At 39.2% G+C, this 72,089-nt stretch overlaps 1 protein-coding gene across 1 annotated transcript; it reads left to right on the top strand.

Annotated features, from left to right (window-relative positions):
• Positions 1–22,331: 22,331 nt before the first annotated feature.
• Positions 22,332–70,005, top strand: LOC139080882 (uncharacterized). Its single transcript, XM_070603374.1, has 6 exons — positions 22,332–22,437; positions 22,751–23,137; positions 41,991–42,080; positions 57,521–57,635; positions 59,644–59,825; positions 69,467–70,005. The coding sequence occupies exons 1-4, from the start codon at positions 22,332–22,334 to the stop codon at positions 57,619–57,621; spliced, it is 684 nt and encodes a 227-aa protein (XP_070459475.1). The 3' UTR covers positions 57,622–57,635; positions 59,644–59,825; positions 69,467–70,005.
• The last annotated feature ends 2,084 nt before the right edge of the window (positions 70,006–72,089 follow it).

Below are 72,089 nucleotides of genomic sequence, written 5' to 3'. Positions count from 1 at the left end.
TGGGGAGTTGCTGTTCAATGGGTATAGAGTTTCAGTCATGCAAGAGGAAAAAATTCTAGAGGTCTGCTGTATAACAATGTGCACATAACTAACAAGACTATACTGTACCATTCAAAACTTAAGAGGTTAGATTTTATGTGTTTTTTACCACAATAAAAAAGAAAAATAAATTTCCTCCTGCTTTTTATATATGTTGATGTCAGTTACCACAAGTAGCATAGAGTCCTGAGTCATCCATCCTTCACCTCCTGGATTCTAAGAGCCACTCTGCATCCTCTTTTCTCTCCATTTCTCCCATCTCTCCTCAACTCCTGAAACTCACTTGCTGAGCCCTCTGTAAATTATCACCATCAACATAAACCCCTCCTTTTGCAAAAGATCTCATCTTTTCACAGCATAGTTCCCATTATCTCATCCCTTGTTGCAGACATTTACAGACCATTGTCTCTCTGTCACTTTCACCAATGCTACTCCTGTCTTGATTCCAGGAAATTTCAATATAAACACAGATGGTCCTACCAGTCCTCTGCCTTCTTAGTTCCTTTTCCTCTCTTCCAGTGAGCTTGTTTTCCACTCTTAGCCAGTCATTCCTATGGACATATCCTAGACTCTATCATTTCCAATAACCACAACTCTTCCATAATCCCATTCCTTGGCTATAACCTCCTAACTTTCCAACTCACTCCCTTTATCACCCATTTAAAACACTCATTCACCCCTCTAAGATGTCTAACATGTTGAACCTACAATCTTTTGTTTTCTGTCATCCCACTTATATCCTCAGATCCTTTCTTATCCAGATTACATTATATAGTCAATGAACAGAATCATTAATCGCACGCATGCCTCTTTCAAGCTGCACTGCTGTACTCATTTGGGTAAATCACAACTATGGTAGGTTAATATTTCAAAGTTTGGCCTAGAGCTCAGTAGTACATGGAGGAAAGCATTGTGGATGTATTAGAGGGGGTGCATTTGAGTTATGGGAGCGGAATTGACAAAACACATTGGCAGTGGGTGATTAGAGAGGGTAAGGAACTAAAGATGACTTCTATATATCTATCTTTGGAGATGGAGTATAGATAGTGGAGACATTAAGTGGGTTATGTTAATACTAAGAGGAACATGTATATGGGAGAAGATAATGTGCTTCCAGTCTCACTGAGTTTTAGTTGCCTCTGTATCACCCATATGGAGATATCCAGCCAGTAGTTGAAAAATACAGCCTCAGAGCCCAGAAGAAAATTCAGAATAGGAGTTATTATAGTAGAAGCTAAATCCATATGAGTGATTGAAATCATTCAAGGGAAGCCATATAAAACAAAACATAAAAAGAAGAGACTGCATCAAGAGCAAAATAAAATGTGCTTTGGGAATGTTTGGTTTATTTTTGTTTTTACTATTTATTGACGTCCATTACAGTGTGTAATTGGGATACTATTATCTAACTCTCCCCCAAAATAAGGAAATTACAGAAAAATAGAGATACATTTATCTCTATAATAACAAGCTATATAATTCTTCCAAAATACACACTTTTTGCATAACTCCAAAGGAATGGATTATTAGAGAAATTGTTTTCTGATTAGAACATGACCTATCATGGCAAAAAATGCATTGCTTTATTTTATTTCATATATTTTGCCCCTTAGGGTTTTTTCCTTATGATTTTAAGATCCATTTTAAACATTCATCTATTGATGTTAGGATCTCTGTAAACAAAGCCCCTCCCCAAATATTGGGTCTAAGTGCCTGAACTATTCCAATTCTCATACAAACTCCAGCATGTGAAGATGGCATGTCTGTTCTAAGTACTGGAAGATAGGGAGATTTATCAGAAATCAGAGAATGCCCATGAAATCCTAAAAGAGTGAACAGGCAGGATGGGGCTCAGTAGCTGTGCTTGGTCATTTTCCCATTTGCTTTCAGAAACATTCTTCACTCAAATATAGCATCATCATTCCTGTAACAAGAACAATGCCATTTCCTGATGTTACTCAAAAAGTCAAAGACAAAATTGGGTTATAAACTTGGCCCAGCTTTTCATTAGCCATGTGATGTTCACAAATCACTCGACCTCTCTAGGACTCAGTTTCCTTATATAAAATATTTTTTAAAATCTCTAGTATAATTATCAAGAGGATTAAATAAATGACTGTTGTGTCACATATAAAGTACTAACTCTCTGCAATGTAGTTGAACGAAAACAGGAGTCTTTCCTCTATTGTACATGTTGATGTATTTCAAGGGCCCAGGAGAATACCTGGCGCAGTGTAGGTATTCAATAACAATTTCTTGAATGAATGAATTAACTTGACCTTATTTTGTCTGACTTTAAATCCTTTTGCACACAAAGTAAAAAGCAAAAAATAAGACATATGCAAAAACATTTTATCAATAAAAATGGGCAAAAATACTTCATCAAGGCCGTGGGATCACAATAAAGCTAGTTGTTTTGAATGGGAAACATCAAATCAGACCAAGTAGAAAATCTTGAAATATTAATGAAGCAAAAGTCTCCATGTCATAAATTCTATTCATCACAATTTTAAAGTGAGCTTATAGTAAGAAGCAAAAATGAAAACAAGATAAATTTTAACAGGAGGTAGGATTTTTTAACAATTATTTTTAATGAATCCTTACATATATTTTCCAAGTTTTCTACTTCTTCAATTACTTTCATAAGCTAACATGGTTTTGCCATTACCAAGTATTTCTTACCCCTCAAGTATGCCACCTGTATCTATTGCACTGCAGATTTTTTTAATGTAGGAGGATTAGATACTGGGGAATTTTTTCCTGAATTAATGTTGCAAATAGGCCTATTTTTTATTTATCTGTATATGAGACTGGAGATAATTAGCATCATTTTACAAAGCTCTTTTACTTCTCATAAATTGATTTGTTTTCCCCTTGCTTTTGGTTAAATGTTAACTGCATGTACTTTTTGAAAGGTTTATGTGTTTTAGTAGTTCAGATATTTTTCCCTGAGTTCATTTCCATTTTTCCTCATCCATTAAAGTGTGATACACTTTCTCAATGACTTTTTTTTCCTAGTCAATATATAGTTTGGTCTTTTTTATCCACTGAGGCGATATCTGTCTTTTAATTGGTGTATTTAGACCATTCACATTTAGTGACTATGGTTATAGTTGGTTAATACCTACATGTTTGTAACTATTTTCTACTAGTTGCACCTGTCTTTTGTTTCTTTTTGTCCCTTTCCCCTCTTGTTCTGCCTTGTCTGCTTTTAACTGAGCATTTTATATGATTCCATTTTCTCTGCTATCTTAGCATATCAATTATACTTATTTTAAAAACTGTTCTAGTGGTTGCCCAAGAGTTTGTAATATACATTTACAACCAAAGTCAACTTTCAAATAATACTATACCACTTCACTGATAATGAAGCTTAACATAAAAGAGAGTTCCCAATTCCTCTTTCCTGTCCCTTATAACATGGCTGTCATTCAGTTAGCTTATACATATGCCATAATCACCTAATACATTAGTATTACTTTGAACAGTTATAAAATAGGTCAATTAAGAGTAAGTAAAGTGAAAGATTTTATTTTACCCTCATGTATCCTTTCTCTGACGCTCTTCTTTCTTCAAGTAGACCTGAATTTATGACCTATAGCATCTTTCTTCTCCCTGAAGAACTTTTAATATTGCTAGCAGGGCAGGGCTGCTAGAGATAAATTCCTTCTTTTTTTCTGAATCAGTCTGTATTTCTCCTTCACTTTTGAAGAATAATTTTACTGGATACAGAATTCTAGGTTGGTGTTTATTTTCTTTCAACACTTTATTTTTCACTTTATTCTCTTCCTGCTTGTGTGGTTTTTTATGAGAAGTCCACTGTAAAATTCTTGTTTTTCTGTAGGTAAGGCATTTTTTTCCTTTTAACTTCTTTCAAGTGTTCACTTTTTGGTCCTCTGGAGTCTGAATATGACATGCTTAAGTATGTATTATTTTGATATTTATCCTGCTTCATGTTCTCTAAGATTACTGGATTGTGGTTTGGTATCAGTCATTATTTTTGGAAAGTTCTTAGCCATTATTTCTTCAAATGCTTTTTCTGCTCCATTCTCTTTACTTTCCTTTTGATATACTACTTATGTGTATGTTATACCTTTTGAAATTATCCCACAGTTCTTGGATGTTCTGTTCATTTCATTTTTTTTTCTCTTTTTGCATTTCTGTTTAGAAAGTGTCTACTGACATATCTTCAAGCTTACTGATTCTTTCCTTGGCTCTGTCCAGTCAATTGATGAGCCCATAAAAGGTATTTTTCATTTCTGTTACAGTATTTTTGATTTCTAGCATTTCCTTTCAACACCTTTTTAGAGTTTCCCTCTTTCTTTCTTTTTTTTTTTTTTGAGGAAGATTAGCTCTGAGCTAACTGCTGCCAATCCTCCTCCTTTTGCTGAGGAAGACTGGCCCTGAACTAACATTCATGCCCATCTTCCTCTACTTTATATGTGGGACACCTGCCACAGCATGGCATGGGAAGCAGTACCATGTCCGCACCTGGGATCCAAACCCGCGAAGCCTGGGCCGCCAAAGCAGAACGTGCGAAATTAACTGCTGCACCACTGGGCCGGCCCCAAGAGTTTCCATCTTTCTCATGACATTACTCATCTGTTCTTGCACGTTGTCTGCTTTTTCCATCAGAGCCCTTAACCTATTAATTAAAATTATTTTAAATTCCTTGTCTGAAAATTCCAAAATCTGCATCATATCTGAGTCTTATTCTGATGTTTGATTTGGCTCTTTGGGCTATGCTTTTGTCTTGCCTTTAGGATGCCTTGTAATTTTTTGTTGAAATCCAGATGATGTATCAGGTAATATGGACTATATTAGTCAGGGTTCTCCAGAGAAACAGAATAAATATACCATGTATATATAAAAAAATTAACTAAAAATGGATCATAGACCTAAACATAAAATGCAAAACTATAAAACTCCTAGAAGGTAACATGGGAGAAAACCTAGATGACCTTGGGTATGGTGATGATTTTTTAGATACAACACAAAAGGCATGATCCATGAAAGAAGTAAATGATAAGGTGGATTCAATTAAAATTAAAAACTTCTGCTCTATGAAATACAATGTCAAGAGAATGAAAAGACAAGCCACAGACTTGGATAAAATATTTTCAAAAGGCACATCTGATAAAGGACTGTTATCTAAAATATACAGAGGACTCATGAAACTCAACAATAAGAAAACAAACAACCCAGTTAAAAAATGGGCCAAAGACCTTAACATACAATTCACTGAAGAAGATATACAGATGGCAAATAAGCATATGAGAAAATGCTCCACATCATATGTTACCAGGGAAATGAAAATTAAAAGTATATTGAGATACAATTGCACACCTATCAGAATCGCCAAAATCTGAACACTGACAGCATCAAATGCTGGTGAGGATGTGGAGCAACAGGAACTCTCATTTGCTCCTTGTGAGAATGCAAAATGGTATAGCCACTTTGGAAGACAACTTGGAAGTTTCTTACAAAACTAAACATATTCTTTCCATACGATCCAGTAATCATGCTCCAGTAATCAGCTCCCAGAGGAGTTGAAAACTCATGTCCACACAAAAACCTGCACACAGATGTTTATAGCAGCCATCCATAATTGTCAAAACTTGGAAGCAACCAAGATGTCCTTCAGTAGGTGAATGGATAAACCATGGTACATTCAGACAATGGTATATTATTCATCACTGAAAAGATCTATCAAGTCATGAAAAGACATGGAGGAACTTTAAATGCATATTATTAAGTGAAAGAAACCAATCTAAAAATCAACTACATGCTGTAGTTGATTCCAACTACATGGCATGCTGGAAAAGGTAAAATTCTGAAGACAGTAAAAAGATCAGTGGTTGCCAGTAGTTATGGGAGAGGCAGGGATAAACAGGCAGAGCACAGAGGATTTTTAGGTCAGTTCAAATATTCCGTACAATACTATAAGGGTGGATACATGACATTATCAGTTTGTCCAAACCCATAGAAGGTACAACACTGAGAGTGAACCCTAATGTAAACTATGGACTTGGAGTGATAATGATATCAATGTAGGTTCATCAGTTGTAACAAGTGTACCACTCTGGTCGGGGATGTTGGTAACGGGGGAAGCTATGCATGTTGGGGGGGCAGGAATAGATTGGAAGTCTCTTTACCTTCTCAATTTTGCTGTGAACCTAAAACTGCTCTAAAAAAATAATGTCTTTAAATAAAAGAAACAAAAACCAATATATATTCATGGTGCAGTTACTTTGCTGAAAGCTTTTAAGGTACCCAAAGTTGGATAAGTCATGTCCTTGACCCAGCTGACAACTCTCAGATCCTCCCACTCCTTTACTTAAAATTCTCCCATGGTGTTGAGGTGCAGGGGGTGGGGCAAGTATAAAAGGGAAACACAAGGGAATTCCCTTGTGGTGATGAAACAGTTCTGCATCCTGACTGCAGTTGGAATTAATGAATCTACACATTTGACTGTATATCTAGGCACTATGGCCCAGCCAAGTTGACACGTAAAGTTAACCATCACAGGGACTGAGGTACATAGGCCTTTATCATGAGGCTTGTCAAATAAAAAACAAATCTGCACTTAAGTAACTGGAAACTGGAGCTGGAAATGTGTTTCCTTGTGATCAGCCCATTTTCAGGAGGCTTTATTGAGGGTGGTTCCACATTCTAATACTTATTTAACCTTAGGGGTGAGTCAAAGTTCAGGATCCTGTGAGAAGGAGAGAAACTTAACCAAAATTTGGTCATGTTGTTCTCACTGATCAGTCAGTGGGGTCAAACATTTCAACCAATTAATCACTTATAAGACAAAGAATGGGAATTTGGAGGGGCTGTGCCTGGCCTTGTTCTAGGTAATCAGGGGGTTTACCTGCAAGTCTCAACTAGATCACGTAGGGAAGAGTGATACTTTGCCAAAGGCTGTTTCCCAACACAAAAGGTGGTGGGATTTCTCAAATAGTAACCATTTTTCAGGATCACAGGACTCTGGTAAAGTTCAACATTGCCAGGTTTTATGTTAATGCAGCTAGGAGCTGGGCTTGTGCAACGTTTGCTGTAGCTGTGGGTGCCAGAGGCTTCAAATTCCACTAGTCCTAGTCCTTATTTTTGTCTCTCCTCTTGTCTTTGAGTTGAGTTTCCCTAAAAAAGCCTTCTTAAATAATAGAAGCACTGGGCTTCTGTTTCAGCTGTGATCCACTGTTAGTACACTGGAGCATGGTTGATTTGATGGTAAGGTATGAGGAGGAGCAGTGTTCTATAATCTCATTAAATCTCAGTCTAGTGTGTCCCTGGGCTGCCTTCACAAGTGTTTCTCAGCTTGCCTCCCCACTGGATGAGATAGGAAAGCTACAGGGGACTGGAATTGAATAATTGCCCTTTCCCTATGTCTGAGAAGACTCTGGCATAATCTCTTCCCTGGGAGATTAGCTCTTTGTCATAAAGAATGCTCTATTTAAAAATGGACACTTTTCTCCTCATCTTGCCAGAGCCATAAAGGAATTTTTCTTGGCTCTTCACCATGAGAACCTGATGGAATTCTTGGAACCAATGAAAGCATGGGGTCTTCCTAAATACTACAGCCCTGAGGAGTGTCTCACACTCACCCTGGTCCACACTCAGCCTATAGTAGTTCATGGAAGTTTCTGTTTAAGTGTACTTACCAGTTTGTGGCTCCAGTGTCTTCTACTCCAGCTAAACTGATCTCAGCCGTGATTCTCTGTATTTGCCTATTACCCAGATTTTGGAGTAGGTTTTGCCCAGTGACAATTCTCTGGTGAGTCCAAGAAAATTATTTCTTTTCAGTTTGTTCAGCTTTTTCTTGCTTTAAGGATGGGAGTTTAGACTTTCAAGCTCTTTACGTGTCATAGCTGAAACCAGAAGTCCTCAATGTCATTTTTTTATTATTGTCACTTTGGATAGTTTAAATTCTAGAAAATCAAATGCAGTAATGAAAATTTTCTTCAATTTTTATCTTTATTCATATCTATCCTTGTGCATGATTTGTTGTTTCCACTGATATGAATATTCTGAAAATTTTCATTCACACAATTAAAAGTTGAAAGAAATTCTAATTTTCTCCATTTGGAGACGAAATGAACACTTATCTCACACATAATTTTGTTGGCAGATTACTTTACTTCTTGTGTACACCTGTTTTTATTTTTTTAAAGCCTACCCATGCACAGAAAGTTATTTATTTAAAAACAAAATTCAACAGTTCATCATTTCATACTGATGTTTAAGATATGCTGTTGAATCATAGAAGATGATGTTCTTAAAATAGCAACAACAATTGTATACAGAATTGGAATAGGGAAAACAAAATACTATTTAGAAATAGTATTCTGTCTGCAACAGCCCAGGGATGTCTCAAAAGAAGACCACAGCCAGATTATCTAATGGGTTCAATAAAACAAAAGTCACAGAATTGGAAAAGTAAGGATTTGTGGAAATCATGTGACCTCTTTTGGCTAAGGAGAAACATATGAATGCTGAGAACTAAAATATTACACATGTTTGGGTATGTGCAGAGTAGTAGTATGGAAATGACAACTCTGTGAAATTTTGCTTGGGTCTTGAGACTTATCACTGACTTTTGATGCCAACTGGGGCAAATGTCTTAGTTTAAAAAAATATATCAAGAATAATAGATGTGAATAAATAAATGACAAAACATTATGAAAACTCACATTATAAAAAGTATCATGAAGATAAGTGATAAATGAAAAACTGGACAAATTATGAAACTTATATGAAATACCATATCCACATGGTTTTATTTGCAAGTGACAGAAAACACAACTTAAGCTGCCTTGGAATACTTTTAGAAAACTCTATGTTCTCAGTTTGAGTAGACTTCTGGCATGGTCAAATCAGACCTCTGGGTCTAATTGTGTTTCTCTTCATTCCGTAGTCTTTCTAGTGTGGGCTTCATCCTCAGTTTGGCTTTCTTCATATTCATAAGATGTCTGTGACTGGCAACTGGGGCTATATTATTCTTTTTTCATTCCAAAGGGAGAAAATGTTCTACTTCCTATAACCATCGAAAAAATGTATTAAGCTTATTTCTGATTAGATCACTCTTAAACCCAATCACTTTGTTCAGGGAGTATTTCCATCACCTGATTCACTCAAGCTTGGGCTAGTGCCTATCCCTTTGGAAAGTAGGGTGTCATTACCCCAAATGTCTTAGTTTAGTGCTCCTCCAAAGCCACCTTTGAACTAATCACTGATTGGCATAGTCTTGAATTAGGTGCCAGTGCCTGAACTAATCACCAAGGAAAGAAGACGGAATTAGCCTCTGTAGTGTAGACCAATCAGACTCTACTCCTGGAACTGGGAGTGGGGTTAATCCATTCCAAACCAGGTGAATGCTATACAACTGGGAAAGGGCAAAATTAATGTTGTAGAAGCAACTGAAATATTTACTGCCCAGACAAAATGCCAATAATTTTTCATAAATAAAAAGTTCTCATAAATAAGGAAAAGAGAAACACAAAATGAGAAGCAGCAAAATACATGATCAAGAAATTCACAAAAGAAGAAATACAACTGCTCAATAGAATAAAAATATATTCTATCTCACTAATAATCATATACATATGTTAAAGTGAGATTACTTTTTCACATATCATATTTGAAAAATGAATAATACTGTTCCTATATTGGGTTTGCAAGTGTGTGAGGAAAATGGCGTTCTCATCTATTTTCAGTCAGACTATGAATTGGCAATAAAATCTTTTCTGAAAGGTAGTTTGGCAATTCATATAAAAAGTCTTAAATAGAACATAACATTTTTACTTAGCGTTTTAACGCTGAGGCACTTGAACTAAAAATACTACCAAGTTTGCAAGCACTTATATACATGGTTTTCCACAGCAGCATTGTTTATAACAGCAAACATTGAAAAACGACCTGAAAATCCACAATTATTAAATTAAGTACATTATTAAGGTTTTTTTTTTATGTTCCAGACACTCTGCTAGATACTAGGGACATGACAATGAACATGACAGATATGGTCCCTGTCTTCATGGAACTTGCATCCACTATGGAATATGCAATAATCTGAACACTATAATAATCATTAGAAAAGATGACAAGGGGCCAGCCCCATGGCTGAGTGGTTAAAGTTCCACGTGTTCTGCTTCAGGAGCCTGGGTTCACGGGTTCAGATCCCAGGCACAGATCTACTCGACTCAGCAACCATGCTGTGGAGATGTCTTATGTACAAAAGAAACCAGAGGAAGACTGGCACAGATGTTAGCTCAGGGCTAATCTTCCTCAAGCAAAAAAAAGAGGAAGATTGGCAATAGATGTTAGCTCGGAGTGAATCTTCCTCACCAAAAAAAAAGGCAGGTCGGACGTCAGCAACATGGAAGAGTTAGCTGTTCCCTTTGTCTCTCCCCTTTTTGAACTACAACTAAATGGACATTCACTGATGAGTGAAGGAAGCCGGCACAGGACAACAGGATGCCTGAGAGACACATGAAGCTATACACCTGAGGGTGGATGGACTGGCCCCCTGGGAAGTGGCAGAGATAGGTGAGCACACCCTGCTCTCCCCTAGTAGCCCTGTGCATGCACACGAACACTTTCCAACCTGGCACAAACTCCCTGAAAGTGGGAACATGCATCAGGGTGACCGAAGGAGGAGGCGGTGGTAACCCTTGCCTGGGCTCATGATCGCTCTCGCTCTCCCAGTGAAGAGGGGGAGCCCACCATGCCTCTGTGCTCCCAGGGAGCAGCCCTAGCCCAGGTCCAGTGGGGAAGCCCCACCCACCAAGCACAGCAGCCCTGGAGACTTCAAGCAGAGATCACAGCAGATCTCTACATGCTGGGGCAAACACAGCCCCGGCCCTGTGTGCCCAAGTGCTCATAGTGCTGCTGAGCACCCAAAGAGGGAACATGTCCTGGGTGGCTGTGGGAATAGGCGTGGCAGCTTTGAGCCCACTGGTGATCACTTTCCTGGCAGGAAGGAGGAGTTCATAGTGCCCCTGAGGCACCAAAGAGTGGTCCTAGCTCTGTCCTGCAAGGAAGGCCTGCCGACCAAGCACAGTCCATACAAGTGTGTGAATGCACCCCAGGCTGGGGCAAGCACCCATCATACCCCCTCAGCATCCAGCAGACAGGGTAGGGTCAGAAACTCTGCTCCTGCTTCCCCCTAGCAGTTACAGGTGGAATCTGCAGCCTAAGAATACCACAAACGCTCTTACAAAAGATTAGTTCATCAAGCACCATGAGAAACTGCAGCAACAATTCAGACCAGAAGGAAAATGACAATTCTCCAGAAATCAACCATGAAGACACAGAAATTTACAACCTAAATGACAGAGAATTCAAAATGGCCATCATAAGGAAAGTCAACCACTTACAAGAAAACACAGAAAGACAATTCAGGGAGCTCAGCAATAAAATGAATCTCTTCACCAAAGAGATCGAAACTATAAAAAAAAGAACCAGACAGAAATTCTGGATATGAAAAACAATTAATGAAATAAATAATAAGCTAGACTCATTAACAAATATAATTGATCTTAGGGAGGAAAGAACTAGTCTTCTTGAGGATAAAAGTGTAGAAATTCTACAGGTGTAGGAGGAGACAGAACTAAGATTTAACAAAAAGAAAGAATTCTTCGAGAAATATCCAATTCAATTAGAAAAAGCAACATGAGGATTATAGGTATTCAAGAGGGAGAAGTGTGGGAGAAAGGAGCAGAGAGCTTGTTCAAAGAAATAATAGCTGAGAACTTCCCAAACATGGGGATGGTTTCATATTTACAGATAAAAAAAGCTAATTGAACACCCAACTTTATCAATGCTAAAAGACCCTCTCTAAGGCATATAATAGTAAAAATGGTAAAAGTTTGGGATCAAGAAAAAATATTATGAGTAGCAAGGCAGAAGAAAATAACCTATAAAGGAAACCCAAACAGGCTTTCAGCAGGTTTCTCGGCAGAAACCCTACAGACTAGGAGAGAGTGGAATGATATATTCAATATACTGAAAGAAAAAACTTTCAGCCAAGAATCCTCTATCCAGCAAATCTTTACTTCAGATATGATGGAGAAATAAAATCTTTCCCAGATAAAAAAAAAAAGCTGAGGGAGTATATCACCACTAGACCTCCCCTATAAGAAATGATTAAAGATGCCATCACACTGGCAACAAAAAGGCAAAGGTCTACAAAGCTCTGAGCAAGGAGATAAATAGACAGACATGATCAGAAACTTGTAGCTCTCTACCAGTATAGGGAGGCAAAACTCAATTACAACTTAGAAAGGGAAAGAAAGCATCAAAAGTAATGATAAACACTTCAACTCAGCCACAAACTCACAAAAATTAAAAACAGAACAATGTGTAATCATAATTAGTCAGAAGGGGTTAGGAAAGTGAAGGAGCCTGCTTAGGTTAATGGAGATAAGAGGCCATGAGAAAATGGACTATCTCATTCCAATATCTTTCATACAATCCTCACAGTAACCACTAAACAAAAAATCAGAGCAGGGCCACAATTCACAGAAAGAGGAAAAACTGAGAAATTCCCCTCAGAAAACCACCAAAATGAAATTGCAGTAAGAAATACAAAGGAAGAGAAACAATGGAAACATAGAATAACCAGAAAACAAGAGATAAAATGGCAGTATTAAGCCTTCATATATCAATAATCACTCTAAAAGTAAATGGGCTAAATTCTCCAATCAAAAGACACAGAATAGCTGGATGGCTTAAAAAACAAGACCCAAAAATATGCTGCCTCCAGGAAATGCGTCTCATCTCCAAAGACAAACATAGGCTTACGGTGAAGGGATGGAAGACAATACTCCAAGCTAAGCCTCAACAAAAGAAAGGAGGTGTTGCTATACTTTTATCAGACAAAGCAGACTTCAAGTTAAAAAAGACCATGAGAGACAAAAAGGAGCACTATATAATGATAAAAGGGACATTCCAGCAAGAGGACATAACACTTATTAATATATATGCACATAACAAAGGGGCACCGAAGTACATAAAGTAATTATTAACAAACCTAAAGGGAGAAATTAACAGCAACACAATAACAGCAGTGGACCTCAACACCCTACTCACATCAATGGATAGATCATCCAGACAAAAAGTCAACAAGGAACTAGTAGATTTAAATGAAAAACTTGGTCAAATGGACTTAATAGGCATATATAGAGAACATTCCATCTGCAAACAGCAGAATACACATTCTTCTCAATTGTACATGGATCATTCTTAAAGATAGACCATATGGTGGGAAACAAGGCAAGCCTCAATAAATTCAAGAAGATTGAAATCATCCCAACCATCTTTTCTGACTACAATGCTATGAAGCTAGAAATCAACCACAAGAATAAAACTGGGAAAGTCAGAAATACATGGAGACTAAACAACATGCTATTGAACAACCACTGGATCACTGAAGAAATCAAAGGGGAAATTAAAAAATACCTGGAGACAAATGAAAATGAAAATACAACATGCAAACTCTTATGGGATGCAGCAAAAGTGGTCATAAGAGGGAAATTCTTAGCAATACAGGCCCACATTAACAAGCAATAAAAATCTCAAATAAGTAATCTTAAAATGCACCTAACAGAGTAAGAAAAAGAACAAAGCCCAAAGTCACCAGAAGGAGGCAGATAATAAAAATCAGAGCAGAAATAAATGAAATAGAGACTGAAAAATAGTAAAAAGTATTAATGAAACTAAGAGCTGATTCTTTGAGAAGATAGACAAAATTGACAAGCCCCAAGCCAGAACCACCAAGAAAAAAAGAGTGAAGGCTCAAATATATAAAATTAGCAAGGAAAGAGGAGAAATTACAACAGATACTGCAGAAATACAAAGGATTATAAGAGAATACTATGAAAAACTATACGCCCACAAATTCGAGAACCTAGAAGAAATGGATGAAATCCTAGACTCATATAACCTCCCAAAACTGAATCAAGAAGAAATAGAGAATCTTAGCAGAACAATCACAAGTGTAGAGATTGAAACTGTAATCAAAACCTCCCAAAAAATAAAAGTCCAGGACCAGATGGTTTCTCTGGAGAATTCTACCAAACATTCAAAGAAGATTTAGTACCTATCCTTCTCAATCTATTCTGAAAAACTGAAGAAGATGGAACAATTCCCAACACATTCTATGCAGCCAACATCACCCTGATACCAAAACCAGACAAGGACAACACAAAGAAGGAAAACTACAGGCCAATAACAATGATGAACTTAGAAGCAAAAATCCTCAACAAAATATTGCAAACCAATTACAGTAATATATTAAAAAGATAATACACTATGATCAAGCAGGTTTTATCCAGGGATGGAGGGATGGTTCAACATCTGCAAATCAATCAATGTGATACACCACACTAACAAAATGAGGAATAAGAATCACACGATCATCTCAATAGATGCAGTGAAAGCATTTGACAGGATCCAACATCCATTTATGACAAAAAAATTCTCAATAAAATAGGTATAGAAGGAAAGTACCCCAAGATAAGAAAGGCCATATATGACAAACTCACAGAAAACATCATACTTAATGGGGAAAAACTGAAAGCCATCCCTCTTAGAACAGGAATGAGACAAGTGTGCCCAATCTTGCCAATCCTATTCAACATAGTACTGGAGGTGTTGGCCAGAGCAATTAGGCAAGAAAAAGAAATAAAAGGAATCCAAATTGGAAAGGAACAAGTGAAACTTTTGCTGTTTCCAGATGACATGATTCTATACATAGAAAACTCTAAAGAATTCACCACAAAACTACTAGAAATAACCAACAACTTCAGCAACGTTTCAGGATACAAAATCAACTTTAAAAAATCAGTTGCATTCCTATACACTAACAACGAACTAGCAGAAAGAGAAATCAAGAATACAATCCCGTTTACAATCACAACAAAAAGAATAAAACACCTAGGAATAAGATGTTATTGAAAGAAATTTGAGCAAGACATAAAGAAATAGAAAGATAGTCCATGTTCATGCATCGGAAGAATAAACATACTTAAAATGTACACACTACCCAAAGCAATCTACAGATTCAATGCAATCCCAATAAGAATCCCAATGACACTCTTCACAGAAATAGAGCAAAGAACCCAAAAATTTAAATGGAACAACAAAAGACCCCGAATAGCCAAAGCAATCCTGAGAAAAAAGAACAAAGCTGGAGGCATCACAATCCCTGACAAAAACAGACAAACAGATCAATGGAGCAGAATTGAAAGCCCAGAAATAAAACCACACATCTATGGACAGCTAATCTTTCACAAAGGAGCCAAGAGCATACAATGGAGACAGAAAGTCTCTTCAATAAATAGTGTTGGGAAAACTGGACAGCCACATGCAAAAGAATGAAAGTAAATCACTATCTTGCACCATTCACAAAAATTAGCTCAAAATTTATTAAAGATTTGAATGTAAGAACTGAAACCATGAAACTCTTAGAAGAAAATATAGGCAGTACCCTCTTTGACATTGGTCTTAGCTACATCTTTTCAAATACCATGTCTATTCAGGCAAGGGAAACAAAAGAAAAAGTTAACAAATTGGGACTACACCAGACTAAAAAGCTTCTGCAAAGCAAAGGAAACCATGAACAAAACAGAAAGACAACCCAACAACTGGAAGAAAATATTTGAAAATAATTTATCAGACAAGGGGTTGATATCCTAAATATAACAAGAACTCATATAACTTCAACAACAACAAAAAAACAAACAACCCAATCAAAAAATGGACAGAGGATATGAACAGACATTTTTCCAAGGAAGATATACAGATGGCCAACAACATGAAACGATGCTCAACATCACTAGTTATTAGGGAAATGCAAATCAAAACGACAATGAGATATCACCTCACACTGGTCAGAATGGCTATAATTACCAAGACAAAAAACAACAAATGTTGGAGAGGATGTGGAGAAAAGGGAACACTCATACACTGTTGGTGGGAATGCAAACTGGTGCAGCCACTATGGAAAACAGTACGCAGATCCCTCAGAAAATTAAAAATAGAAATAACATACAATCGACCTATCCCACCACTGGGTATTTACCCAAAGAACTTGAAATTAATGATCCAAAGAGATTTACGCACCCCTATGTTCATTGTGTCATTATTCACAATAGCCAAGATGCAGAAGCAACCCAAGTGCCCTTCTACAGACGAATGGATAAAGAAGATGTGGTATATATATAATGGAATACTACTCAGCCATAAAAAGACAAAATTGTCCCATTTGCAACAACATGAATGGACCTTGAGGATATGATGTTAAGTGAAATAATCAGACAGAAAAAGACAAATACTGCATGATTTCACTCATACGTAGAACATAACAAATACATGGACAAAGAGAACAAATCAGTGGTTACCAGAGGGGAAGGAGGTTGGTGGGTTGGTGAAAGGGACAAGGGGGCACATATGCATGGTGACAGATAAAAATTAGATTACTGGAGGTGAGCATGATGAAGTGTACTCAGGAATTAATAAACAATAATGTATGCCCGGAATTACACACTGTTATAAACCATTATAAACCCAATAAAATTACAAAAAAAAAAGATGACAAGATACGTGTTTGTTGACATGGAAAGATTTTCCCAGTATGTTGTGTTGAAAAGAAAGTCTACAATGTAGCATGTACAGTTTGACACAACTTGTATAAATTAAAAATGTATATTAATGTATGCATATACACACATTCAAATAAATGCCTATTATATGGATTCCAGCATTGTATAACATACATATATAATATATAAGGCAATGTATATATTATATACATATTATAAACATTTAGGGTAGAACAATAAGCATCAAAATATTAACAGTACATAGTTCTATGAGATGGTCTTATTGTACTCTCTAATTTCATTTTTATACTGTTTTTTGCATCTCCAAATGGTTTTGCATTGAGTATATATTTACAATTAGAAAACATCAATAAAACTCTTTCAAAGCAGAGTAATACAGCCATTAAACTAACATACGCCTGGGTGTCCCTTCAAGTTCTTACCTCTTTATATCTCCAGGGCCACGTTTTTTCCCAGTTCCTTCATCATATACCATAGATTTCAGTCTTATTGAACACATGTACTCCCGAGGAACCAGTGACTTCTTGGGTCTCAGTGCCTTTGCAGATTCTCCCCCACCTCTGTCTGGAACGCTTTCCCCTTCTTTCACTTGGTTGTCTACTTCTGGCGGTTCAGGATTCACCTTAGCTGTCTTTACTTAAAAGCACCCCTCCTCCACCTTCTTGCCTTCAGTCTATGGAAAATGCCTCTAGCGCTGCTCCTCTTTACTACCACACACACTATGGTTTGTGTACTGTGAACACATTCATCACATAAATGGAAAAATATATTTAGTATTCCTTCTCTCCTTTTCCTGCCTCGTTCTCTCTCACCAGCATCTCATCTCTTTCTACTCTCTCTTCACTCACCTGGTTCCACTTGCATCAGCCTTTTTGCATTTTCAGAAGGGCACAGACATGACCAATTTAGGGCTTTTGCCCTTGCTGTTTCCTCTGCCTAGAATTAATTCCCCAAGATATCCACAAAGTCAGTCCCTCGCTTCTTTAAGTCTTTGCTTAAATGACCCTGGATTAATAAGGCCTTTCCTTTCTAACCTCTGAGGGGTAGGGAACTCCCTATTCCTCATCACCCATAACTTTCTCTCTATAATGTAGAATTTTCTCTTTTGTTGTTAACCTTTACCTTCCATCTTCCTTGACTAGCACGTGAGCCTCATGAGGGCAGAGGTCTCTGTCTCTTCGGTTACTGAAGTGCCCCTTGCACCCAGAACAGCCTGAAACACAGTAGAATTTTAATTAATATCTGCTAAGTGGGGAATATACCTTACACCACAGAATTCCTGTTCATTTCTACTGTCAAATAAAAACAAATCCAGACTTATGTAAGAAGAAACTTTATTCGAAAAGACAATTACAATAGGGAGAACGCTCTGACTACAAGTTCTGCAAATGTCTCAAAATCGAACAGAAAAAGGTATTCTTTTATAGGGAAGGGTAATCAGGGATAGCAGGAAATTTGTATGAGGGGGCAAGTGGTGGGACTGAGCAGAGAGCATGATGGGAACAGGTAATGTTTCTCTCTGTAGTTAGCCTGTTCTCAGAATGAGCTGTTAAGGGGGGGTGGGGTGGAGTGTGTGTATCTTAGAGCTTGCTTAAGCCTGGGGATGAGCCAAAGTTCAGGAACCTATCAGGAGGAGAGAAGCCTGACTAAAATTTGTCAAGCTAAATTAGTGGGCATGTTACGGGTAATTATGAGCACTTGGTCAGTCTCTGCTTTGTTTAAGATAGGGAAAATCTGTCCTTAAACACTATTATGGACAGAGTAAGAGTCATTGTGCGGTTAAGGTTGGTCAAAGTAGTTTTCAAGGTTGCACCGGCCTTCACATTCTTGTTGGCTTTGAAGGATTAGCTATATTACATGTTGAGCATGTTGTCGGCTGACAGCTGTTGGAGAATCTTAGAGATAAGGCATCGGTGAGAGGCATGCCTGAGAATATAATAAAAAGAGTAAACATTAAAGGTTGAATAAGGGAGTAAAGCCAGGATTTGAGGTTGGAAGGGGAGTCAGTCAAGAGGATTTCAGGACATTGGACCCAAAGCGTCCTTAGATGGCAGAGGGAGAATCACAGTGGTGATATGATGGATTTTCCAATTTGTGTTTTGAATAATTTGGTGATGGCATAGACATCAGAGATGTTTTGGGGAACACATGCACAGCAGCGACTTCCGACCACTCACCACTGTGTAAGTGCCCCTTTGGGAAACCAGAACCACGTCCAATACCAGATTACTCTAGAGGCCACTTACTGGAGTTGATGTAGTTCTATTGCGATCATGTTGGTGGTTTCACTAAGACTGTCCACAGTCCTGCTTACTTCCCAGAGCACAGCAAGGAAAATGTGGTAGTTTGTAAAGAACTTTAGATCTTTCAAAAGTAAGAAGACTTTGGTTTCTTATATCATCAAAGACATGATAAAATCAACATAAAAGCCCAGGGAATTACTCTGATAAGACACAGTATTTTTGCCTTTTAGGTAAACTACCTAGAAGTCAAAGAAGAACTTTTATAATTTCTTATTAAGAGTAGACCAACAATCCAGGAAAATTTTGTCATTTAACAAAGAAAAAAACAAATTGCAGTTCTGCATTAGTATATTGGTTTCTTTTAAAAAATTATAAACAAACCCATTAACGTTTCACCAGCTTTGACCAATACAAATAAAATTCCCCTTTCCAACTTTTTATATCCATTCAAATTTTATCCTACATTTTTTTTTATTTTGGAATAACCAGTCATTTTGCCTTAGGAGAAAACTTTTTTGTTCCTTAATAAAAACATACCTTGCATACTCTGCATACAAAGTTGTTCCTATATGCTACTATTACTCCTAGTAGAGTTTTATTCGCATATATTGATTATAACATTCATTCATACTAACTTTTATTTTAGAGAATACTGGAAGCTGGATAAATGTGAAGTGTCATACTGTCATACACCAGTATTTTAGAGTAGACCGCCAGAGCTTATGAATACACATCTCACAATTTTTTATAGCCATAACTATCCCTTACAGTACAACTTTTCAATGAGGCAAAAATACTATGTTCATTAATAGATGCAAACATATATAGTTTTAAAAGTATGCTTAGTAATTAATATTTCAGTATTTTACCTTATTTAGAAATGATCTAGTTATTTAATAAATATTCATTAATTAAATTAGCACACGTGTCAGGCTTTAACTTACCAAAAGACCTTGAAGACTGTTTTCAAGCTGACATATTACAAAACATAATTAGTGTTAAAATAAAGTTTATTGGGATAATGATTTAATTTGGTTAAACATAAATTTACAGTTTTTATAATCTTAAATATTTAATAGATGTAATGCTAGTCTATTCAATCAGTAAACCTGTATAAGTTTAGGAAGAATATCCCAAATAGAATATAAATGTATGCTTATATTTTATCTAAACTTGATAACTCAGAAGACATAGCTAATTTTATTAAACCAGTAATATTAAACTAGTCTTGTTTGCCAAGATTTACTTAAATTATGTGAATTTGGGTATTTTAAACATTTGGGCTAATTTCTATCAGAATACTTCTGAAAGTCTTATATGTTAAATTTCCTTACTTTTTGAGAATTTTAGGAATATTTGATTTATAGTAGTGCTTATTTATCTCTAAGCCAATCAGAATAGAGTTCCTTTAGGGCATTTTATAGTCTAACATGGTAATACTATCTGGAGGTAGGCAAATCACAGACGTAATAAACATACACACATAAACATACAGCAAGATACAAATAGAGAATAGCTTTACTTGTAAAATTTTAACTCATTGTTTTATATACAAGAGCTGGCCCTTGTCCTTGATCACCTTTACATTTTGTAAAAACTCAGGACTGCATTTCTGGTAGATGGGGCAAGTTAAGGTTACCAACTCAAGATGAGAGCTGAAGTGTCCCCAACAATATTAGAGGAGGAGACCTCTAAGATTTTCTTTGCCCTGATGTGTAATCTTACACAGGCTGTGGATTGAATTTGTGGCAAAACACTGAGGATACACCAAGTGACCATCTGGGCATCTCTAAAGCTCATCTGAGTTGCCATAACATCCAGCCTGTTTCCAATTATCTTCTTCCACCTTAGGTGTTTGCTCTTGGGGTCCTTGAGCACTTCAAGAGCCTCCAGTAGGTAGAGGGGAGCCTAGAGAACTTAAGTGACTATAGGACATTGAAGGGCTGAAATGGGATGGAAAAGGTTTGGCAGAGGTGGATAGAGGGATGGAGGAGGTAGGCGTGTTGAAGGCAGACAGATCAAAGGATTGAAGAGAGCTGAAGGGAAAGTTTAAAGGTCATGAAAAGGAGGAAGGTGGATGGGGGCTGGCTGTTTGGAAGGGATAGGTATATGATGAGTCAATATGAGGAGATCCCATGTTTCCCAAAGAGGCCATTGAAGTTCTAAATTGTCTTTAAAATCTTGACATTTTTGAAGATACTGAACTGAATTAATGCCATAATGGTAGAGCATATAGTTAATTATATCAGGGATAAGACCTCAAAGGAGCCAGGAGAGAGTCCTGCTCTATTACTCCCTTGTACAGGCCCTGTCTGAAGGGCCAAGAAAATTCCCTCCGCCAATCCTCACTTGGGGAGCCAAAGCAAAACAGAAGGGAAGGCTCCTGCTCAAGAGTCAGGGAGTGATTCCCCACTCAAAATGCCAAAGAAAATTCTTTTTGCTCCAAAGAATCAAAGTAACTCCTTACCATGCTGTAACAGAGATGAGGCCCAGAGCACTGCTTTAAGAATTGAATTCACCAAAGCATTCCCAAATTCACGAACAAGAGAGTCATTCAAAGGATTTGCAAGGTGCCATTAGTTCCCTGTGCAGTGACAACAGGGTTCTGGAAGTGAAGTCCAATCTTGGGTCGAGTCATGGCTATAAAACTGTCAAATAAAACAAATCCAGTCTTAGGTAAAGAGAGACTTTATTCAGAAAGACTGTTGCAATAGCGAGAATGCTTTGACCACAAGATCCATAGGCATCTCAAAATCGAACAGAAAAAGGCTTTTTTAAGTAAGGAGGGATAAGTAGCGCTAGCAGGAACTTTGCTGGTGGGGTGGGAAGCTGTGGGGGTGAGTAGACAGCATGATTGGGGCAGTTTAACAGGAAATGTTTCTCTTGTGAATAGCCTGGGATGAGCTACATCTTAGTGCTTCCTCAAGCCTGAGAGTGAGCCAAAACTTGGGGGTCTGTGGAGCAGAGAGAAGCTAACTAACGTTTGGTCAAACCAGTGGGTTACTTATGAGTAAGTGTGTGAGCACTTGGTCATTACCATTCTGAAAACTCTTTCTGAATTCCCACTTTGCCTCTCTTTTCAAGTTGGTATTGCTCAGGGTTCTCAAGAACATTTAAAAAAATTAGTACTTCAAGAGAGTCAACGCCTCAGAGTAGCCAAGTTTCCAGTGAAACCATGTCCTCAGCTTCTCTGACTTCATTGTTTCCTGGTCAAACTTCAAGGAGATCCAAACCTTTTTCATATGTCACAGACATGTTTACCCAGGGCTATTTCTGCCACTATCTTAGAATAACTACATAGTCATTATTAGTAGCTTTAACTAAGTACAACCATTTTTCTGAGATAACCTCAACTCCCTATGCAGATGCTATCAGTGAAATTTCAGGTGAAATTATAATCATTTCTCAGCAAGGAGATGAGATCATGGTGTCCCAAACTTTTGCTCAGGGTTCAGCCGACTCCTTTCCACATATGGTGACTGTGGCCACTGCAGCCACTATCCCCACAGGAAATGGCACTTTTTTTCCAGGTAGGTCTCATATTGCTAAAAGGAATTGAATATGTCTCAGGATGCGGAGTAAGAAACATCTGGATAAAAGAGTGTTGCTCGCTGATTTGGAACATAATCTCTAATTATACATAGGAGAGGGTTTTTTCTGAGGGAACCAGAGGCAGGAGCCACCTTGTCTACCTGATTCAGGACTATTGGGCATGTCTCTGCCATCTTCACCACCATGGTCCTGTCTGAAGTCTTTTCTCTTGTCCCTGACTGAAAACGCTGACATTCACAAAACTGACTAAACCCTTAGGCTACCCGTATGGAATGAGATAAAGTTTGTTAGCTCCCAGACCCTTGGCCTCTGCCTGGCGCTGGAGGAACTACATTACCCAGAAGGGTCTCCACCGTAAGCATAAGTGTCACTGGGCCAATGAAGAACTGGAGAGGGACGGTCCGTGCATTACGCGCCACTCAAGGGCGGGACTTCTGGCGTTGTGTTCCTGGCGGTTATCTTATCTGTTCTTGGGTTGGTGCACCGGATCAGAGGCTCTGGAGCGCTGTCTCATACCCGACGTGACGGGAGAGAAAGCCTTGTCCTCATCGCACAGAGGCAACTTCGAGGCTCTGCAGCGTCGCCACTCGGTGTCTCCCCGCCCCCTCCCTTATCCCCCGCCGCTCGCTCCGCCCACGGGCTCAGAGGGCGGCGGCTGCGCTGTTGGACCCGGCGCAGGTGGGTGCTGCCATCCCCCGTCGTCACGCGACCCGACCCCCACCTCCGAATCCTAAAGCCCCGAATGAGGGCGCCTGCTCAGGTCACTGAAGCCCAGGCGGCTGTGTCCAGGACAGTGGGGTACTCGTGAGTGGGGTCCCTGTTTCTGACAGCCAGTGAGAAGATATGGGAGAGTTGCAGGCAGAGGGACCAGCAAGTGCAAAGGCTTGGATGTGCGACTGAGTCGGGAGCATGGGGGGAAACCTAGGATCTGTGTGGCGCCTGCAAGGAATGGAGCGTGAGGGGAGGAGCCATACGTGGAATGGCAACCTGAAGAGCTGGACCTTCATTCCTAGGGCGTTACTAGCCATGGGGAGTTGTGAACAGAACAGGGACACAATCTAGGTTAGGATTTTAAGTTTCCCAAAGATGGCTCAGGGGAGACTGGGGGTTGGAGGGAGACCCATGAAGAGGCTGCTGCAATTAAACTCCAGGAGAGTTATAATGGCGTCCAGACCAGAGTGATGGCAGTAGGGGAGGGCAAAATAACCCGATTCCAGATAGAGCTTAAGGATAGAGCCCTCGGGGATGCTGTGACCGAAAGTAGGGAGTGAAGGACTACCCTGAATGTTTTTTGTTTGTTTCTTTTTCATTCTTTCTTTTTTGTTTTGCTGAGCATCTGGGAGAATGGAAGTGGAGATGTTGGGCGGAAGGAGCGGGTTGCTGAGGAAGCTTACAGGTTAGAATTTGGACTGGGTGATTCTGAGATGTTCCAGAAGTGTGTGTGTGTGCGTGTTCCCATGTCACATGTACCGCTGAACATGCAAGTCTGCAGTTCCTGGAGGGGTGTACGCTCAGGATTCCCAAGAGGGCTTTATATCTGGACCAGGGTGTAGCCTGAGGATCATATTTGGGAGAGGGAATCTTAGGGTTGTTATTTCAAATGGGCCTGAAGTGAGAGGGAGGGAAGGGCTGGAAGGCAGGCACAGGGAATGGGCATCCCTGAGGCTGCCTCCAGAGGGGAGAGAGGCCTGTACTGGGTAAGGAGCCAGAGCTGTAGGATGGTGTATGTATCCTGTGGGTTCAGCAGGACCTTGTGTTACTCCCGGTGAGCAAGAGAAGAGTCAGGTGGGTGGAGCAGACCAGGGCAAGGGTGTGTCAGCTCGTCCAGCTCTCCCAGCCCTCGGCAGGAGGGATGAGCCAATGTTCCCATGTGCTTCCCTGAGCAGGTTTGCCTTCAGGAGAGCTGACTGCAGGACGGCAGGCAGGCTGCCTCCCACTGGCCTGCTCAAACCCACCCCCAGATTTACTTATTTATTTCTGAAATAATTGCTTCTTTAAACATTTATCTAAATAAAAACACACAGTAGAAATTTAAAATTCATGGATTTAACTAGTTAAATTTATGCAAATTCTTAGTAATTGTTTGAAAAGTTACTATACCTCTAAACATTTGATTAAAATAAGTATTAAATATCACATTCTCTTAAATGCTTAAAACGTGGGTAAGCCACTCATATTTTCAAAAGCTTGTCACCTTGTTTGCACTGAGAACATTTACAGAAGTGTTAATCCTGTGGACAGTAAAAGCTGATACTCAGCAATTGACATGTACTAAAGTGTTTGACACCAAACTGCCCTATGAAATGGGTACCATCTGCCCATTTGACAAATGAGGACATCGAGGCACAGAGAGATTGAGTCTTTCTGCAAGTCCAAGCAGCTGGCATGAGGCAGCACTGTCATTTGAACCAAGGTGTCCCTTTGAATGTAAACATACACCAGGCCTAGTTAACTCTTAGCAGTTGTTCTCTTTACTCTCATCATAGCCCTGATCGCGGTCAGGACTTGCCTTACTTCTTCATTACTTGTCCACATGGCTCCATCCCTCATTTCATTCCAGGCTCACCCCAGTGTCTCCTCCTCCCAGAAGCCTTCCTTGGGTGCCCATGGAAAACTGCCCTCAATCTCTCTTGTCTCCTCACTCTTATTTTGTTGTCTTCAGGATTCTCTTGATCATTTATTTCGCTCCTTTGGATGATCTGTCTCCAAGCCTGGAACGTGAACTCCTGTTCGTTCTCTATTCCCAGGCCTAGAGAGCAGTGCTGGTCTGTAACAGGTCTCTGTAAATGAGTAAATGATCCTCTCCACCACAGGCTCCCATCACTCTTAGAATAAACCCAACCTCCCTACCAAGCCTTGCAAGGTCCCATCCCATCTGTCCAGGAGGACCATCTCTGACCTTGTCTCCTATTCTTCCCTTGCTCACTGCCATCCAGCCATGCCAGCCTGAAAGTGCCAGCCTCTTTCCCACTTCCCAACCTTTGCCTTCAGAGTCCTCTCTGACTGGTACACTCACTACATCTCTCCTTGGCTGCCCTTTCACATCTTTCCAGGCTCTGCTCACACGTCACCTCTTTGAAGAGGCCTTTCTTTCCTGGCAGTTCTAGCTAAAACAGCCCCTGTTCCTGCCTGCCCTCATTTTGGCATTTTTGTGCCAGGAATTTGGCACATTTATAAAAGCAAAGATGCAGGCTGGATTGAGCTTTTCCAGATTGCTGAGGGAGTAAATAGGAAAAATACTAATAACAAAACGCCGTAAGTGTTGGCCTTCACTGAGCCCTTGATATGCACAGAGGTCCAGTTATTATGTACCGCCTCATTTAACTCTCACCTGCTTGCAATTAAATTCTATTATTATACTTACTTCATAGAAGGAGACTTGAGGCTCAGAGAAGTTAAGTTACCTATCCAAGGTCACACAGCTCTTAAGTAGCAGAAACTCAAACCCAGTATGTCACCCACCAGAGCTTCTACTCTTAACCATGATGACACCCACGGTGGGCTGGCAAGGCCTGGGAGTGACACCTAAAGTCAACTTTGCAGAGGGGGTTTAGGCTTAGGACTGAGGAGACCATAGCGGGCATTCCAGGCAGAGGAAACCACATGGGGAAAGGCAGGGATATAGATTGTTCCAGGAGGCATGAGAGGGCCTGTGGTTGCTGAGGGCCCCTCCATCTGCAGAGACAGGTCCTGGAGGGCAAGACTGAGATTGTTGGCTGGACGTTCATCCCACCTGCACTGTGGTGATGGAGGAGTATGGGGGTATGCACACAGAGCCTGAACCACAGGGACCTGGGTACCCGTCACGGCTTCTTAGACCTGTGACTCTGCTTGACTTGGCCTGAGCCTCAGCACAGTGACAGTAACATGGAAATGACAATAGTGTTGCCCTCAAGGGCTGTGGGAGGATTGATACAAGTATCAAAAACACACTGAGCACAGACATGTGCTAGATCTTCCAGTGTTTGCTTATGAACATTTCCTCCTTCATTCTCACAACAGCCTGCTGAAGTGGGAACTGTGAGTGTCTTGTTGCAGAAATCACTGCTCAGAGAAATGAAGTGACATCCCCAAGGTCGCACAGCTGGCAAGTGTCAGATTGAAGAAGCTGGATCCAGACCTAGGAGTCTGGCTTCAGTGCTGGGGACATTTAATCACTTTAATATGGCATGTAAAGTGCTCAGCATGGAGCCAGGCACACAGTGAGGACCGGTAAGACTCAGCAGCTGCTGCTATTTACGCTGCTACCAGTATTGGTGTTATGATTGTTAACATTATTTCCTCCTTCCTCTGATGTCCTCAAGTGCTTACTGTCTGCTCCTCTCAGGACATGGGGACTTGTCATTGTCTTGTGTCATTCTCCAATAGCTTCCCCTGTAGAAGACTTTTCCCTCTGCCATGATTGCATTCTGTGCAATGGCAGCATCCACCTCCCCCTTAGGCCCAGCACAGAGCTAGGCCCTCAGGAGGTGCATAGTGATTTGGATCTTGGGACCCTCTGGATCTTTTTCAGTGACTGAGTCCCATCCTGTAGCCACAAGGCCAACACCCCTGCCTCTCCTTGACTTTCTATGGATTGGTGACCTTTGAGGATGTGCCATGACCTTCACTCAGAGGTCCTGGCCCAGAGGACCGAGCCCAAAGGGCCCTGTACCAGGAGGTAATGCTGCAGACCTGGACGCCCTGCTCTCTCTGGGCAGGTCCTCACCTATGCCCCCTTAGGGCGTCTGCAGCCTCCTTCATTCTTCCCTCACATGCCAGGCCTGGCTAGCCCAGAAGCATGGGGATCTGCCCTCCCTCCTCCCCACAGCTCTTGCCTTGTTTATGTCTCCCATTCTGCCTGCTCTTCCTATGTCTCTACCAGGGATTGCTGGCGCTAGAATCAGAGTCCCCTTCAAAACAGTTTGAAACAAAGGGAAAATTTATTAGCAGGGAACAGGGATATATTGCAGAAGTCAAGGGCAAAATGTCCAGCTGGGCCACGTGAGACACTTAAATCAAGAACTGAAGGGACCCACGATATGTCCTGGCCTTGCGGTCCCTTGTGATGGCTTCTCTCTTTGTGTCTGTTCATGCCACTCTCTGCCAATTGGCTCTTTCTGCTTCAGCGAGTTTTAGGCTGGAATTGACTGCCCCAGTTCTCTTTCTAAGGCCTGCAGATTCCTTGCCTCTACTTTTCTCTGCAGGTTTTCCATCTTTACTCAACCTCTCTCTGCAGTTGGACTTTCCTGTGTGGGTGTCCTTGAGGCAGGAAATGGCCACCTGAGCCTGCATTTCCCTTGACTTCTCACCCCAGTGCCCATAACAGGCTGGCCCCAGTCTGAGACCCTTATCCCAGATTTCCACAAGAGGGAAGCTGGCTGGCCCAGCATGGTGGATGGGGGGTCCCTACAGCCCACACAGCAGGAACCCTTGGAGATGAGCTGTTCTCCAAGGAGGAGGATGAGTCAGACAGGTACCCAGAAGACATTTACCATCACTGTTACTCGATATCTTTCAAAAGAAAACACAGTTGCAGTTAAAAGTTAAAAGCTCAGTTGTTGCCAGCTGCCAACAGGTCATCCCTTGTTTTCTGAACATGGGCAAAGATCCTCCATTGATATGGAAGATGATTGTAGAGGGAGCATAGACACATCGCCAAATGGCATTGACGGACAACCTGAGAAAGTGGTTCCTATTTCCCCTTCCCTTGTGGGTCAATATAAAGAGAAGCGACTACCATGCCGTCAGTGCTGACCACATATCAAGCCTGCTCTGGGTGCTGTCCATGCTCCACTCATTTCATTGTCCTGGCATCTCAGTCCTGGGCAATGAAGGAAAATTCGGCCAATGCAGTGAGTCTTAATTTAGAAGATGGCCCTTGATTTTGAGATCATGTCCTCTGCATTCCTCGGTTTTAAAAGTCCTTTCTTTTGTGAAATATTGCTGAGAGTAGGTGATCCATGATGTCTGAATAAATGTCCTTAATTGACCAAATAACTGTGTGGGTGTCCCAGGTTTTATTTTTTACCGGTTCATGAAATGCCCGAGTCTGGAAATCACCATGTTATCCACTCTCACTGGCCCCTATTTTCGAGGAGTAAATCCTCCCACTCACCTCCCTTCATCTCCACAGCCCACTTTCTCCAAGGCTGCTGGCCTGGCACTGAGTTCTGAGAGGTTTCCTCCTTCGTGTAGTACTCAGGACCTCAGGATCTGGAGCCAGACTGCCTGGGGTCAAATTCCAGCTCTGTTACTCATGAACTCTGTGACCCTGGGCAAGGTACTTAACCTCTCTGTGCCTCAGGTTCCTCACTGGTAAGATGGGGTAATATAGTATCTAATTCACAGGGCTGTTGCCAGGGCAAATAGATTAATGTATGCGAAAGCTTGGAACAGAGCATTCTGCTCACTGACTGTGTGGGTCACCAATTATGATCCCTACTGTGATCATGATTGATTATGATTGATATTGTCATCAGCGTCATCATCATCATCATCATGCCTGGACCTGGCACCTTCTGGACTCCTGTCATGTGGCTCTGTGGATAAACATCACAGACACCAGAAACATACCTGGGCTCCAGTCTTGGCTTGGCCACTGTCACCATTTCCAGGTGTGCCCTATGACAAATCAGTTTATGTCCTGAGCTTCAGTGCCTTCATTGACAAAATGGGGCCTATCACAACACCTGCTTCCTGAGGATGCTCTGAGAAAAACCAGAAATAGAATTATTTAGTACAGGGCCTACAGCAGGAAGGACGGACGGTGTAATCCATTGCTGAGGAGCTAAGCGAGCCTTGGATCAATGAAGACCTATACCATGTTGTGGAGTGATGGGACTCAATATGTTAATTATGTCACTTCTTCTCCAGATTAGTCCATACACTTAAGTGAAGTTTATGAATGCATTTAAATTGCTTGGCTCAGTTCCTGAGTCTTGGTAACACCCCATAATGTTAGTTTTGGTGTTGTTGCTGGGATTAAAATTCCCATGTCAGCATGGCAAATTAAGCACCTGTACTCGGGAGTCTCAGTGCAAATCTTGGCACTGCCACTTAACTAGCTGTGAGACGTGGAGCGTGTTATTGAACCTGTCTAGGCCTCAGTCTCTTCCTCTGTGAGAGGGACAGTAGTAGTACTGGCCCAATTGTATTATTATGTGGATTAAAATAGATTCATATTTGTAAAGCTCTTCGGAAAGAACTGGGCACATAGCAAGCACTGGCTACATTTGTGTTAAATAAAGTAAATGAATATACTCCACATCTTCCCACCCAACCTCTGGTCATCCATTTACCAAGGAATTGGTCTGAATAGGAAGTGAACAGAAACCTGAGGGCTCCCTTGTCCCAGATGGCCAAATGGCTCCCTCTGGCTGGGCTCCCCTGGCCTCAGCGCCAAGCCGTCTCTCCCAGGGGGTCAGCGTGGTGGGCTCCACCCCTTCCCTGGCATAATGGGGTGTGTGCCAGCATTTCTAGTCCTTCCTCACTGAGGGGAGATAGCCCTCACCCTCATGCTTTCCTGAATCCCTGTGACTCCGGCCTGGAAAACCTGGGCAGTTAGTGGAGGTTGGACACATGGACACAGGCCACCCTTTGCCACCCATCAGTCATGGGACCTCTGTTAAGTTCTCTCTCTCACCTCTGAGCCTCAGTTTCCTCATCTATAAAATGGAATGATAAAAGTACCCCTTGGGGTTTAGGTGAGGATTACATGAAAATGTTCTTGTAAAGCACCTTACACTAGGCCTGTTTTAAGACAAGCACCCAGTGTAAGATAATGCAAACACCTGGCTGATCACCCTATTGGGGCTTAGTCCCCTTTCCACCTTCCCTAACCCTCTCCCTGGTTTTATGTGCTTCCATAGCTCTCAACGCTTTCAAATAGACTTTAAAATTCACTAGCCTGTTTATTGCCTTTCTCCTCAATAGAATGTACATTCTACAAAGCCAGGACCTTGTCTGATTTGTTCACTGCTGAAACACCAGCACCTAGAACAGTGTCGGAAACGTAGTGAGCTCTCATGAACACTTTGATGAATGAATAAATGAGTGGTCTGTGAGTCCTGTGTCATCTTACTGCTCTAAAGAGTCCTTGTGACCTCCACCCCCAGCATTGATCAGCGTGTATTTGGCTGCATGCGATAGAAGACCAGCTCAAACAGGCTTCCCCCTCAAGGACTTTCACTATCTCACCTGGCCAGGAGCCTTAGGGGGCAGCACCCTTGTTGGTAGTGCCATCAAGGATGTAAAGATTATTGCTGGTCCAGGTGTCTGTCTTTCAGGCTGGCTCCCTAACCGGGGTCACAGGATGACTGGTGCAGTACCCACCCCCACGAGCTACCCCTCTCCCCCGGCCCCAGAGAAAATGCTTTCTCTTTAGCATGATTGTCCTGCCTAGGTCATCTGCCTACTGCAGATTTCTGACTATTGTGGGATGCCTTTTGCCAATTGATTTAGACCCGTGCTTTTCGGTCCTCTCTGTCTCCTCAGGCTGCAGTGCCCCCCGCCTTATTCTATCTGGAAACTCCTACTTCCCCATCAGGATTCAGCTCTGGGACACCTCCTCTGGGAAGCCTCCCCTGATCTCCTTCTCACTCCCCACTGGGCCTTCATAGGCACTACTGCCCTGTGCTCTCATCACAACATTAGTCATCCTTTGTTGGATCTAAAACAGACACACTCAGTGTCATCGTTACTCTGCCCACTCACCCCCACTCTGTACCACGACAAGCCATTTCCACTCCACTCCCTCTGTCCCGTCTGAGCCTCCTTCCTGGATTTCCTTTTAAAGGTGTCAAGAGTCCAAGGGTCAGAAAAAAAGAAATGATAAACATAGGTTTCAGAAATGCCAGAACACAGCAGGTGCAGAGACACTATTTTCATCTTCTTTTCTCTCCTGAAGTGTTAATTTTGCTTCCTCTCTGTCTGTATCCTAATAGCCTCCTTTTATGTACAAGATTCCCTTCAAGTGACTGAGCAAAACCTGGCACCGCAGAGCCTAGCACTTCTCAGCTGTCCGTGCCTTAGGGAGCCTTACTCCAGGGACGACTGACTCAGGGAGCCTCCAGGGGGTTGAGTGAGCCAGGGATCAGCAGGCGAGGACCTTCAGAAATGCAGGAGAGGTGCCTGAGACCATGGCCACTCCTCCAGAAGAAGACTTTCCCTAGGGAAATGAGCCTTGAAAGCCATAGTTTGGGGACAGCTGGTAGTATGCACTCAAGGGGTTCACAGCAGCAATTCTCTCCAGGAGATACTGCCTATGAACGGGGTCCATCCGAACAGGTAAAGACACCAGGCTTCATCCAGGGAGGAATTCTACATATGCAAGGATTGCAGGGAAGGGTTTAAGGAATTTCATCCTTGTTTGACCTCTGCAGAGTCATGCTGCAAAGAAGCCCTGTGAGTCTAGAAAGTGCCGTAAAGAGTTCAGCGAGAGAGCACATTTCATTTGACATTATCATCCCTGCTAGGAAGAAGCCCAATGAGAGAAGTGAATGTGGAAAGGCCTTCACATGCCACTCTGCTTTTGTTTAGCATAAGATAATGCACACTAGAGAAAAACCCTTTGAGTGCAGCAACGCAGGAGTGCCCTGTGACAGCTCTTCCTTAACTTGACACATGAGGAAGCATAATGGGAAGCCCTGTGAGAGCACTGAGTGTGTGGCAGCCTTCATTCATGGGTCACACGTCACGTGGCACCAGCACCTTCACATTGGAGAGAAGCCCTATGTGTGCACTGAGTGTAGGAAAGCCATTTGCCAGAACAGATCCCTCATCCAGCACTACATCATTCACAGTGGGGACAAGCCATACAAGTGTATCAAGTGTCAAAAGGCCTCCCAGTGCAGATCACACTTCGTGCACCACTTGTGGATTCACACTGGGGATAAACCCTATGAGTACAAAGAATGTGGGCAAGCCTTCACTCAATGCTTCCATTTTCTCTTGCATAACAGAACTCACACTTTGAGTACAAGGAATGTGGGGAGCCTTTTGCCATAGCTCTTCCTTAATACAGCACCTGAGGACTCACACTGGTGAGAAGCCTTAGGAATGCAATGTGTTAGGAAGCATTTGGCTGCAGCTCAGTCCTCGCTGAGCACCAAAGGATTTGTGCTGGGGAGTATGCCTGTAAGAGATGTGGGAAGGCCTTTTGCTAGTGCGCCACCTTACTCACCATTAGATAACTCACACTAAGGGGAGACCTTTTGAATGTAACTGCTGTGGGAAGATTTGGCCTGAGGGATCATCTTACTTGGCATCTCAAAATTCATACTGAAGAGAAACTCCTTTAAGTATCATTGCTATGACACAACTTTTTGTGACAGATCATTGCTTACTTTTCTTTTGGAGTCATATTAGAAAATGCCCCAGCCTAGAGCCTTACTAGATACCTGAGAATTCATCCAGGAGGGAAACCTAGTGGTTATTGTGAATTTAGGAAACTTTCATAGTTTGACCTTTAGTTTGTACTGGAAAGCTCTCTTTAGAATATTAAACAACAAAGGAGGAAGAAAGGGGGATGATAAAGAAATGCATGCATGACTTCCTTCTGACTCCTCTGCCATGCCTTTGAGGATTTATCATTGGTTATTTTTTTGAGAGGGTGTGGCAGGCAAATAATTGCCCCCAGCAATGTGCATGTCTTAATCCCTGGAACCTGGGAATAGTTATGTTACATGGCAAAGGAGGATCAAGGTTGCAGATGGAAGTAAGGCTGACCATAAAATAGGGAGGTTCTCCTGGATTATCTAGGTGGGCCCAATGTCATCACAAGGGACCTTAAAAATCGAAGTGAGAGCCACAAGAGTCAATGTCAGTGATGCCATTTAAGAAAGACTCGACTGGCCATTGCTGACTCTGAAGATACAGAAAGGGGGACGTGAGCCAAGGAATGCAGGCAGCTTCGAGAAGCCAGAAAAGGCAAGAAAACATTCTCCCCTACAATCTTTAGAAAGGAATGCAGCCCTGCTGACACCTTGGTTTTAGCCCTGTGATACCCGTGTTGGACTTTTGACCTACAGAACTATATGATAATAAATGTGTTGTTTTAAGCCCCTAAGGATGTGGTAGTTTGTGATAGCAACAATTGGAAACTACTATAGAGGGTAGGAAGCGCGGGTGGTTGGGAGGTGAAAGGGCCTTTGGCCCTTGATTTGCCTTTTATAGACGTTCACTGCCATCCAGTGTCAGGTGTTAGCTGAAGGCAGCTCTACAAACGTTTATTGAAAGCCTTCTTTCTTCCAAAACATTGTCTCTCCCCTTGAGGAGCAGAAGTCTTTGTAAGAAATATGAAGGCTTGACTTATGCAGTATTTGAAACTTACAAGAAATCAGAACACTGACTATAGTGTCTCATGCAGTTATTTCATTATAGCTGTGGAGATAAGGATCATATCCAAATGACCACATTTTACTGCACCACGTAAAACTGTTCAGGGCTCTGATTGAAGAAAAACCAAAACTTTCTTTATGTGGTTTTGAATGCCCAGCACTGTCACTTTCTTTTGACCCTGGTCCATTTGTTTGTTTAGTCTTCATTTTCTGTGTGGAATGGGGATGATCGTGTAGTTGTGTGGGCTTCCCTGCTGAGGGAAGGCCCCTAATTATTTCCTCTGACAAATGTTTCTCAGTCTCCCTAATTCTCTGAGGAGGGGCTCCTCTGTGCCCACCTCAGCAGTTATTTAGGGGTGGAATTAGAACTAAAACAAAATAACACACACATGATTGACTCAGAGAAATAAACATGGAGAAGAAATCTCATTATTTAATTTGATAAAAGATTCTGTGAAGTGTTGCTGTAAAGTGACGTGACTAGAATTTTTACAGGCATACCATGCAGGTCCGTGTGGAATTCGCAGCTGGCGCCGTGGGCTTATTCCCATGCTGCTGTCGCTGACAAAGTGCTTTGGAATTCCTCCCTTGTGATTATCTTGAGGCTAGTTTTCAGACCACATGAGATACTCACTCTTACCTCAGGTTAAAAAGTTTAGTGTATTGAAAGGTCTAAGAGTAATCATGTCCTCACCTTGAGCCCTCTTCAGAGCCCTCTCGATGACCACATGCCAGTTTGATGTCATTACCACAGTGGACACGTGCCGTTATTGTGGTACTCGAGCCACACGTCATCTTGTCTATATATTTATCATTTTGTAAAGATGAGATGCAGAGTTTTCCAGTCTTTGGGAAAGAGCAGTGCCTCGTTAGGACCCTGCCCTGCCCATCGTCCCTCAGGAGAGCCTCTGTGCTGTGGCTGTGGCTGTGTTTGTAGCAGACATTCTGGGTGTGGGAGAGTTGGAGGGTCTTTCTCCTGAAACCTCATTCTCAGCAGAGGATCCTTTCCAGGGAGGAGCCTATTCAGAGCTTCCTGTGGCCTCCCAGCTCCCAGCTCACGTGAGTCTGGGGAGGAAGAACATCCCTTGCTTCTCCTGAGCACTCACTGCTGATGCGGGGTCTGTGAGAAGAGGAGTCGAAAGAAAGATTTCTTAGACTCTTAAGATCTGGCAGTAGTGCTCTTTTATTTAGAGAATAGTGTGGAATAGCATGGGGACAGGACCCATGGGCAGTCGGGCTGCTGCTGCTGCGTGGGGACAGGGCCCACGGGCAGGAGGAGCCGCTGCTGCTGCTTCTGCTGCAAAGTTGGGTGGAGAGTAAGGCTAAATTTAAGGCGTAGGTATGTGAGCCATCTCTTTACAAGACAAAAAAAAAGTTAAAATGGTACCAGTGCCGGTAGGGTCCGGCCATTGGGCAGTCCCACAACTTGTAGATAAGAATCAAACCGGATTGAGTAAATGGCAGAAGTCACCGCTTAAATATTATCCTCAGCTAAAGACAAAAGAGGATTTTGGGGGGGGGGGGTGGTCAGTTACATGAGGTTGCCAGACAGTAAACAACTTAAGTCCTTGCCTTCCCCATTAAGAGTTTCCAGAGATAAGGCCATCCCCCCTTCCTCCTGGGGCAGAGAGGGAGGCATGGAGATTTCCTTCACAAATGCAACTGTCTCTGATCAAAGGGCAAGCAAATTCCACTCCTCGGAGCCTGCTTCTCATCTGAAGTTTTAAAATTAACCAGCCTAAAATCCTCATCAACTGCTATATCCTATTCTAGAAAAAACATCACGCAGGACTCTGGACTACCTACCCTTCTGAAATGATTGCGGGGGTAACATACAGTAAGAAGGTGGATCTGGCATGCAGGTGCTGTGCTATGAGCTGCTAGGGGGAAAGCTGTCCTTCAGGAACACCGCACACAGTGAGACCTACAGACATACATCCGAGAGGATGGGCACACCTGAGGCATCTATGGTGGAGCTACTCTATGACGGTTGCTGGGCTTGAGCTGTCTGGATGTAACCAGAGGGAGCCTATATGGTCATGAGCAGGGGTCTGAATGGATTCAGGGAATACGGAGGCGCTGATAGAAGGAAACTATCAGACTTGCTTTCTTCTTCCTGAGGTGAGGCCTCATCAGTAGCTCTTTCATTTCCTCCAGCAGTGCTTTCCTGAGCCCAGAATATGACCTCAAAATTGCTCAGAACCAAGCCTTTAGAGCAGCGGTACTGGCTGAGGGCTGGGACATCCCTGAGCCCAGGATCATTTCAGGAGGGTGCTAGCCCCCAGACTCAGACAGCCTCCTGAGCTCTCCCTGCCCTGTTCCTTTGTATTTATGCAGGGAGCTGTCTTGGCTTTGCTATCTCATCTGTTTAATGAAAACTGTTGAATAAAAGTGTTTGCATTTTGTATTGGTGCATGCAGCTGTGTGTTTGCATCCCCAGGGAGAGTCACTGCTTATAGAGGACGCGCTTTCCTGTGAGGATTAGAGATGGTCGTTCATCCTGGTTCCGAAGCCGGCTCCCTCTACTGCTCTCCTTAACACCATGGATAATTTTCAGCAGAGAAATTGTATTGTTCATTAGTTATGGGCCTTACGATGCCAACTGAGAAATATCCTGATATCAACCATGTTAAAACCTTGTACAGTCTCTATTTCCAGTTTCACAAGTCAACATTCATCCCTGGAACACCCCAAGTGTATTTTATTTATTGTTTTGTCTCTTCTTCCTACCAGGTGTTTCCTAAGGCCCGAGGGGCTGCTGGCCAAGGTCATATCTGGCTTGTCACTCTGCAGTCAACTGTGACAAAAGTTTTAGGTTGACACTTGTCCTTTCTAATGTCATCCTTAATATGTTTCTCTCCCTTTCCTATTTGCTCTCCCACGGACACAGGGCACCCTGCATCTCCTGACATTGTCAGACTTCATTTAATTCCCTCCTCATTAAAAAATGCCCAGCCCCCTTGTAGCCCATGCTATCAGGCTATAACTCCTGCTCCCACTTCTTAAGTCATTACCAACATCTTGCTCAAATTTCCTCCTTCATTGGAGGCCTGGACTCTTGGCTCATGGCCTCTCCCTCCTACCCTATTCCTGTTACCATCCACCATGACTTAAGCATCTATGATGGGTGATCCAACCGAAGCTCCATAACCTCAGTTCCTCACCATCTTTACTTCCATTGATCTTTTCTAACATTCCACTGCCAAGACTCCCATGGTTACAGTCTGGGCATTGTCATCATGAGTGATGGTTCTACTTCTAAAACATGCTTCCTTCTCTCATTAACTTCACTTACCTGTCCACACTCTTAGCCTTGTGCCCCCACAATCTCAGATATTTTATAATCTAGACTTCCAATCCACTGACACCATTATATTGTTATTTTTGGTGACCTCCTTCTCGCTATAGAAATCTTAGGTTCCGTGTTTTGTGTTTTTTTTGAGGAAGATTAGCCCTGAGCTAACTGCTGCCAATCCTCCTCTTTTTGCTGAGGAAGCCTAGCCCTGAGCTAACATCCGTGCCCATCTTCCTCTGCTTTATATGTGGGATGCCTGCCACAGCATGGCTTGCCATGTGGTGCCATGTCCACATCTGGGATCCGAACTGGGGAACCCCAGGCCGCCGAAGTGGAACATGCGAACTTAACCACTGCACCACCGGGCCAGCCCCAGATTCCATGTTTTGATATTATTGCACATCCCTTGAAAACGTGCTCAAGATCCACATTGTTCAAAATGGTAGACACATGTCACTACTGAGCAATTGAAATGTGGCTAGTGTGTCTGAGGAACTTAATTTTTAATTTTTTTGACAAATATATGTTGTATATGTTTAAGGTGCACAACGTGATGATTTAATATATGTATACACTGTGAAATGACTATCACAATAAAATTAGTGAATACAGCCATCACAAAACATAGTTACATTTTATTTTTTTGGTGTGGTGAAAACACTTAGTTATCTATTCTCTTAGCAAATTTCAAGTATACAATACCGTATAAATTAAATATAGTTACCATGCATATTAGATCCCCAGAACTTGCTCATCTTAGAACTGAAAGTTTGTTCCATTTGACCAATATCTCACCATTTTCCCCAACCCCTAGCCCCTGGTAAACACTGTTCCATTCTCTGGTTCTATGATCTAGACTTTTTAAAATTCCAACATATAAGTGAGATCATACAGTATTTTTTTTTTCTCTGTCTGGCTTACTTCACTCTTGCATAATGTCCTCCAGTTTCATCCATGTTGTCGCAAATGGCAGGATTTCCTTTTTTTATGGCTGAAAAATATTCCATTGTGTGTATATATATATCTCACATCTTCTTTATCCATTCATCTCTCAACAGACACTTAGATTGTTTCCACATTTTGGCTATTGTGAATTTGTTTCCATATTTTGGCTGCAATGAACGTGGGAGTGCAGATATCTCTTTGAGATTCTGATTTAATTTCCTTTGGATATATACTCAGTAGTGAGATGGCTGTATGGTACGGTAGCTCTATTTTTAATGTCTTGAGGAACTCTGTACTGTTTTTGATAAAGGCTGTACCAATTATATTCCCATCAGCAGTGTACGAGGGTTCCCTTTACTCCACATCCTTGTCAACACTTATCTCTTGTCTTGTTGATAATAGTCATTCTAACAGATCTAAGATCATCTCTCGTTGTGCTTTTGATTTGCATTTCCCTGATGATTAGTGATATTGAACTCCTTTTCATATACCTGTTGGCCATTTGTAAGTATTCTTTGGAAAAATGTCTATTCAAATCCTTTGCTCATTTTTTAATCAGGTTATTTGGGTTTTCTCTTTTGTTTTGCTTTTGAGTTGTAAGAGTTCTTTATATATTTTGGATATTAACCCTTTATCAGATATATGGTTTGCAAATATATTCTCCCATTCTGTATGTTACTCTTTCATTTTTTGAATGTTTCCTTTGCCGTGCAGAAGCTTTTCAGTTTGATGTAGTCCCACTTGTTTATTTTTACTTTCATTGCCTGTGCTTTAGGTGTCATATTAAATAAAAACCATTGTAAAGACCGATGTCAAGGAGCTTTTCCCCTGTTTTCTTCTAGGAGCTTTACAATTTGAGGTTTTATATTTAAATTTTTAATTCATTTTGAGTTAATTTCTGTGGATAGTGTAAGAGAAGGGTCCAATTTTATTCTTTTGCATGTGCCTATCCAGTTTCCCCAACACCATTTATTGAAGAGACTGTTGTTTCTCCATTGTGTATTCGTGGCACCCTTGTCATAGATTAGTTGACTACATATGTGTGGGTTTCTTTTTAGTCTCTCTATTCTGATCTATTGGGTTATTTGTCTGTTTTTATGCCAGTACCATACTGTTTTGATTAGTATAGTTTTGTAATATAGTTTGAAATTGGGAAGTGTGTGGTCTCCAGCTTTGTTCTTCCTTCTCAAGATTGCTTTGGCTACTGGGGGTCTTTTGCGGTTCCATATGAATTTTAGGATTATTTTTTCTATTTCTATGAAAAACGCCCTTGCAATTTTGATAGGAATTACATTGGATCTGTAGATGGCTTTGGGTAGTATGGACATTTTAACAATATTAATTCTTTCAGTCTATGAATACAGGTATCTTTCCATTTATTTGTATATTCTTCAATTTCTTTCATTAATGTCTTATAGTTTTCAGTGTACAGATCTTTTACCTCAATTAAATTTATTCTTATGTATTTTATTCTTTTTGATGCTATTGTAAATAGGATGTGATCTTCAGTTCTTTTTCAGATAGTTTGTTGTTATTGTACAGAAACACAACTGATTTTTTTACATTAATTTTGTGTCCTGCACATTTACTGAATTTGTTTATTCCCCCCAAGAGTTTCTTTGTGGAATATTTGGGATTTTCTATGTATAAGATCATGTCATCTTCAATCAGAGACAGTTTAACTTGTTCCTTTCCAATTTGTATCTCTTTTGTTTCTTTTGCTTGTAAATAGACTATATTTAGATTATACGCCATGATGGATTGGAGTGCCATGGTAATGGCTTCAAGTTCTATACAACTAGTCTCTTCCCAAGCAAAATAAATTGAATGAGAGAACCAAAAACATAGTGTAGTGTAGGCACTCGGATGAAAATCTGGGGACCAGGGCTCTGATTAATTAGCATATATTTCTAAGCAAGAAATTTTACCATTTTGACCTCTCTTTCCCTAGCTATTTAATAAATTGGTAACATGTAATATGTATATTTGGTATACTTTTGAATTCAATTGTGCTTTATATCTTACAGAAAATATACAAATGCTTCTTTATTAAAATTGCTCATTAATAAATACTACTGACCTAATAGGTTATTTTCTAAAGCAAGAATGAAAGAACTCACAAACCTAAGGTCAATTTCATATTTTACTTGCGAATCCTTCTTATCAATCACTACCGACTTTTACCATCACTTAATATAACTACTATCTTCCCTAAACATAATATTTCTTCCAACTCTACCCTTTTCCTTAAAATAGTTTAAACTTTCGCAAGAATAGTTTCAGTTCTGACATATCTGGCTAATTTTCTGTGACAAGCTTTTGTAATTTAAAAGTAGACGTCAAGTGGTCCTAAGGACTGGTCCTGCTGAGGGATGTTACACTTGGGAAATTGTTATTTCATTCACCTAGACTCTCAGGAGTGAGTATGTGTGCGTGTGTGAATTTGGTTAGTTGCTGGTACCTAGTGAGTGGGAAGGCATGGCATGTGTTTAGTCCTCAGAATACTTGAGAAGAATCAGGAGTTTATATAGAACCTCTCTGAGATCAGGATGGGGCAAGATTTTTTGATGGGTGGAATCTCCCTTCTATGTGAATAGTATCATTGGCTCCTGCAAAACCTCCAGTCACCTCAGATATCTTTCTTGGACTCCTTTTCCTAATCACATCACTGTTCTTAGGTGTTGCCTGTGCAAGAGGAATCTTCCCTCTATTGATCAAGAGCTCGGTTTCTCAATCAGTAACAAGCTGCTGAGTTTCTTTCCAAAAGAATTCAGAATTCGGTCGCTGAATTTTAAGCATACCTAATTCTTTATTTCAATTTAGCGAGAGGAAAGAAAAGTACTCATTAGCACTGTGCCTCCTCAGTCAACCCTGTGATCCTCCTCTTACATTCAGAAGGACATTTCCCAGCTGCCTGATTGCATCTCTTAGCCTTAACTCTTTGTCCATTGAAGGTATAGCTTTGATAGTTCAAACGTGCATTGAATAGTTCCTTAGCAACGACTGAACTCACTGGGTTAGGTGCTAAACTGTAATGTGGTAGAGATGTCTCCTGAAAAAAAAAAAAAGCTTTGAATTACACAATCTAAACTTATTGGAGGCTAAATTAAAATATGCCACATTTAATTGGCCTAAGAAGGTTTTTCAAACAGATGGAATGTAGTGTCACTACAGCCTCCAGTAAGCTTAAAGTGGAAAATTCCTCCTTCTTTTCTTCACCTAAACCAAACAAGATTTGCAGTCCAATGTTTCTCTGCTCTGCTTGAAATTGCCTTGCTTGTTTCAGCTCTGCTAGGGAAATGCACACGACAGACATTCCAACACTTAGGAATTCATTGTTAAGGCAGGCAGAATCAGAAAGTCAACAGTGCTCTGAAACTTAGGTAAAAAGCACAATTACTCTGGCAGTTTTGAAGATTTCCCCTTACCTTTGTGGGACCGAGAATTTATTCATGTGGAAAATCAAGTAAAGAAATCTATGGAATTCGTATCCTTCTCTTCAGTAGGTCTTGGTTGTCTTTTCTGTCCTGGAGAACTAAGTTGGAAATCCCAAAAAGGTGGTTATTAAACTTTAATGTGCATAGGCACCATGTTTTCCTTTAAAATGCAGATTCCCAGAAGGCATACTCCAAAGTTCTATTTTTAGTAGGTGTGGTCTAGGGTGTCCGAGAGTCGGCCATTTTAACAAGTGACTTGGTACAGGTCAAAGACAACAGTTTGAGGCAAAGGGAACTAGGCTACGTCCTGAAATCTGGAGGAGGAAGCTGATGCTGATAGGCCCCATCCTGCTACAGATACAGAAATGCGGGATAAGATTTAACAAAAATGTGTTTAATATATAGCTAACTTTAAAAGAAGGGGAAGTACTCTAGTGCCAGAAAAAGAGAGACAAAAACCAGAGAAATTATAAGTAATTTCCATCAAGTTTGTTTAATTCTCATGTTTAATTTAATTCTCACAACAATTCTTCAAGGTACAACCAGTGTGAAGATACCTGCCAGGCAGAACTACCTTGGTGAAACTGAGCTGCAGGGATGTGAGAGAACTTACTTAAGACTATACCGTAAGTTCCACAGCTGTAATTGAAACCAGGAAGTTGGTTACAAATTCAACACTCCTAACCACTCCTAAAATCTCAGATAATAAGAAGCAATGAAGGATCTATTGTTTAGAAAGCAAGGAAGTTATCTGTGGATGACATGATTGTCTACATAGAAAATACTTAAACATCTACAAAATAAATTTGGGGAAGATTTGTCAGCAATTTGTACACACAAGTTCAAGACACCAAAAATGTTTCTATTAAACAAAGTAATAATGATTTAAAAATTCACGGTAGAAACTAAAACTATGGAGCGTGTGATGGATAATTTTATGTCTCGATTTGACTGGGCCACTTGGTGCCCAGACATTTGGCCAAACATTATTCAGAGTGTGTTTGTGAGAGCATTTCTCCATGAGACTAATGTTTAAATCGGTAGACTGTGTAAAGCAACTTGCCCTCCATAACGTGGTTGGACCTCATACAATTACTTGGAGACCTTAATAGAACAGAAAGGCTGAGTAAAGAGGAACTCCTGCCTGACTGCTTCGTCTGGGCATTGTCTTTTCTGGTCTTCAGACTCAGACTGAAACATCGCCTATTCTTGGGTCTCCAGCCTGCCACCCCCTGACTGGAGCTTTACATCAGCTCTCCTGGGTCTCCAGCTTGCTGACTGCAGATCTTGGGACTTAACCTCCATAATCATGTGACCAAACTTCTTATAATCAATCAATCTCTTTCTCTCTATATATATATATAAACATAGAGATATAGATATATACACACATCAGATTGGGTTTGTTTCTGTGGAGAACCCTTGACTAATACAAGGTGTCTAGGAATTACTAAAATAACGTATAAGGCCTGCTCATGGATAGGAAGAAATTACATTCATAACATTCAAACATTGCTAGCTCTTTCAAGGCTGAATCAACTGATAATTTCCACCCACAGGCTCGGGCTAACTTCATCTTCTGTTTGAATCCTGAATAAGGCAGGAAGCGTATCACCATCCTCTATCTTACTTTCCACTGTCCCCATATACTAGGGCAGGAGTTCTCAAAGTATAGCCCACAGACCAGCAGCATCAGGATCAGCATCATTTGCAAACTTATTAGAAATACTCCACCTCAGATCTATTAAATTAGAAGCACTGGAGTCAGACCTCCAAAATCTGTGTTTTAATAAGCCCTCCAAGTGCTGGAGTCTGAGAATTACTATGCTAGAGCCACGTGTCTCAAATTTAGTGTGCACAGTAATCACCTGGTGATCATATTAAAATGCAGATGCTGGTTCAGTGGTCTGAGGTGGGAGTCTGAGACTCTGCATGCCTGATAAGCTCCCATGTGATACTGCTGCTCCTCCAGGGACCGTGCTTTGAGTAAAGAGGGTCTGGGACTTACAATTAAATCATCTTCCCAGATCCAGGGTTCTGGGCAAGCTGGCTGGACTATTGTATTGCTTCCTCAGTGTTGTTGACAGTCAGACCTAGGGCTTACTCCCTCAGAAGCATCCCTAATCCTCCCTCCCCCCAGTTATGCCCCAGTAACATTTCTTCCTCCCTACATTCAAAATACTCCTTTGTACAAATGTGTGTGTGTGTGTGTGTGTGTGTGTGTGTATGTACATCCACACTCACCTCACTTGCTTGCTTTTTCACTCAGGCACCCCAGGGGCTGGAGGTGGTGATTGTAGGTCCTTGCCTCTTACTTCTGACCAAAGTACCTCTCCTATATCTCATGCCCTCCATAGGCTTTAAGTCTACTCTGAATTTAAGTGTGGTACGTAATGTCCTATTTTTCTGACTTGTTCATGATAGCCTTTCACTCTAGGCCAGGTGAGTATTTTATAAACTTAGCAAGTTATCTCAAGAAAATATAAATGCCCAAGAGTCTGTGGATCACAGTTTGAGAAAAAGTGCAATAGAATCTAAAGGATCTCACTTTAGGTGGTCATTTAGTGCCATTTAAACACAAATGGAAATGAAGGGACACTAATATATGGGCAGAACTCTTTCAAAGATAATAATCCAAATAATGTCTAATATGTTTTTATTAATATTTTTAGATTATCATTAATATGGAAATAAAACATTTAACAATCCTCATAGACCTCTCAGTATTAAACAAATACAGGCTATAGCAATGCCTATAGTCCCACTATGGTGGGTCAGTTCATCCAGAGGGTGGCTACTCTCCTATCTGTGTCACGAGATACACCATAGTGTAATGGTTAAGACTGTAGGCTGTTGAGCCAAGCTACCTAGATTTGCTTCCTGTTTTTTAATTATACCTCTTTCATTTACTGGCTGTGTGACCTCAGAAGAGTTATTTAATTGAACGTGGTGAGCACTCGAACGTTATTTTATATACACACGTTTATATACACACACATATATATGTACGTAAGTTCATTACATAAGAGTGAAGGGAGGTGTAGATGCTTTCTAGGCTGTTCTGAGGTGAGAGGGCAGATTTCTATATTGGGGATCAGTAATAATGTCAGTATGATGGGAAAGTGGACTTGGCTCATGCTCTTTTTTTCCCCCATCACAGATTAAACTTTTGCACCATCAAGTAACAGCAGCTGAATGCAAGTACATGGACATAGGAATCCAGCAAGCCACAGAAGAGTCCATTACTGTATATTATGGGTTGAATTGTGCCCCCCCCCCCCCCCCGCCAAAAACATATACGTTGGAGTCCTAACCCCCAGTAGCTCACAGCGTGAAACTTATTTGCAGATAGGGTCTTTACAGAGGTAATAAAGTGAATTCATTAGGGTGGGCTCTAACTCAGTTAGACTGGTGTCCTTATGGAAAGGGGAAATTTGGACACGGAGACGTGCATAGAGCGAAGATGATGTGAAGACACAGGGAAAAGATGGCCACCTACAAGCCAAGGAGAGAGGCCCAGAACACATCCTTCCCTCACAGTCCTCAGAAAGAACCAATCCTGCCCACACCTTGCTTTTGGACTTCCAGCCTCCAGAACTGTGAGGGAATGAAATCTTGTTGTTTGGGCCACCTGGTCTGTGGTACTTTGTTATGGTAGGCCAGGCAAACTAATACATGATACACGTTCCCCACCTTGCTCTTCCTAATGGCTTAGATGCCCTGCTCTGCTTTGGAAGTACTTATCCTTCAGTTCTCTCAGATCAGGGTGCGTTTTAACTTTGTCTATATAACTCAGCAATCCTAACCCTTTCACCACCTTACATCAAGATACCTTTAACCCTTTTGGGTGAGGTTAAGGTGTATATTTACTAAAATATTATTTTATTTGTTAGTAATTTATCATATCTTTTACATTTTCCCACGATTTTGTTGTCACTGTTTTTGTTTGTGCTCTGTTAATGCAGTGGCATGATTTCTAAGTGGTCTGTCATAACTCTATTTTTCCCATAAATCCTTTTATATTCTATGCATGAATTTACAAACTGTGAGATTTTCTAGGAACACATATATTGCATTGTATTAGTTTTCTACTGCTGCCTAAGAAATTAATACAAACTTGGTGTCTTAAACAACACACACGTTTATTATCCCACGGTTTCTATGGACTAGGTGTTGATGGGCATGGCTTAGTTGGATTCTCTGTTTCAGGGTCTCACAAAGCTGTAATCAAAACGTTTACTGGAACTGAAATCTCTTTGGGAGTCTTGACTGGGGAAGAATTCACTTTCAAGCTCATTCAGGCGTCTGCTGAATTCATTTTCTTGAAACTGAATTATTGAGAACCCTGGATATTTTTGCTATCAGCTGGAGGCTGCCGCCAGATCCTAAAGGCCACCTGTGGTTCTTTCCCACATGGGGTTCTTCAACGTGGCTGCTTACTTCAAGCCCACAAGGAGAGTTGCTAGTTTCAGGCTGCTAAAATGGAGTCTTATATAAGCAGAGTCTATATGTAACATAATCACAGTTGTGACATCCCATCACCTTTGCCATATAATGTAACCTAATCATGGGAGTGACATCCATCACCTTTGGCATAATCTGTTGCTTAGAAGCAAGTTACTGGTTGTGTCCACTCTTAAGAGGAGGGGATTGCACAAAGGCATGAATACCAGGAGGTGGCAATCAATAGAGGTCAACTTAGGATATGGCAGGATTCTCTTTCATATGAGACTCTTGCACCTCACTGCATAGTGTGCCACTCAAGAACCAGTCATTGTAGCCAGGCCACCCAACCATGGTGAATAGATGTCCAGGCAGGTCTCAACTCCACTTTATTCCAGGTCTATATATAATGCTTTGGGATTCAGGAATAAATTCTAATATTCAAAAGTTCTCACCCAATATCTGACAGAAAAGACTACCTCATGAACCCGATAAAACCTCTGCCTTGTCCCATTTTCCTAGACTTAATGTCTCTTCTCTCCATGTAATGGAGTTTGAGATCCTAATTTCATAAACAGGGGTGGAGAAAGGGAGGGCTGACACCTGCTTCTTTCTTCAGTGTTTTTGGTTTTGTTTTTTACCTCCTCTGCCCTGAATTTTTTCCTGGCCGCAACAGTTTGACACTCCAAATATGGATTAGCCAGTTTTCTCATCGTCTTAAACTCTATGTCCATTGATTCCTTCATGTCCTGAGGAGTTTACAATGAAGGACATCCACTCGATGCTTTCAAGAGCAGTGCCTAGAAAGAAGTGTCTAGAAAATAGAAAATGGTTTCTTCATAACATTTTAAACAATATGACATTCTATAAGTACCCATTTTCACAAAAACCTTGCTATTCTTCACAAAAGGATAAACTGTGGCTTGTACATATAAAACATGCAGCCTCTCTCATTTAGTCTTCTTTTTTAATCATCTATTCTCGAATAGCTTTCATTTATGTCAAATTATTTTTAGTGTTCAACGTATTAGTAAAATGGCTCAGTACTAGTGATTTGGGTATTTTCAAATGGGAGAAGTATGGTTGAATCTCCCAAATTGCACTTACAATGAAAGATGCTTCATTCCAGTGACTCAGATCTTGACAAACGAGGCACGATGTTCATTAGTTTAATGTTTTTCCCCCATTGTGATAGAAATACATAATGACACAGCTTAAGTAATGTGAAATTATTCAGCAATGTAAGAAAAAAATTCAATAAGCACTGCCTACCAGTTACAGCTTTTAAGCTCATCTTCAGATTTCTTCAGCTGAAAATTACATAGGAGAATTGTGGAAAGCTTGCTACCTTTTCCATTACAAGCTTAGCTAAAATCATCATCCCTCATTCAGTTTTTCTCAAATCAGCCAAATTAATACATTGAATTTGTAACCTCGATGCATCTTTAGGACATGGGATACAAAGAGCCACAGAGAAGCTAAGATAGCTTGACTGTGGTGAGCATCTCACAATATATACGAATATCAAATCATTACATTATACACCTTAAATATACACAACTTTTATTTGTCAATTATACTTCAATGAAGCTGAAAAAAAGAGGCTAAGATAATAGTGTTACTAGGTATCAGTGTGTATAACCTTGTGTCAGGTATTATAGAATCAGAGAATATATCTTAAAAGAATGAAGGCAATGTCAGGAGGTCATCTGTCCAATTTCTTTGGCATTAGGCAGGACTATATCTAAATCCTCTAAAGTTGAATGGTATAAAGGAAAGAATGATAGTTCTGGTTCACATTCTGCCTTACATTTTCTAGAACTTAGTCTCTTCATTTGTTAAATTAAGTGGTCACTAGATGATAACAAAGTACCTTTTAAATAAATTTGCCTTATCTGGATAGATCCATTAGGGAGTTCTTTTTGTCTTATGTCATTCACATATTTTTCTATTTAAATACCATTTTTTTCTTCATTTTTTGTGTGAGGAAGATTGGCCCTGAGCTAACATCCATTGCCAATCTTCCTCTTTTTGCTTGAGGAAGATTGTTTCTCAGCTAACGCCTGTGCCAATCTTCCTCTATTTTATGTGGGATGCTGCCAGAGCATGGCTTGACGAGTGGTGCTAGGTCTGTACCTGGGATCTGAACCCATTAACTCCAGGCTGCTGAAGCAGAGCGTGCGAACTTAACCACTATACCACTGGGCCGGCCCCCATCTTTTCTTCTTAATTATGAAGTCAAATAGTTGATTACTATTGTTTAAAGTTGTACATCTACTTTCCTAATACATAGGTATTACTAAAGCCATCAAATCATGTTGTTCAGCTCTGACTTAAAGCAATGATTCACTGTGCTACAATGTAATAAGCACAGAAATTGTCATCAGGTTGACCTGGGTTCAAGCCCTCGCTCCACACATTTCTAAGTTCATGACATCGGGTGAATCTTGGCCTTCTATGAGCCTGTTTATTTGTATGTAAAGTGTTCAATCATTATAATCACTCCAATGCACACACTCACAATTCCCTTGCTCCTCCCACACTTCATTGTACTCCTTTAGCAAAGCCACCCGAGTGAATACAACTCTCAGGCCATTCCATATGTGTACGGTGGAGCTGAGCATGGTTAGAAACAGGACAACTCTGTTTTAACTGGTCTGACTTGAAATTCCTAATCACAAACCTCAAGTGAGCCTTCAATGCTACCTGAAGCCACACTATCTTCCCCAGTTTACTTTCCTGCTCTTGTAGGTGACTATATTTTATCTTCTCTTTCCTTAATCCTCTTTCAGCTCCCTTGCCTTAACTTTCAGATGATGAGTTTTCAGCTAGGAGTGGCCATGTGACTAATTTTGGGCTTTTGGAATGGGAGTAGAAGTCATGTGCTTGAAATCCAGGTCATATTAAATTAAAGAAAATGAACTTCCCTGGAGTGTTTTTCTCTACCCATGAACTAGAACTTGGACATAGCAGCAACCCTGCTTTGACCATGCAGTTGAAGACAATTTTAGGGAATGTCAGAACAAAAGGAATATATGAAGATTATTCCCTGACTGACTACTTTGAGCCAAGTAGCTCCTCCAGGTCAGAACAGCTGAACTGTTACACGAGAGAAAAATAAACTTTGGTTTTATATAAACCACTATATGTTGGTGTTTCTTTGTTACATAGCTTCAACTCTAAGAATATATATTTTACGATTGAGATGTAAATTACATACAATGAAATGCATAGATCTTAAGTGTCCAATTCTTGTTAAGATTTATAATCCCACATATCCATCCCCCAAAAATATATAGGATATTTCCTTCACCCCAGAAAGTTCTTTTGTGTTCTCTTCCCATCAATCCTCATTGGCAACCACTTTCTAATTTCTATCAATATAGATTAGATTTGTCTCTTTTAGAATTTATATAAATGGGAAAACACAGTATGTACTTTTTTCTGTCTGGCTTTACTCAGCATAATGTTTTTGAGATTAATCCATGTGTCACATGGAACAGTTCACTCCTACTTATTTTTAAGTTGCAATTTTTAATATGACTATGCCACACTTGGTTTATCCATTCCTTAATTGATTTACATTTGGGTTGTTCTCCACTTTGCACTGTTATGAAACACGATGCTATTAGTATTCTTATGGAAGTCTCTTTTTGTGGTTCTATGTTTTAATTTCTCTTGGTAAATACCCAGGGGTGGAAATACTGGCTCATAGTACAGATGCATGTTTTTGTAAGAGACTGACAAATAATTATCCAAAATCGTTGTACTATTTTACATATCTACCAGACGTGTGATAGTTTCCGTTGTAGTATATAACAATATTTGTTATACTGTGTCCAGTTTGTTATTAATCCCATTGTATAAGTTCTCTATTTATGATGGTATATTTTCTAATCCTAACACTTTCATTTTGAAGATTTTTTTAAGACTTTCCATCTCCTTGGTTAAATTCTTCATATGTTACCATACATTGCCCACCTTTTTCAAACAAATACCCAAATATTTATCATAGACAATCTCTAGGTCTGCTTCTATTGACTATTTCCACTCTTGATCATGGGTTATAATTTGTTGCTTCTTAACATTTCTCATAATTTATTGTGTGCTAGATGTTGTATATAAAAGAAGAGTAGAATCTAAAGTAAATAATATTTATCCCAGGAAAAAGTCATATCCCTTCTTCTGTTGGATCACTAACGTGTTGGAGGTGGGGAGTTGAGTCAATCTAATCTATAGTTGTCCTGAGCATGGACTTTTTCTTCAATTTCAGTTAGATTTATTTCACCATTGATTTCAATTATTTCAATGGTAGGGTCAGAACTTCCCCTTCACAGGAGATCAAAGCATCAGCAAGACTCCAGAAAACACTTTATGCTTAATACTGCAGTCACCAGCCTTCAGATCCATGGGAAATCACTCTGCTTTGCAGCTTGGCTGACAATGATTGAGTTACCTTAGAATTTTCTTTGCTCTTCAGTCTTGCCCCTGGAATTCTGCTTCTTGTGTGATCTCTTCTGTGCTGCCTTGCCCCACACCTTTGGAGGGCCATTACAGTGACCTTGATGAAGAGCTGGCTCTCCTGTCATATCTTCAGGCTTTGGCTTTTGAGTGAATGCCCTATGTGTGCCTCAGTGGGGGTTCTTTCTCAGCACTCCTGCCTCCACTCAGTCTTCGATGGACTGGGCCTGTGATCTTGTTGAAGGTCCATAGGAAAGAGTTGGTAGGTAGATGCAGACTTGCTCTGAGGCAGGGGATCTTAAGAATTGTATCCTATAACTCCAGGCCATATGCAGCCATTAAATATTTATTAAAAGGTTTGTACTTTTCTACTCACCCTCATCTAATGGATTTTTCTTCCTCTTCCCAATCTGTCAGGGATGGAAGCAGCAGCAGTTCTCTTATCACCTAGAAAGGGCTTGAAATCTATGTATTTAGTTCCTTGAGACATTCTCAGCTTTCTGATGGGTTTTCTAAAATTTATGGGTGTGTATATTATCTAGGTTTTCCTCCTTGATAGGGTGAAGACAATCTCTTTGGACTTTCTATATCCTAACTGGGATTTAGCGAATACAATTTCTATTCATTATCAAATAGAATAGAATACAGAACACATTAAAGTTCTGAATTTCTTATCTAATACAATAAAATAAAAAATAAGAAATGAGTGATAAACATTGGAAAGGAAGGGGGGCTGGCCCCGTGGCCGAGTGGTTAAGTTCGCGCGCTCCGCTGCAGGCGGCCCAGTGTTTCGTTGGTTCGAATCCTGGGCGCGGACATGGCACTGCTCATCAAACCACGCTGAGGCAGCGTCCCACATGCCACAACTAGAAGAACCCACAACGAAGAATATACAACTATGTACCGGGGGGCTTTGGGGAGAAAAAGGAAATAATAAAATCTTTAAAAAAAAAAAAAAAAAAAAAAAAAAAAAAAACATTGGAAAGGAAGGTATAAAGTTATCATTATCACATAATATTCTCATCTACATAGAAAATCAATGAGTAACAAATAAAAACTGCTAGCGGGAGACAGCAGTAAAATGGAATTCAAAGTTGCAGCAAGAAAAACATACAAAAATAAAAACCTTTCCTCTATACCAGCAATATTATCTCTTCCACAGAAACTTTATCTAGCCATCCTACACACTGTTAGAGTTAGGTGTTTTTTTCTCTCTGCACTTAGAAAACTTCTTATACATTTCAATGGCAAAATAAGATATTGTATTATGATTACCTTATATGTATCTCTGTCCCCAAATAGACTTTGAAAGCTTGAGGACAAGGATAGTCCTATTAATATCAGCATCATGAGCATTTAGCACAAATCCTAGCAAGAACAGGGAACTCAAAAAGTATTGAACAACTGGGTGATTGAAACACACTGAACTAAAAGATCCCTAAGGTCTCTTCCAAGTATGAATAACACTTTTATATATCATCTTTTTAGGAGTCTAAAAGTCTTATGAAATATTTACCCCCAAAATAATATTGCATATACTTAAGACTTTTGGTATGCTGTGGTTTTTGCAATTGCAGCATTTAAAAGTAATATATGGTAAATCATTAGTTTAAGTCAATGTTTCAGAGGAAGACAGAACAAATGAGTAATGTGATCAAGCTTTGTACATTGAGTGACCCTAAGAACTGACACTTCATTTAGTTGTTTGCTATTTCTTTAATGAACCGGAGCAGTTTTCTTAATTAGCAAAGGCCCATCTGTTTCAAGAACAAATGGCATTTAGTATAACAAGGGCTGAAACAATGAGACAGCTTAATTTTGGAGTACAAATGGCAATACCAAGTGACATAATTACTAGTTTGTGTTCTCCAGATATGGTTTAGTAGGTCTTCGAGAATAGAGGTCAATCTGGTCATCTTGTCCTCTAATAATTCATAATGAACTGATTGTTGCTATTTCTTTATAGAGGAAGCAATACTATCTGTTAAAGTATAGAATTAGATATTTATGAAACACCAAGTTTCTTCTTTGTGTTTGTAATTTGATATATACAATAAGGCTATTATTTTTAAGGCACATATATTGTTTGTAAATTGTTTTAAATATTAGAGGCTTTGATAGGAGAAAGAATTATTTTTTATGTGTGTAAAATTTTTGTTACATTTACCATGTAATGAATGTTTTATAGTCTTTTACAAGTTTATAGCTGTTTTAGGCACTTACCAAATTCAAGGATAACTCGCTTTTTTGGTTAGACCTAATTCTAGTTCCTTCAAAACAAGCAATAAGATAGAAATTTCAGAGACTAAAATCCTTTGTGTCTTCCAGCCCTCTCCACTCCTTGTAGGAAGCATAGAACTATATAATCAATGGGAAAATAGAAAAATCTCACAAGGAGAGGGCCAAAACTATCTGAATAATGTCTGCATAATATCTGAATGCTGTTTAATATTATTTAAGGTAGAAGATAAAGGGGCAGAAGAAAAAAATATCTAACTGACTTATATATATTGGTTCCTAAAATTTCTATCTCATTGTTTATTTTGAAGGGACCCATGACATGACATTAGACAGAAATGATTGGCCATGGTAACTGCCAATCATAATTCTATTGTCAGGTTTGCCTCTTTTCTACTATCACTATTAAAATAGCAAACAAAAAATTGAGCAAAAAATGTGTTTCTTACATAAATTTCAAGACCATTTCACGTGACATGATTCAGTTATTAATTCAACTAAAATTTACTCAGGATCTCCTATGAGCCAAGCATTGTGCTAGACAAGGGCAATACAGCTGTGAAAGAAATAGAAAAAAATCACTGCCCTCAGAGAGCTTACATTCTAGTGAGGAGAGACAAACAATAAACCAAATATAGTAATGATATAATGAGATTTCACGTAATACTAAGTCTTCTGAGTTAACATAAAGTACAGTAAGGGAAGAGAGAATGACAGTGACACAGCTGCCCTGAGCAGGTACTAATTAATGGAGGAAATGAGTGACGTATGAATCTATCTAGAGATAAGAGGGTCTCAGGCAGAAGAGCCACCAAAAACAAAGATGACGATATTGAATCAGGCTTAACGTGTTTGTGGAACAACAATGTAACACATGTAGCTGGATTCCAATGAATGAAGTGGAAAGTGGTAGAGTATGTTGAAGAAGCAGACTATATCACGCAGCTGAAAAGTTAAGTAAGATGACAACTAAAAAATGACAGCTGGATTTGGCAACTCAGAATTCATTGGAGACCTTGACAAATGTGTTTTCAGTGTCATCTTACAGTGCAGCTTTGGGGACAAGACTCTGATTGTTCTGTGTTCAAGACAGAATGAGAGGTGAAGAAGTGAGACAAGTATAAACATCTCTTTCAATAAACCTTATTGTAAAAAGGAGCAGAAACATGGTGTTAATTCATCATTTTTGTAAAAGGAACAGTAAAAAGTGATGGATGCATACTATGTAATACTGTGTAGCAGTGAGAAGCAATGACCTAGGCAAACATAGCAACATGGATATATTTTAAAATTGTATGGTTGAGTGAAAGAATTAAAGAAGATAATGGAATCTATACACAATACCATTTACACAAATTAAAATACTGATGGAGAAAAGAATGCTACATATTTTAGAAGCATACATATATGTTCAAGAGCCTACAGCAATCACAGGATCAAGTGAAAGAGTAACATCTGAGACTCTTGCTGAGGTGAGTGACAGTGATCACTGCTGTAGAGGTAGTAATTATAATAGTTATAGCAGCAGTAGTAAATTTATAAAAATGAAATGAATATATACAGAATTTAATACAGTTTCCAGAGAGAACAGGCAGATGCAGACAAAGATGTTTGAGAATTACCATAAATAAATAAATGAGAAAAGTCTAGACTGTCAGGGTCAAGTTAGTAATATAGAAAGAACAAAAAGAAAGATGACATTACTTGGAGAAATTGTGAAAGTAAAGCAATCCAAAGAGGATAATTGGGAGACGGAGTTTAGGATGGATTTACAAAGGGATAATGATCAACTTCCCAAGGCTCCAACTTCTGATGTCTTTAGTCTCTATTGGGCTTACTAATACATTTTTTCAATTGCCCAGAAACGTGTTGAGTGAAAAGTTCAAATGTTTGCAAGCCAGCCCAGCCAGAGCTTAGTAGCAGGCCAAAGAAATGTACTAGTTTGAGACATTCATCCCAGCTTGACAACTGACTATTAGATCCAAGTTACTGAAGCAAAGGAGTCTGGGTATAATGAATCCAATGTTGAGTTAGACTAACTTTTGAGGATAAAAAAATACTAAAATGGCTAAGAAAGAAAATGACATAAGGTATATAAGCCAAGTTATTTTACTATGAACTGAGGAAAATCTTGGATACTGGAGGATACAGATATTATGAAATGACAGTTACAGGAATCTTAAAGCAGAAGCTAGCAAAAATAGCAGATGAAGTGATACACACTTTGCATCCTGAAGAGCCAAAGAGCCAACTGCTAATTTTAAGAGAAATGGCCTTGCAATATAAAGGAGGGAAGAAATAAAGCTATTTTGGAAAATCAGTTTTGATCAGATGGATTGTGTTATACCCTAGGCATTGAGATTGCAGTCAACTAATCCCAATCCTGCTGGGTCTTTTCAATACCAAACTGTAATAAACAAGACTTCCCTCCTCTTGCACCTGTGCATATCTGACTTTTTGAATGGAAATGCAAACCAGTCCCTGTTAAAAATTTCTTTAGGTTTTTCGACCCAGTTACTTGCACTCTCTGAAATATCTGAGTATAATGTATTTGCCAGCTAGCCCACACAGATATGTATCTGTCTCAATATACTTTGTAGACTCTGCATCTTCTACATATCCTTTAAATATCACTGTGACCCGTGGTTTTTGCCTGCATTTGCATAACTTCATACATGGCTCCTGGGTGATATTATCAGCATCTGTGTCTGAAAGCACCACGTATATACTGATCCTTCTGTAAAATCTGTCTCGATCCCAGAAATTTCTCCTGACTTCTAGACTCATATTTATAATTGCTCAGTAACCATCTCTTCTTAGTTTTCCCACAAGTACCACAAACTGCAAATTTAAAACTGAAGTCACATAACCTCTAGAGTAAGAATGGAGGCAGAGGGTAACAGTGGCTTTCCAGCATAGACTATAGTACCTGGGGCAAGGCGGGCTGCTGATAGAAGCCAGAGCTGTAGAGCAGCAATGGCTGAGGGTAGGGTTTAGGTCCATGTATTTGAGCTTGCCTCACATACTTACCTAAAAGCACTCAATTTCCCAGGATCCCAAGGGTTCAGTGACTGGAGATCATAGCAGGACCATGACCATCATTGAGATACATTCAGCAAAGAAAATAGAATTCAATGTTTTGTATATTTTGCAATCACAATCTTAGAAAATTTCTTCAATAAAGATTTAAAGATTATACAAGAGGAATATGGATGTGTTAACTTTATAATAAGAAATCTGGACACATTTAAAAATAAACAAAGGCAGTCTCCACCATTGATTGAGCCAGCACATGCTGCACTAGTAATAGTTAAGAGAATTCACTCTAGAATTGGGCAGATGTAGTTTTGTGCTTGGCTACACAACTCATTTGCTTTCTGATGTGGGCAAATTATTTAACTCCTCTAAGCATTAGTTTCTTTATTTGGAAATGAGGATAATTATGTCACTAACCTCCTAAGAAATTTGTGTGTATTAAATGAGATATTCCCCCCAAAGCACTTAACTTAGGGTCTGACATATAATAATTCAATAAATATTAGATATTGAAAAAATTGAACTCATTGTTTCCTCTCTCACAATGTTCTCTATCTTGGTTAACGATATAACCATCCATCCAGTGACCCAAATCAGAAATTTGGCAGTGATCCTAGATTCTTCTCCCTCTCGTCCCCAACCACGACCATGACATTTATCCCATATGTCTGGAATCTGCCCCTTTCTCTTCATCCCTGCAGCCATTACTTATTTCAGGCCCTTATCACATCTCTCCTGGAATACTGCAAGAGACGCCTAATTAGTCTCCGGGAAATCTCTTTTAGATTCCATATTCCCTTCTGGACTATCTGATTGTAGAACCTTTTCTATAAATAGTTGAATATCATTTCCTTAAAACTCAGGCTACATGGCTCAGCATTAAGTATGTGCCATTATTTCAATTTAGTTGATTATAAAAGAGGTTCACAAGAGACTAAGTAACTTACCCAAGGTCATACAGTTATAAGTAGCAATGGAGGTATCATCAGCACACCGTAGAAAATAAGAAAGTTAAAGCAAAGTAGAGGTATTATTTAGAGGAAATGTGATTTTAGATAAATTCCTGAAGAGGAGTTCAAAAAACGACAGCACCCATTTGTTTGCATAAGGTATTGGGTTTCTTTACAAAAATATTACTCATATTCCAATAATCATGCTTTTAAATTAAATAGAACAGCTAAGACATAGACAAGTATCACAAGGGTGGCAGTAATATCAACCCAGAGGTACATGATACAAGTTCCTTTAATATAAGTAAAATTTACAACAAATTAACTGGTCCACCATGACTACATAGAGAAAGAGACACAGTAGCAATTTCCCACTTGGAAGTGCAGCTCCTCTGGCCACACAAGGCCACACAATTGTCAATGATATTGTGTAATCAGGATTCAGACTCCATCGTCTTTCAAGGAGCTAAACCTGAGTACCCTCTCCCTCATCTTTTTGTTGTTGTTTGGGGGAGGTCTCATGTGGCAACCTCTAATTGTTCTGAGAGGCATGAAGAAATCCTGACTCCATGCCAGCCTGCTGGCTTGATGCAGCCACTTTTAAATCAATTACATTAGGGTATTAATGCATCTTGTCCTTGAACATTCATCTCCATTTGCTCACCTTATAAGAGAGGGAGCTAGTATAAGACACTGTGAAATAGATTAAATCAGAGATCAGTTACAGGCATCTACCTTATTAGAACTAGGCTTCTAGACCTGTCAGAAGTTTCAGTTTCATATTCGTAAAGAAAAGAGAATAGAAGAACAAGAATATAAAAGATGAAATTTGAATTAATTAGATTTCTATGGAAGTAATGTGTGGCAATATTATTCTCTATGAAACAAAAATAAATGTCATCTAAAGTAGAATTTTAAGTATGTTTAATTTATTTCAGCACTTACCGAACACCTACTATTTGCAAGAAAGGCTAGACACCATGGAAGATTAAGGATGAAGACAGTTTTGCTGCCACCAAGAACTGACAGGCTAATATAGGGATAAGGGATAGGGTGAGTATTTTGGTAACTGATAAAAGAAATCCATAGGCCACTTGGGCTAGAGTGTTAAGGATAAGCAATAGGTTGGTGAGAAATGAAGCTATGGAATGCTTTGTGCTAGAAAACTTTAGTGAAATGAAACTGAGCTTTTGCACTGCCTACCTACACATATGATGCTATTAAATGAGATACATGAGATTATTTTCACTTCTAAAATTCAATAAATTGAAAATAATAGATATTTCTATGCTGACTTCTTAAGAGTGAGCATAGTAAAGAGCACATTTTATGAAGGAGAAACTTAGAACATTTATTTAAAGTCTGGAAACCACATATTATACTCCATATCCAAGGGTAAAAGACACAGAATTGTTCTATTTTGTTGAAGCTTAAAAATCACTTTTAATTTCCTTAATATCAATGTACACAGGACTCTGTCAGGTCAAAGAGGAGAGATAATTTCTTGCTTTATACTCATAAGCTACAGCTCAGCCAGCTGTCACTCTATCAATGTACAGATGTGAGAAAAGACATTCGGAAGACAGCTGCAAAGATACAGAGCACATACAAGACACCGGAGACACCAGGATGAGGCAGGGAAATAGAGAAAGAAATGATTAAAATGTATTGGTTTCAGAGGCAGTTCATTCAGCGAGGTAACTTACACTCTAATAATGAAAGAAAACAAAGAATGGGTAAAAATTTAACTTCAGATCATTTTGGATTGTATTATTATCACAGGCAAATTCTCTTTGCTTTGGTAACTCTGAGAGGTGCTTTTTCAAATAAACAAGATATATCACACCATAAACATCAAAAAAAATGTCCTTGACATCTAGTCTATTGCCAGATTCAGGGTCAAGCATGTGTTTACCATCTACATCCTGGGCAGGATGTTTTGACATTTATAACCTGGGACGCAAGCTCCACGCGCTGAGGAGGAGAGCAGGTTTGGTTACCTGTCAGGTCTTTGGTTTTCTTAACTGTCACTGAGTTTATTGTTCACTTTCTGGTCCAAATGACAAAGTAATTTGATTCACAGTCATAGCACTGAAAATCCCAATTGGTTCATCTTTCTGGCTGTGCCAGAGGCAGGAACTGCACATAACATATGACTAAATGTAGAAAATATCGGGAAGGCAGGAAATAGATCAGATGTGAATTACTAAGCATCATATGGTTATGGACAGAAAAATGCTGGTATTTTCTCAATTGGTTTTAACATTTATCTTTAAATTTCATTTTTTGAATCTTATAATACATCTTTTAGAGTATTATATGCTTTTATAATTAGACATACTGTATCTGTTAAATAATCTTTAATGAAAACATTACATCTATCAACTTAGGTTTGAAAGAAATAAGGTAGATGGATTTATAAGAACAAAGAAAAGAGAATATAGACTTATGTTTCCAGCAATACGGCATACTAGATAGCCTGAAAGCCATCCAGCTAAAAAGAAATATAAACCAAAACACATGAAGAAATGCTGGGCAAAATAAAACATCATTTTGAATGAATATCTGAACTCACAATTAAATTAGGGAAATCTCCAAGAATAAAATCAAAAGAGAGAAAAGAAATCTACAGCAATAAGTCGTTTTGGGGAATTTTCCTGTCTTAATAAGGACGAGGCTTTTATTTGAAAGGTCATATGATTACAGGAGAACTTGAACTCATAGAAAGCAGGGATTTCTACTTAAAACGCTTTTTAAAATGTCTTTGTTAATCCATGAGTTATTTGGTAGTATATATTTTATTGTCCAAATATGGGTGGGCATATTTTTTCTTATTAACATCTCACGTAATTGAAGTGAGAACTGAGATCATGGTTTGTATGAGATTCAGTTTTTTAAATTTGTTGAGGCTTTCTTTATGGTATGGCCTAGTAAGTGTTCAATTTTTTTTTTTTTTTTTAAAGATTGGCACCTGAGGTAACAACTGTTGCCAATCCTTTGTGTTTTTCTTTTCTGCTTTATCTTCCCATACCCTCCCCCGTACATAAGTGTATATTTTTAGTTGCAGGTCCTTCTAGTTGTGGGATATGGGACGCCGCCTCAACGTGGCCTGACGAGCAGTGCCATGTCCGTGCCCAGGATCCGAACCCTGGGCCGCCGCAGTGGAGCCCGCGAACTTAACCACTCGGCCATGGAGCTGGCCCCATGTTTAATGTTTCATGTTCCTTGTGTGCTTGAGAAAATGTGAGTTTTCTACTTGCTGGAAGATTATCATCTATTATCTATCTATCTATATATACCTACCTACCTACACACATATATACATATATCCTTATTTCCATTATATAATACCCTAATATCCATTATACAACATCCTAATATCCATTAGGTGAAGCTTAATTGTATCAGTCATATCTCTATACCCCTTTATATTTTATTTTTCTGATTCACCTATGAATTGAGAGTTGTGCTGAAATCTTCAAAAGGAAGGTGGTTCCAACAATTTATTTTTGCAGTTCTACAAATATTACTTCATAAATATTAAGGCTATTTTAGTAGATGCATGCATATTTAACATTGTTAGATCTTTTTCTTGAATGTAAACATTTCTCTTTGTATGGTGACCTTTACCATCTCTAATAATGCTTTTTGTGTGTATTAAATATCTATTTTGTACAATATTAATATAGCTACACTAGCTTTCTTCAGATTTATAGCTGCTTCCTATGTCTTTTTCCATCATTTTACTTTCAACTTTTGCCTGTACTTAATGTAACTATAGTAAACTGCATATATATGCACTTTTCCCAATTAATCAATCTTTGTTTTTTAACTGGCCAGTTTATTCCACTTGCACTTATTCTAATTGTTGATATATTTAGACCTATTTCTATCATTTTAATTTATTATTTCCATTTGTCCCATAATTTTTCTGTTTCATCTTTATCCTTTGTTACCTTATTTTTAAAACGCTATCTATCTTGCCCCTTTAACAAAACAGGAACTTTAGTATGATCGCACATTTTGTTGGTCTCCTTTACTCCCAACTTCCATCATGTAAATATTATCTAAAAATTTTATTCTGAGTTACTATGAATATATTTTCTCTCCTTTATTCCTTGTTCTTAGATTTCTAAATATCAATGAGTCTTGCCAAGATATTTGCTCACCTTAATCTTGTTTATCTCTTCCCCTTAATTGTCTCATTCTAAGTTATTTTCCTTCTGTACTTCAACAATCCTATACCATTGTTTTCATAAGTCCAATTTTATTGTTGAAAAATCTAAGGTCAATTTGATTTTTGTTCCTTTATATGTGATCTTCCCTTAAATATTTTCTTTATTTTTCTATTTTCTATTAATATTTCCCCCTCTAAATGTGTCTGGGTGTGGCTTTTCCTTATTCTTCCACATTGCCTCCTTATGAGGTCTTTCACTCTGATGTCTTTCTTTTAATTTGGGGAAATTTATCTCTGTTATTGCATCAAAGCTTTCTGCTATTTTTTTCCTCTTTCTGACATGCTGCCTACTTCTAACCTCCATTTTTCTTAGCTTTTCTTTTATAGTTCCTATTTCGTTTTCCTTCTTCTTTCTATGAGACGTCTTCAATCTGGTCTACAAATTTCCTGATTTCCTCCTCAGTTATATCCATTCTGCTCTTTATCTCATGTATTGCACAGTTAATTTCAGTTTTTGTATGTTTGCTACCTAATATGATTTTCTTCATCTTCTTGTGTTCTTGTTTCATATTGCTTATATCTTTCTCTTTGTTTTAGAAAAATGTATTAGACTAATTGTATATTATTAGTCCCCTTCTTCTAACACTTTTCCATCTGCAGAATCTGTATCTAGAATGCTAGATTTTTTTAAGTTTGTTTCTCAAATACATTATTATCTTTTCCTGTTTGCTCCTTTCCCCCTTGGAGTACTGGTTCTGCTGCTACGTAATGCCATGTCCTTTTGAAACACTTTTAGAACCCAGCTGCCAAGCTGGGTGGAAGCCCAAACAACCATTTGGGAAGGCCCACATGGGAGAAAAACAATGCCCCGGGCCAGCATCCCCAGCTGTGTTCCCAGACATCTGTCAGCCATATGAATGAAGCCACTTTGGACATTCCAGCTGCCCCAGTACCCCAGGTGCCACCACCACATCAAGCAGAAGAACCACCTAGCCAACTCACAATATAATAAGAAATTACTGTTTTAAGCCACTAAATTCTGGAGCATATTGTTACACAGTAATGGATAACCATAACACATGGCCTTTCCACATGGCTTTTCACAGCACAGTAGTTGGGTTCCCAGAAGGAATAATCCAAGAGGACAAACCCTAATTGCTAGTGCTTATCAAGCTCCATCCTGTATCACGATTACTAATGTCCCATTGTCCATAACTTATCACATGGCCAAGCCCAGAGTCAATAAGGTAGAGATATTATAGAAGGGAATGAATAAAGGGAACTGTGGTTCATTGGGAGCCACAGAAGTAACAATCCACCATGATATGTTTCAAAGAATACAGACCCCATTCTCTGGCCACAATGATATTGAGCTAGAAACCAATAAGAAAAGGATAAATTTTAAAAATCCATAGATTTGGAATTTTAAAAGATCATATCTAAAAAACTCATGGAAAAAAGAACATATAAAAATGGAAATTAGGAAAAAAGACAATAGAAAGGATCAATGAAACAAAGAGTTGGTTCTTCGAAAGAATTAACAAAATTGACAAACCCCTAGCCAGACTCACCAAGAAAAGAAGAGAGAAATCGCAAATTAATAAAATTAGGAATGACAGAGGAGAAATCACAACAGATACCAATGAAATACAAGAGATCATAAGAGAATACTATGAAAAATTATATGCCAACAAATTGAACAACCTGGAAGAAATGGACAAATTCCTAGACTCCTACAATCTCCCCAAACTGAATCAGGAAGAAATGGAGAATCTGAATAGGCCAATCACAAGTAAGGAAATAGAAACGGTAATCAAAAACCTCCCCAAAAATAAGAGTCCAGGACCAGACGGCTTCTCTGGAGAATTCTACCAAACATTCAAAGAAGACTTAATACCTATTCTCCTCAAACTGTTCCAGAAAATTGAGAAAGATGGAGAACTCCCTAACACATTCTATGAAGCCAACATCACTCTGATCCCCAAACCTGACAAGGACAACACAAAGAAGGAGAACTACAGGCCGCTATCACTGATGAACATAGATGCAAAAATCCTCAACAAAATTTTGGCAAACCGATTACAGCAATACATCAAAAAGATTATACACCATGATCAAGTGGGATTTATACCAGGGACACAGGGATGGTTCAACATCCGCAAGTCAATTAACGTGATACACTACATCAACAAAATGAAAAACAAAAACCACACGATCATCTCAATAGATGCAGAGAAAGCATTCGACAAGATCCAACACCCATTTATGATAAAAACCCTCAGTAAAATGGGTATAGAAGGAAAGTACCTCAACATAATAAAGGCCATATATGATAGACCCACAGCCAACATCATACTCAATGGACAAAAACTGAAAGCCATCCCTCTGAGGACAGGAACAAGACAAGGGTGCCCACTTTCACCACTCCTATTCAACATAGTACTGGAGGTGCTGGCCAGAGCAATTCGGCAGGAAAAAGAAATAAAAGGAATCCAAATAGGTAACGAAGAAGTAAAACTCTCGTTGTTTGCAGACGACATGATCTTATATATAGAAAACCCCAAAGAATCCACAGAAAAACTATTAGAAATAATCAACAACTACAGCAAAGTAGCAGGGTATAAAATTAACGTGCATAAATCAGTAGCATTTCTATACACTAACAATGAACTAACAGAAAAAGAACTCAAGAACTCAATCCCATTCACAATAGCAACGAAAAGAATAAAATACCTTGGGATAAACTTAACCAAGGAAGTGAAGGATCTATACAATGAAAACTACAAGACTTTCTTGAAAGAAATTGGCGATGACATAAAGAGATGGAAAGACATTCCTTGCACATGGATTGGAAGAATAAACATAGTTAAAATGTCCATACTACCTAAAGCAATATACAGATTCAATGCTATCCCAATCAGAATCCCAAGAACATTCTTCACAGAAATTGAACAAACAATCCTAAAATTCATATGGGGCAACAAAAGACCGTGAATTGCTAAAGCAATCCTGAGCAAGAAAAACAAAGCCGGCGGAATCACAATCCCCGATTTCAAAACATACTACAAAGCTACAGTGATCAAAACAGCATGGTACTGGTACAAAAACAGGTCCACAGATCAATGGAACAGAATTGAAAGCCCAGAGATAAAACCACACATCTATGGACAGCTAATCTTCGACAAAGGAGCAGAGGGCCTACAATGGAGAAAAGAAAGTCTCTTCAACAAATGGTGCAGGGAAAACTGGACAGCCACATGCAAAAGATTGAAAATTGACCAGTCTTTTTCACCACACACCAAAATAAACTCAAAATGGATCAAAGACCTAAAGATTAGGCCTGAGACAATAAGTCTTTTGGAAGAGAATATAGGCAGTACACTCTTTGACATCAGTTTCAAAAGAATCTTTTCGGACACTGTAACTCCTCAGTTGAGGGAAACAACAGAAAGAATAAACAAATGCGACTTCATCAGACTAAAGAGCTTCTTCAAGGCAAGGGAAAACAGGATTGAAACAAAAAACAGCTCACTAATTGGGAAAAAATATTTACAAGCCACTTATCCGACAAAGGGTTAATCTCCATAATATACAAAGAACTCACACTGCTTAACAACAAAAAAACAAACAACCCGATCAAAAAATGGGCAGAAGACATGAACAGACATTTCTCAAAAGAAGATATGAATATGGCCAATAGACACATGAAAAGATGTTCATCATCGCTAATCATCAGGGAAATGCAAATCAAAACTACACTAAGATATCACCTTACACCCGTTAGATTGGCAAAAACATCCAAAACCAAGAGTGACAAATGTTGGAGAGGTTGTGGAGAAAAAGGAACCCTCATACACTGTTGGTGGGAATGCAAACTGGTACAGCCACTATGGAAAACAGTATGGAGATTTCTCAAAAAGTTAAAAATAGAAATACCCTATGACCCAGCCATCCCATTACCGGGTATCTATCCTAAGAACCTGATATCAGAAATCTCAAGAGTCCGTTGCACCCCTATGTTCATCGCAGCATTATTTACAATAGCCAAGACGTGGAACCAGCCTACATGCCCAGAAACTGATGATTGGATAAAGAAGATGTGGTATATATACACAATGGAATACTACTCAGCCATAAAAAAAGACAAAATTGGCCCATTCACAACAACGTGGATGGACCTCGAGGGTATTATGTTAAGAGAAATAAGCCAGTCAGAGAAAGACGAACTCTATATGACTCCACTCATAGGTGGAAATTAGTATACTGATAAGGAGATCTGATCGGTGGTTACCAGGGAAAAGGGGGAGTGGGGGGAGGGCACAGAGGGGGAAGTGGTGTACCCACAACATGACTAACAAAAATGTACAACTGAAATCTCACAAGGTTGTAATCTATCATAACATTAATAAAAAAAAAAAGTGATACCAAACTGACAACATAAAAAAAAAAAATGGAAATTAGGAAACATTTAGAGCTGAGCGATAATGAAAATAACCATATCAAACTCATGGGCTTCAGCTGTCACATTTAAAGTGAAATGTATGGCATTTAATTCTATATTTAAGAGGAGGAAAAACTGAAAATTAATGACCTATGCATCTAACTTGAAAAGTCAGAAAAAGAACAACAGAGGAAATTGTGTTTAAACAATGCAAGCAACTTAAAATTACATCAACTTATAATTTCTGAGAGAGCTTTTGCATACATTATCTAATTTCATTCATTTATTAATATTTAAAATTCGTTGGTAATGAAAATTCAATGGGTATTTAGAGCAGGTACTATTCAAGCCAATTTTAGAGATAATGGTAGTGAGCTTCAGAGAGTTTAGTGACTTATTGAATAACACATGGCTTGTAAGTCACAGAGTAGTGATTTAAAACAAAGTTTATGAAGCTCAGTCTAGAGATTATTTCACTATATAATAATGATAGCATATATTAGGAGACAATATATCACATGTATGAATATAATGACCACTATTGAACAGCTATTCGGTTTTCTTTTCATCCCATAGAAGTGTCTACCCTACCCTTTGATCCACATGATTAAAGAGGTGGCTCGAAGCAACTGTGTTTCTGTTTTGCGGGCTTGTATGTGCCCCAATCTGAAACAGTTGATTTATCAAAGTTAATGTGGTCCTGAGCCAATGTAGGCCTGAAAAAACAACTTTCTCAGAAATTTGGGATTAAGACAATGAGGCATGATTCAGACTCTTTTAGGTTTTCTGGCATTATCACACATAATCTCAGGAAATGTAGGGTGAATATCTTCCATTGGCCATCTGAACCAGAATATAAGATCCAGCATGTGTAACCACTGTGGCTTAAGCTTAAGAGAGAGTTCTAGGAAACTGCCATTGTATCAGAATGTGTAGGCTACTCTTGATCTTTAGTAAGAAACTACAAGCACTATTCAGTGCTAAAAACAAATGAGCTATCAAGCCATAAAAAGATACGGAGGAAACTTAACTGCATGTTACCAAGTGAAGGAGTTAATCAGAAAAGGCTACATACTGTATGATTCCAACTATGTGATGTTCTGTAAAAGATAAAACTTTGGAGACAGTAAAAAGATCAGTGGTTGCCAGGATGGAGTCAGTGGAAAGGATGAATAGGCGTAGCACGGAGGATCGTTAGGGCAGTGAAAATACTCTGACAGGATAATTATGGAAATATGTCAGCATACATTTATCCAGATCCATAGAATGTACAACACCAAGAGCGAACCCTAATGTAAACTACGGACTTTGCATGATTATGATGTGTTAATGTAAATTCATCAGTTGTAACAAATGTCCCACTCTGGTGGAGTATGTTGATAAGGAATGCAGGTGTCGCGGCACGGAGTAAGAGGGAAATCTCTGTATCTTCCTCTCAATTTTGCAGTGAACCTAAAACTGCTCTAAAAACATAAAGTCTTTAAAAAAACTACAAGACATTGGGCCATGCTGGATATCTTACATTTGGACGTTTAGAACCACCCTTCACCCTTCTTTACCCAGCTATGTGCCATGGCAGGCTGACCCATATGGACTACATCAGCAATTTCCCTTGACCTTTGGTGTCTGGTTAGGATCTGACAACGAGAGGAAATAGATGGACAGAAGAAAAATGAGGTCAGCGCTTTTATTTCCATGCTCCCCACTCTGTTAGCTTACCATGGTTGAGTCCCTCTATGGAAGCCCACAGGTCCTCCCAGGCAGCCCTCTCCATACATCTACCTACTAGGTTTCAGTAACTGGTCCTTCCCTTTGTACTTTTAGGTCTAAGGGTCATAAGAGCTACCTGTTGTTGTTAGTCCTGGGATACCACACTCTCCATTGGTTTTCCTAAATCCTGAACACACCTATATTAATAGTCTCTTTACTAATTTATTTTCAAAGTATTCATTTTCAGTGTGGCATAAATTTCTTGCCAGAGCACTGAAAGATAAAATAATGTCAAATACTAAGTACTGCAATCCATGGTTGTTTACCTGAAAATCTAGAATGAATGACAGGGAAAATTACCTTAAGGAAGTCCTTTCTGACTTTAGCCAGTGTTATTGAGACTGCTGAAATTTCTATAATCGTGAAATTTGCTGAATTGAAGCAGTCAAATTCTCTGCTGCAGCCAATTTCTAAAATTAAAATAGGTGTGCTGATTAGGTAAACATGCACTATATTGGTTTGAACGGGGTTATCTGAAAGGAGCCAGAGGAACTAGAAGATCCAGAAACTCAGGGCCTCTCCAAAGTACCTCCTGCACTACTACCTCCACTAATTAAAAATAAGTGATAATGGGTATGCCAGAATGCAGCGTGGAAGCCAACATTACATCCTGAGGAAGATTAGAGATGTCCCCCAATCCAACTCCCCAGCCTAATGGTTTTCTTATCCAAACTGTGAGGCCCAGGCCATTAAGCAGAGAGCAAGAGAACAAAGCTTTGCATCCAGCAAGAAAAATAAGTCCTAAGGGGTTAGCATATCCTTGGTTTTTCCATTTGCTCACTTAGGGATTCAAACAGCCTGATGCAGTGGTGCTTTTGGCATTAGTTGCTATCAAACAGAACTCTCCAGAATGAATTGTCAGGCTGTCAGCTAGTTTTAATTGATCTATAATTCCAGAAAAAAAATCTTGGAGTGACTTGTGGTTGCTCAGCCTCTCAATCAATCTTAAATCTCCAAGGCCAGCACAAGAAGTAATAGCCATCTAAGTTAGCAGGAACTCCCACCCTGCTCCAGCCATGGAGAAAACTTTACTAATTTGTCAATGGGATTGAGGGACACTTTAAAGGGAAATCATCTGAATAGGCAGAAGTAAAGATGGTCAGAGTGGCCATATAAGGAGCCCATTTCTTGTCCAGGAGATGCGAGAGTCACTGATCCAGCCATTAAACTTTCCATCCCTATTCAGTGTAACACAGTCACTCCTTGGACCAGTGAATAGTGAAGGTGTGTCTTCCCCCCGCTCTTGAAAAGAAGCTTTCTATTAATATTTAGTGATGATTATGACAAAAGCACTTGTATATGAATTTACTACTGAATATGTGCGTAAGACTACTGTTTTATTTTGACGAGCATTCAGAATTTTCATTGCATTATGAAAATTTCAGACATACAGAAACAGGAAAAGTAGAATATAATGAACAACTGTGTTCCCATGTCTAAGGTAAAGAATAGAGCATTACAAAAAAAAAAGGGAGAGAGAAAAAAAGTCAAACTCGTACTAACAGTAGAGTGGTGTTACCAGAGGTTGGGGGTGGGGGAAAAGGGGGGATACAGATCAAAGGGTATAAACTTTCAGCTATCAGATGAATAAGTTCTGGAAACCTAATTTACGGAATGGTAACCATAGTTAATAATAATATATTATATACTCAAAATTTGCTAAGAGAGTAGATCTCAAGTGCCCTTATCATACACGCACAAAAAATGAGAGGTGATGGATGTTAATTAGTTTGATTGTGGTAATTATTTCACAATGTATACATATATCAAAATATCACATTGTATACCTTAAATATATGCAATTTTTATTTGTCAAAAATAAATACATAAAATAAAAAAAAATAAGGCATTACAAATTCAATTAAAGTCCCCAGAACATCCTTCATATTACATTCCCTGCCCTCTTTCATCCCTCTGCCTTCCCAGTGCTGACCACTATCCTGAATTTGGTATTTATCACTCACATACATGTCTTAATTAGCTTACTGATATGTAAGATTCATAAATAATACATATATATTTATATATCATGTAAAAGGTAACCTCATGCAACTTGTTTTTCACTATGCAATATGTTTTCAAGATATATATATGTTAATACTGCTCTAATTCATTTACTTCCACTGATGAAAACATTCCATTGCATGAATATATCATAACTCATACATAATTAAAATTACTTGTTTTCTCATTAGACTCTAAGGTTTGTGAGAGTATAGTGTGTCTCATTTATATTAATCACTAAGTCCCAAATTCCTAGCACAGGTCCCAGTAAACAGTAGACACTCAATAAACACTTGTTAACTAAAGATTGTTTTCATAAATGTTGACTCTACTCCTTTAGCTTGTCTTCTCTAGAGGTGCAGTTATGTGTAGTTGTGTGACTGAGTTCTAGCTAATGGAATGTGAGCCAAATGAGTTGTACCACTTTAAGGCCTGAACCATAAAAAAAAAAAACCTCACTATCCATTCTTCTCTGATCTTTTGCCTTTCTAGGTGGTTGGAGATGACACCTAGGGAAACCTTGAAAGCCAGAAATTCAATATGGCAGAACCTCCATTAGTCAGAAACTCCAACGACTACGTAGAGGAGGACAGCCCTAAGAGCTCTTCACCCATATGGTACTTCTACATGAGGAAGAGATGAATTTCTGTTGTGTTTGAGCCATTATACATGTGGACAATTTGTTATAGCCATCAGACTATCCTAACTAATAAATATTTCCATATAAATTTACTTCTGAGCTCTGACGGAGGTGTATCTTAGAGTCCTTTATATATAACATTTTCATTGTTATTATTTACTGAGATTTCAACATTTTCAGTCGTGATTTGCTCTGTGAATCAAGCTGTTTAGTAGATGATTTAAAATTTTGTTGCATTTAAATTTTCTAGGAGGGATAAATATTTGCTTTTTTCATTTTGTAATCAACAAGTACTATTGTTCAGATATAATGATCAGAAAATGTGGTCTGTCCTACTTCTAACTATTTGGATGTGATGAATTTTAGTAAATATACATATCTATGTAACCACCATCATGTAGAGCGTTTTTATTACCCTAGAACATTTCCTTTTACACCTACCAGTCCATTCCCCTCCCTATTGTTAATAACTGTTCTCATTTTTCTCCCCATAGATTACTTTTAACTGTTTTTGAATAGCATAGGAATGCAATCTTACAGTCTGTACTCTTTTGTATTTATATTCTTTCACACAGGATGATTTTTTAAACATTTTATGAAGAAGCATTTCAAACATTAAAAAGTTGCAAGAATTTGAATGTGAAAGCCCATATAACCATCAACTAGAGTCCACCATTAACATTTTACTACACTTACTTTCTCACATATCTATCAATAATCTTAGATTTTGATGCATATCAAAATTATATATTAGTAAATATTCGTTGCATATATTAGTATGTTTCCTAAATACTTGAGCATGCAGATCTTTCACTATAGTTGAAAATGTCCTTAGAGTTCCTTTTCTTCCTTCGGCGGTAAATTTTACGCATAATAAAATATGCAAATATTGGGAGTATTACTTGTTGAATTTTGACAAACTCAATAAATTCTATCCTAAAGTCTCTACTCTTACTATATTCACTCTTTGGACAATCTCAAGTACTCACAAGGTTTAACAACTTATGGTTTGGTAATTTGTATGGTTTGAATTTTGACATCTGTGTAGCCTAAATTTTCAAGATAGAGAATATTACCATCATTCCAAAAAGCATCCTCATGCCTGTTTTTAGTCAAGCCTCACCTTTGCTTTAAATTTCTTAGTACTGCTTTAGCTATTATATGCAACGAAATTTTGATAAACTTTATTTTAGAATAGCTTTAGATTTATAGAATCATACAACAAATTTTGATGTTATATTTTATTACCATTCATTTAAAAACATTTTCTAGTTTTACTTTTGATCCTGAAAGGCTTTGTGTACTATACTTCATGGACGCAGATTCTTTTTCTTCTACTTCAGTATTTTACAAACTGATGGTTCACTTAGTAGGTCATAAAATAAATTTAGTGGCCTGTAGTAAGCCAGAATTTAAAAAAGTTAAATAGTATGTACCAAATAGCAGAATGCAAACAAAAAAGAAAGTTAACTGTTGTTTTGTACATTGTTGTTTCATTTAGTTTCAATTGCACGTACATGTGTGCGTATATGCATGTGCAGGTTCATGTGCGTACGTGCATGTGTGCGTACACTGGGTCTTGATGAACAAAGTATCTCTTCCTTTAAGGTTGCAGTGAAAAAGACTGAAAAACTCTGCTATAGAAAGTTGGAGTTCATGTAAGAGCATAATATGATTGCATTTACATTTTAGAAATATAATTCTGGCAGCAGTTTGTTGGATTGATCATAGGTGGGCAAAAGTACATGTGAGGAGAACAATTAGAAACTTATTACAATAGTCCACAAGACAGATGGTTGGAGCCTGACTAGAACATTAGCTTAAGGTTTAGAAAGAAAAGGAGAGGTGTACCGGATAAAGGGACTTCGTAATTGATTGAAATCGGAGTTGAGTGATATGTCTAGGATGACTCACATATTTCTTGGATGGCTGCATAATGTCATTAATCAGATTAGAAAAAAACAAAGAAGGAGCACATTTGCAAGAGAAAACATAGTGGGTTTTGGCTGTGTTTAGTGCAAGATTTCTGTCTTAGTCTCTTTGGTCTGCTATGACAAAAATACCATAGGCTGGGTGGCTTATAACCAACAGAAGTGTATTTCTCACAGTTTTGGAGATCCACAGATCTGGAAAATCCAAGATCAAGGTGCCAGCAGATTCGGTGTCTGGTAAGGGCCAACTTCCTGGTTCCTAGATGGCTATCGTTCTGCTGCGTCCTCACAGGGTAGGAGGGGTGAGGGAGCTCTCTGGGGCCTCTTTTATAAGGGCATTAATCTCATTCATGAGGGCACCACCCTCATGGACTCATCACCTCGCAAAGTACTTACCTCCTAAAATCATCACATTGGGAATTAGGTTTCAACATATGAAATTTGGGAGACACAAACTTTCAGTTTACGGCAGTTACTAAAAGATATCCACTTACGGATGTCTACACGTTTGCCTATATAATGCTAAGAGAGATATCTAGGCCAG

Source organism: Equus przewalskii, chromosome X, assembly GCF_037783145.1.
Source record: "Equus przewalskii isolate Varuska chromosome X, EquPr2, whole genome shotgun sequence".
NCBI lineage: Eukaryota > Metazoa > Chordata > Mammalia > Perissodactyla > Equidae > Equus > Equus przewalskii.
The sequence above is the reverse complement of the archived record's forward strand: the minus strand, read 5'-3'. Positions and strand labels throughout refer to the sequence as shown.

What these genes read in the sequence shown, in the direction of transcription:
- LOC139080882 (XM_070603374.1), top strand. Translation starts at nt 22,332, where the DNA reads ATGGTGTCCCAAACTTTTGCTCAGGGTTCAGCCGACTCCTTTCCACAT. An exon ending in CGCTGTTGGACCCGGCGCAG is followed by an intron (nt 23,138 to 41,990) that starts GTGGGTGCTGCC and finishes CAATTCTTCAAG; the next exon opens with GTACAACCAGTGTGAAGATA. An exon ending in AACTTACTTAAGACTATACC is followed by an intron (nt 42,081 to 57,520) that starts GTAAGTTCCACA and finishes AATTTATTTCAG; the next exon opens with CACTTACCGAACACCTACTA.